Source organism: Oryza sativa, chromosome 9 (genome assembly GCF_034140825.1).
Source record: "Oryza sativa Japonica Group chromosome 9, ASM3414082v1".
Taxonomy (NCBI): Eukaryota; Viridiplantae; Streptophyta; class Magnoliopsida; order Poales; family Poaceae; genus Oryza; species Oryza sativa.
In genome coordinates this window covers 14,722,369-14,794,457 of record NC_089043.1, presented here as the reverse complement: position 1 = coordinate 14,794,457, position 72,089 = coordinate 14,722,369, and the positions used below count along the sequence as shown (strand labels likewise).

The 72,089-nt window shown below is 43.2% G+C and overlaps 1 protein-coding gene, 2 long non-coding RNA genes and 1 pseudogene across 3 annotated transcripts; 1 reads left to right on the top strand and 3 right to left on the bottom strand.

Annotated features, from left to right (window-relative positions):
• Positions 1-7,879: 7,879 nt before the first annotated feature.
• LOC9270880 (uncharacterized) lies at positions 7,880-12,208 on the bottom strand. Its single transcript, XR_001540052.3, has 4 exons — positions 11,702-12,208; positions 11,132-11,611; positions 9,745-9,814; positions 7,880-9,433 (listed from the first exon to the last, which is right to left on the bottom strand). It is a non-coding gene; the product is annotated as an uncharacterized lncRNA (long non-coding RNA).
• A 31,847-nt stretch (positions 12,209-44,055) lies between these two features.
• On the bottom strand, positions 44,056-50,029 carry LOC107278842 (uncharacterized). Its single transcript, XM_066303963.1, has 6 exons — positions 49,932-50,029; positions 47,083-48,202; positions 44,854-45,780; positions 44,551-44,644; positions 44,336-44,436; positions 44,056-44,124 (listed from the first exon to the last, which is right to left on the bottom strand). The coding sequence occupies exons 1-6, from the start codon at positions 50,027-50,029 to the stop codon at positions 44,056-44,058; spliced, it is 2,409 nt and encodes an 802-aa protein (XP_066160060.1).
• A 4,773-nt stretch (positions 50,030-54,802) lies between these two features.
• On the top strand, positions 54,803-61,808 carry LOC4346782 (glycerophosphodiester phosphodiesterase GDPDL4-like; annotated as a pseudogene).
• Positions 61,809-63,886: 2,078 nt separating this feature from the next.
• Positions 63,887-64,681, bottom strand: LOC107278906 (uncharacterized). The gene is made up of 2 exons (XR_001539827.3): positions 64,268-64,681; positions 63,887-64,163 (listed from the first exon to the last, which is right to left on the bottom strand). It is a non-coding gene; the product is annotated as an uncharacterized lncRNA (long non-coding RNA).
• Positions 64,682-72,089: the final 7,408 nt, after the last annotated feature.

Below are 72,089 nucleotides of genomic sequence, written 5' to 3'. Positions count from 1 at the left end.
TTTTTAAAAAAGTAGTAATGGTGATTTTGCCCTACCATAATAAAGTTTTTCTAACGTTTATAAGGGAAACATAAACTTGTATACGTGCACACTCACCCCTATACCGACTATATCCTTATGAGTACTTCCTTGAGACCAATAGACCAACATATCTCACGACGAAATCACTACACACCCCTAGCCATTGACGGACACACCACCCACCACTATAAATAATGTGGTTGTAACTTTGATTCACAATTTTAGCCATGTAATCCACAATTAAAGTTATCCATAAAATATGAATTTATCTGGCTTATAATCATTTGGAGGTATTTTTTAAAATTAAACCGGTGGAAGAGCTGTTAATTGTTAACTAATTAAAAAATTCGTAATTTTCCAATCGTCACCCTCTGATTCGTCCATCATAGTGCATTCTGTCATAGCGCACATCGCATCGCTAATCCATAATTTTGCCACCTTCGTCCGTAGCGGTACGCCTTCGCTCAAGCGAGAGAGGAAACAGAAAGTGAAATCAACTCAGCGGATAAAAAGAGATAAAAAGTGATCGATAGTATTGCCAGGAGATCAATTGTGATATTAAAACTGAACGAATCGATTTAACAGAGTGGAGAAATAAGAACATAATCTATTTCTAGAGCTCGTCCTCCCAATCGAGCCATGGAAGACATGCTCCATCTATTGTGAGAGGGGACGGCATGGAGTAGATGGATGACATGCTCCTCCTCTCATCTCTGATCCACCATGAAAGAGCGTGAATTCTCTCCTGGTCCCCAGCGTTCAAAGTTTTTCAGTGAAAATTCAATCTAGGGGAAAACACAAACAATCTTGAACCGTGGAAGAAACAACTGGAACTCTGAAAAAGGAAATTCGAATAAAAAAACAGTAAAAGAGAAATACTCTAAGTTGAATCAAAATCCAGTAGCTCACCACTCATCCCTAGCACGGCGCAGAAAGGCCCTGCTGCTGCTGCTGCTGCTGCCCCTCTCACTCGCTCTGCCGAAATGTATCACTTGCTAGGAGTCATGCTGATGCGGGAAAGAGCGGAAGCAGTGAGGCTCAGGAATCAGGAGGTCACTGCATCCCGTCACCGCCTTTCCTCATCTGCTCAGCACCCGATTTAGGACGGAGGCGAGGACAATGCATATCTGGAAGCTTGAGGGTTTCGTCCTTGCCGGCGCCATCATCTTCCTCTACTCATCGTCGTCGGCGTTGTCTTCCTCGCCGGATGCTGACTCCATTCACAAGCTTTGAAATGCCAGATTCACCGGCGACTAACAGACCCCAACCACCGCATCCCGCTGTATCCCGTTGCCCTCTTCTTCCTTCAGCCTTCCTGACCATTGCCGGCACCGCCTCCCCTCTCTGTTGCCGCCACTGCCTTCTCCTCTAGGCCACCGGATTCAGCGGCCACGGGCATATGGCTGCCGGATCTGGCCATCGCAGTGGCTAGGAGCGGCTGGAAACAGCGGCATGATGCAGGGAGAGAGATAGGGACGAGTGGCGAGGGCGAGATAGGGTCAGTTTAGACATTTCAGACCGAAATTTCGGTCATTTCGGTTCCCTCCGATACGATATTATTCCGGCCGAAGTTTTTCAATTTTTTAATTTTTTCATAAATTTGGGTAATATTTATTTAAATTCAACTAAATTTTGCTCAAAATTTCGGAAATTTCGGACCGAAATTTCTGAAATTTCGGGATTTCGGTGACCCCCGATATAAAAGCACAAACCGATAAAGCAAACCCTAGATAGGGATGAGTGGCGATGTGGGTGAGGTCTTTTGTTTTTTTTTTTCCTTTTCTCCTTTGTTTTTCTACCGAGAGATTGGCACAAACTTAATATAGGGTACTCCCTCCGCTTTAGGTCACAAGACATTTTAACTTTGGTCAAAGTGAAACTATTTCAAATTTGACTAAGTTTATATACCAATATAGTAATATTTATAATACCAAATTAATTTCATTAAATCAATAATTGAATATATTTTATAATAAATTTGTCTTGGGTTAAAAATATAATTTTTTTTCTACAAACTTAGTTAATCTTCAAAACGTCTTATAACCTGAAACGGAGGGAGCAGCAGTTACGTTTTGACACTGATATTTGTTACCGTATTTTTTAATTAGTATACCATCGGTCATATTGTGCGAATTCTTTTTTTACCACTTTGCTAGTAAAATATCTCCATTATTTTTATGTTGAGAATGCTACCGTGACTTTGAACACCAATATTATTCTTTGCATGTGATAAATTGTTTACTACTATCCAAATAAAATCTCTATCTCTACTATTATAAAAATTAAAGATGTTTCCTTCAAAATTTTAGTACACCATCCGTGTTTGAGTTGGTTTTATAATATTTATCTGAATGTCTAATATATCATTATACCTAATACCTATAATAAAAAATAAGCAAGGATTTAGTGTATTTGATTTCGTATGTCATCCGTACGTGTCTAATCCGTTGCCGCGCGCCTCCAGCCGTTGCTACACCGCTCAGGCCAAACCCTAACGCCACCGCCACATCGATCTACCTCCCCGTGAGTTTTTCCTCTAATTAATTGCAAAAATCGATTCTCCATTCCTCCCTCATCCTTCCCCATGATTTCCTCTTTTAATTTGGCTTTAATTCACTAGATTTAATATCAATTTAACAGTAGTGAATGATGCCCTTCCGGTAGTGAACTTCCCCAGCTGTTTTTATTCCGGGTTTTGTGGATTCGCTCCAATTTTAGGAAAAATTGAGAGAAGAGATCAAGTGGATCAAAAGTTCTCAATCAATTTTGGAAGATCAAGAAAGATTCAACTTGATTTGATAGGGATTGGCAATGTATAGGCACGGAACTATCTTCCGTAAGTTAAGAGGCAGGCAGAGTGAATGGAGGTATGTCTTCCGGAAGTTAAGAGAGGTAGACAGAGTGAAGGGATGTAGGAGGCAACGCTTTTTCAATTATAATGTATAGCGATACTGATGTTTGATGTTTTATTTTAAGTATATTTCAATAAACAGACGTAAAATCTTGAACAAATTACAAGAAAAAATATCACAAGAAAAACCTCGCAAAAACACCACAAACAACAGCTGAGTGGATGCAATACTACCACAACCAAACCTTACGAAACCAGCTCGCTAACAACTAAAACCATTCATTCAAAGGTATTGCATTCACTGTTTAGGCGCTGAAAAAAATATTAGTGGATGCAATACTACCACAACCAACCTTACGAAACCAGCTCGCTAACAACTAAAACCATTCATTCAAAGGTTTTGCATTTACTGTTTAGGCGCTGAGAAAATATTATTTCTATAGATCATCTCCACTAATTTAAAACTACTATATCCGTTCTAAAATATAAGTTATTTTCACCGTATGTGATATGTCCTAAAATACCAAAAGTATCACATCCAAATAAAATAACTTTATATTTTAGGAGGGAGCTGCAGTAACGTGTTGTATCATCGGTCACATTCATGCATCCTTCAGCCAAGAGGGTTCCAATGTGATCCAACCAAGCCAACTCCGATCCTGAGCATGCGCGCGTGCTCCTCGTGAGTCGTGAGAGAATTTCAGGTGCAACCAAACAGTACGCTACTACCGTGCTACCAAATTACCTCCACGGTCTCTCGGCTGTTGTGTAGCGCCACCTCTCACCACTACTCGCTATGTCATGGGTTTGATGCTCGGTCGCAAGCATGAGTTTTGAATTTGGCTTAGGACACCCCTAGCGAAATGACCTCACTACTACAAAAACCCTCATAGGGACCGGGCTTGGGACCGCGCTTATAGGTGCTGGTTCATTTAAAACCGACAACTATAGGCCTTTCCCACATTCGCACGCCAAAAAAAAATAAAGAACCGGCACCTTTAAGGAAGCATAAGTGCCAGTTCATTAGCTAAAACCGGCACCTTTTCTAAAAGAACTGGAACCTATAATATATTATATGTACCAGTTAATTAAAAACCAACACCCATAATATATTAGAGGTGCCGGTTCTTTTAAAAAACCAGCACATATACCATACCGAGCCGAGCTTACGAGCCGATCGTGCGCCGGCTTATCCATATAATAGCGCGTCGCCTCGATCTCTCCTGTCCCTTCTCGATTTCTCTATCTCTCTCTCTCGCCTCTTTGTCTCTCTCTCGCCTCTCTCACTTCTCTCAGTCTCAGATCCGGCCGGGCGACGGTGGCGGTGGCGGTGGCCGCGCCCTCCGGAGGGGAGGCGGCACACCACGGTGGAGCGGCGGCGGCCGCGCCCTCCCCTCCGCCAGATCCGGCAGGAGGGGAGGCGGCGCACCTCGGTGACGGTAGCGGCGGCGGCCGTCGACAGCAGGGGTGGAGAAGGACGCCGGTGGTGTAGGCGAGGTGGCGGCGGGCGGCTTGAGTTCTTGAGTGTATGGGTTTTTCTATTTTTGAGTTCTTGAGTTTTTGTTGAGTTCTTCCTCTCTTTTCTCCTCCTCGATCCATGTCCCAAATATAATGTGAACTTGTTGTTGATTGATCTATTGAGTTCTTTTCGGCTGGCTGTCGGTTTGTTATTGATTTGGCCGGCCAGCAGGGGTGTTCTAGGGGATGATGTGATCCGGGAGGCGGTGATGAAGGGAGGAGTAGGGCTGGGCTCGAGGGAGACGACGGGTGTATGGTTGGTGAGTTCGGCTCGATTCGAGTCGGCTCTCTTTTCTTTTTTTGCTCGAGCAAAGCAAAAGGCGTCGGTTCTATATTCATCATAGGTGCCGGCTGTTAGTATTGGTGCCGACCGATAGGTGCCAGTTAGGAAACCAGCATGTATAGCCGGTTCCAAATCGGCACCTATGATGATTTCTGTACTAGTGCCTAGATTATTCCGAGCACTTCGCACATCAGAGAAACATATAAAAATGTGTGGTGGAGAATGCGCTAACGTGCAACGGCTTTTGCGCTAGTTGCTCAAAAAAATCGTACAAAATTTAAGCAATCAGGGTTTTTTTTAGGGGTGTGTGTGGAGAAAAAAAAGGCCAAGAAGGCCATTTTTCAGAGCTATACGGCATGTTTGGGTAGGTTTAGGTAGTTTCATAACTAGACCGATTTGAAACGTGAAATATCGTGTTTTTTGAGCATAAGTATGTCTTTGCCTCTACCTGCACGCGCATGTGATGTACACATGCGTATGCGCATGTGTTCTATTGGCGCACATATGCGTTAAAGATACATTCAAAAAGTCACAAGAAAATGTGAAAATCATTTTAGATGTGCAACACCATAAAAAAATAAACTCAAAATTCGATGTGAATGCGAAGAAAAAAAGACAAAATCGTGCTCAAAAAAGTATTCAAACAATTAACATTACTATTCACATCAGATTTGTTTTTTTTTCTCAACTTCTACATCGAATTTTGAGGGGGGGTTTTTCGTGCGAAAGTACATATCCTATTGCGTATCGTGGTTTTTTGTCATATTTTTTTATGACTTCTTAATGTATTTTTTTTTAGTTTGGTAGCATGTATAGCACAACACTCTTGGATTGCACCTGAGATTCTCTCCTTCACGTAGAGCAGCTGGCCTTAATTTGTCTGGCCTCCGCGCGTAACACATGAGCCCGAAACGTATATCAATCGGGTGTCGACTTTATAAAAAAAATGTTTCAGCACATTAAAAAAATGTCTCAGCAGTAAAGATGATGAAACATAACCGAAGCACACTTAATCACTCTGCTGCGATATATGAAACATTGATTTTGAACCATTGAAACATCGACAAACCCGTGCACATTAAAGATAAAAATATGAAACACTATCAAAATATCCACTATAACATTTGATCCAAACACAAAGAACCATCACGAGTACAGTAGCTAAAACACACACAAAAAAAAAATATTATACCCTATCTTCGTTGCTTCTTCCTTCTCTCCGGTGAACACAGGGTTATCGAGGGCCACCGACTCGGTGTTCTCCTCCGGTCTTCGCGGGGGCCATCAGCGTCGCGGGAGAAGAGGACGTAGCTGTCGAGGATATCATCATGGCGCCAGAGATCCGGGGACAACGGGAGGAAGGGGCAGGTGAAGTCGACGATGTCATGTTCGGCAGCGGAGCAAGGGTAGGGCAGCTACACGGGGATGAAGCTGCCATCTATGTTGAGGAAGCCGAGCAGCGGTGGTGGGTGGTTGACGGCATGGATCTGGCGGAGAAAGGAGAGCTCGGTGATGATGCGGCGAAAGCTAGCGCGGGTGGTGGCAGTGCAAGCGAGTTCAACGGGGGAAAGGAGGCGATGCGGAATGGGTAGCTGAGAAGGTGCATGATATTTAGTTAGGCATCCAACACCCGAGCCTAATCGCTTTCGACTTTGAGCCATGTATCAGTTCTTGATAGGAAGAAGAAATTTTAGCCATTTACCTAAACAATATGCAATCGGAGAAGATACTGCAAAATAGCGTGTACATGCATCCTATATATCCCCATTAAGTGTAGTTAATGCTAATTCTCTCCTCTCATAAAACCACGTCACCTCAATTGTTTTTAGTATTTGGATGATTCATCAAGTATGTAAATTGCATCTCTTGACATGACCTCAACTGTTTTTAGCCGTTGGATGATTCATTCAGGGTATAAATTGCATCCCTTCCCCCAAAAGGCACACCATACAACTAGTCATTTATAACCTTTGGATAATTGATAAAAGTATAAAAATAGATAAACATATAAAAAAAATCGTATAGTAGGTAAGAAAGAAAATTTTAGAACTCATATATAGTATATTATCACACAATTCTCCCGTAGCAACACGCTGGGTATCCATCTAGTTTAATAGAAAGCACACCTCAAAGGCATATGCCCCAATTCCTCTCATGTTTTTCCTATTCCCTTGCCCTTCTTCCGTCCCCTCTGTCCCCCTTCTTACTGTTTTATTACATTCTGTACACCTGAAATCATTATTCCAACATAGTAGATGATTTGTTCAGACTTTTTAGCATTACCTCAAAAAAGTATGCACATAATATACCGTGGTATATAGTCCAACTGACCTTTTTCTACCTACATAGCTACATAGGTGTTAGCGTGCGCGGCGTGGCACCGCGCTCACATTTCTAGTTACAATTCAAGATGTGGTTCCAGCTTCATGTTAAGATGAGGGAACAGAGGTGAACTTATTAAATAAAATCTCCAACGTCGGGAAATTATGTGGACACACGAGCGCACGACAACGAATTGGTCGCTGGAACAAACATTATGCGCTGCAATCCTCGTTTTCCAAACGCATCTGGGATCATTTTCTACGTGGATTTCCCCTAGGAAATTTCCACCTCCAATTTTACCAAAATAACCCTCAGAGAAATTGGAGCCCACGGGGGTATTCTCCCCAAATTTACCCTCACAGAAATTTGGGCATATTAGTAAATTAACAAGAGACGGCCCGACCCGACCGAGGAGCTAACCACAGCTCGGCTCTGGCCCATATACCGGCCCATTAAACAGTAACCCCTCGTTTCCATCTGATCACGTTCTCCCACCAGCCGCCGCCGCCGCCGCCGACGACCGCCTCCAACACCTCAAAGCCGCCGCCGACGATGGCTCGTTCGAAGCGGGCCTGGAGAGCCCCGAAGGTGCCGAGGAGGGAGATGGCAGAGAAGTCCTTCTTCTGCCCCTACTGCGTGAAACAGATCAAGGCTGACCTGATCAGGGGAAGCGAACACTCCAAGAGGTGCAAAGCGATACGAGACAAGCAGGTCGCGGAGAGGGCGAGGGAGGAGGCGGCGCTCCGCCAAGCCGCCGAAGAGCTGCGCACCGCCGGCAAGACCAGCACCGGCAGCGGCGGATCGACCCCGGCCGGCCCATCCAGCCCCAACATCAAAAAGTGAGCAGAGGTAATAATAAGCTACTACTGCTGGAGATGATTATATGATATTAGCAATATTTTTCTGCATCTCAGTCTTGAGCATGTGCGAATTGTTTAATTTTGTCTGCCATTGTTAACAACCCTCTTCCTCCAAACTAATTGTTCTCAAGAACAATAGAATTCAATACAAACTCAGAGAATAGAAGAGAAATTGAGTGAGAAGAAGTAGAGGAAGCTTCTAGAAATGGCAGTGAAGAGGAACACGAGAGAGTAAGAAAGAGATAGAGATCGACGAGGTTCAACCGAACCAAGCCGCCGCCGTGGCCGAAGCCGCTGATGCCTGATCTGTTCGTTGCTTGAAGTTCTCCTGCTGCTGCCTTTTGTATCCCTCTCCTTTGTTTGTTTGGCCCTTGGCATGGATTAGCAATTGAGTCAGCCCATGTGCAGCCCAATGGGTTCCTGACAATCTCCTCTCCTTGAAACTGACTTGTCCATAAGTTGATGACAAGTAAACTTCAGAAATGGCAAACCTCCACTTTGATTTCTCTAGTATTCTTGCATCGTTCCAAAAGCTTCATTAATGTCCAATTTGTTTTCAGCGTGCCAACAGAAAACTTGCATCTCAAAAGAACAGCTCAAGCAAATCCTGGCACTTCGCATGTGAAAGAGAGAACTGTCTTGCAATGAGAATTTGACTGCCTGAAATGTGATTTGTCCAAGAGAAGAGATAGCTAGAAACTTGAGTAAACATAAACCACCAGGATCCCATGGCATTTGTAGATCAGGTGCACTAAGACACAATTCATCCATTTGATTTACACAGCCTCTGAACATATTTTGAATGAACAGGCCACATCTTTCATCTTGCTGGATCAGATTCTTCCAAGTTTTCATCCAAGATATCCATAGGCGCCGCAAGCTTGTTTGACACTGATCAGAAAGACCATACAACAGAACTGTAATTTCCACACAGACCCATAATTCCAATACTGTAGTGGCAATGGTATAGAGTTGGTAAATGAGGTACTTGCTGCAATGGTGACAACCCTGCCACTGCCCTTACTTTTGATAAAACTAGTACTTTGATAAACCCAAACTGTAGCGAACTCCTCTTTGTGGAATATCAATTGTTCATACAAGAATTCTTGGCCCATAGTATTCAACCAGTACACATCTACTTCACCATCTTCAAGTGTTATTTTGTATGATAATTTGCAGCTCTCTGTTATAGTCCAATCCGCACTAATTAAATAGGTAGCACTAGAAGTAGCTTCTGATTGCATCAATTTATAGCCAGTGGGCTTCTGCCATAATTCCATTGAGAGCAAAGTATACAACTCGAACCAATTCTGAGAAGAATCACTATATGTTTTTTATTTAAATTTCCTTTCCCAGCAAACCTCATAGGATGTCATGTTCGATCTCCTTCGCTGCATAAAACTCACCACCCAACAATTCTCCTTTACCACAAAATAACTGTAGATACTTCCAAACTTCTCTAGCAGAAAGCAGCGAACAGCCCGAAGACCACAATATTCTTCTCACATAATTCCAGCTCATCCAACTAGGAACCATAGAGAAATCTTCTCACATAATGTTCTTTGTTATGTTACCCAACTGTATATGATTTTATATGTTATTTGCTTGCAGGTAATTGCTAAGATGATCAGAGGGAGACCATCAGACAGATGAGAAATGATGGAATAAATGATAAACTACATACTGCAGTTGATTACTTTCTTATAATCTCATAATGCAATTTAGGAATTATTTGAACTCTCACCATGTTACCTATAATCAATGTTTCTGTACTCCATGGCATTACTTTGCGTAATTCGACGACTTACTTTGTGTGATTTGGGAACTATTTGTGTAGTTTGCTATATGATTAAATGCTAGCAACATTCAGATGAATTAACAAGCCTTACCATTGCATATCTATTTGTGTTCTTGCCACGTAGCATCACATGAAAAGGAGTTCCGTGATGATTGGACAACCTGGCAAAATTAATTAAAGATATGTCATTAGATCATGTCAATTCATATAAGAAAGACATTGCAGGTTAAAGTAAAAACATATTAGGAGTTTGACAGTTCGGAGACCAGATTTAAACGACCTTCAAGGTAATCTATTGAAGGGAAATCATCAGTGCTAAGGGTGTTTTGGGCAAAAGAATTCTATAGATATTTCATACGGATTGGTCAAGTTTGTTCGACATCCATTTTCTCACACTTGTATAAATTAGTAAACCCAACTTAGGCAAAAAAAAAACTCATGTAAACCCCGATCAAAAAGTTGTTTAATTTCACCATAAAAATCACACATGTAGATGAGACGATTTTACATAATCTTGTAAAAATTCTCCTAAAAACTATACTAAATTTCAAACATAACAAAAGTTTTACATAATCTTGTAAAAATTCTTTTAAAAACTGTACTAAATTTCAAACATAACAAAAGTTTGAAATTTGTTATTTTTGTAACTCATAAAAGTTGAGTTTAGACAAGATCTTTATACATGGTTATATAACCTCATCTCATTTGCATGTGTAATTTTTTAATATAAATTTAGACGACTTGTTGGTCGGGGTTTATATGAGTTTTCATTTAAGTTCGATTTCCAACGCATATTTACCCTTCCTACACTTGCAGGTTGGTGTCTCGCAACTTAATCAAGGTCAATATAATTTGACCGTATGCAATCATTACTACCGTGATCTGTGTGGTTCAGTGGTGACTAATTCGTCCTAAATTTAAGCTATGTACTTACTCCAAAAAGATTCAAATCCTAGGATTTAAATCTTGTTGATAGGAGTAGACAGTTCTAATATGGAAAACTACACACGCAGACAGTAAAATTTTATTGAACCCATTCGACAATATTTCATGAAAAAAAACATGTACTACTTTGTTTTATATTATAAGTCATTTGACTTTTTCTCTAATCAAACTAGCTTATATGAAAATTTAACAACACCTAAAATATCAAATTAGTTTTATTAGTTCTCACATTGAATATATTTTAGTAATATATTTGTTTTGTCTTTGAAATAGTACTATATTTAAGAAAAAAGTCACAACTTATAATATTTAACAACATCTAAAATATCAAATTAGTTTTATTAAATATCACACATTGAATATATTTGTTTTGTCTTTAAAATAGTACTATATTAAAGAAAAAAGTCACCACTTATAATATGAAACAAAAAGAGTACATTATAATTACGAAAACTCTTTGATCTATCTATTTGAGTTGTGTTTATCTTACAAAATGAGGCAGCATAGAGATCCGATCACTTATTAGAACTCACCTCCATTGTTAACAACGACTTGTCTGTGCACGGTGCTGGCAAATAATATGGACATGAAAGGAAAATATTCTCCAACTTGTAAGATGAACATGCTTTCAAAATCCTTGTGCGCGAGCAAAATCCGCATGATAAATACAGAACAATAGAATGACCATCTCCATTTTAGTTCACTCTGTAATAACACTTGTATATTGCCAGTGATATGCCAACAAAATATAATGACAACTTCCAATAAAGTCCGAACAGCATGATGCTTCTCAAGCCACAGAAATACGGATCTCTGGACCTACAAATCACGCCATATAATGATTATAATCACTTTGTAATTCTCTCGCCTAATGACCATCCCGACTGAGATTCAGGTCCCGAAACTTCAATCATCGCACGTCCTCATTCTCTTCAAGTCCAAATCCTCTCGAAAAAATAGTCCCCTTCAAATCAAATACTCTCGACAAAAAAAAAAGAGTTGACCTCATGAGGCTGCAGAGAACATTTGCAGAGTGATGATTAGACTAAAAGAAAATAAATCTTGACGAACAGAGTTGCCCGGAATCAAATTAAAGATCTTACCATCACCAATCGCAGGCGGATGTCATATGCGACAAGACCATACCGGCGGAAAAGCCGGCGCCTTTGGCCGCTCCAACAAGCGCACGGTCGCTATCCATCGGAAGAACAGCATACAGAGCTTTTCCTCTCTATCTTGAGAAAATAAATCGTTTATACATACAAGGAAAAAAAAGAGAAAACAGAGACAAGAATCAAATAACCGTCACCGGATACATCCGGCGAAGAAAAGCCGCCGCCGCCGCCGGCCGGCGAGGAGATCGATTTCCACTTCTCCAGCGCACCGGCCGGCGCCGGACACTCTCCCCCACGGCGAGAGCAGAACACCATCCCCCGACGTCGCGGATCCGGTGTGCCAGCCTTCCAGAGAGCCGAATCGACGGGGGCTGGCCGGCCGGGGAGAGTACCCCGGTGGCGGCGGCGGCGGCGCCGATCTAGGGTTTGCCGGGAGGAAAAAGAAAAAGCTTTTTCTTTCTTCGCAGGGGGAGAGTACGACGCTATGCAAAGGATAGGAAGATTAGATGTGGCGACAGGCTTTTGCGATTTATTGCGAGCCACAAGGGCGTCATGCACCGGTGCACGCGGTGCACAGAATCGATGCGAGTGGGCCGAGTTGGATCCGGTGACGCGGTCCATGAGCCTGGTGTACGCCACAAAACTGCCATCAATCTCACAGGCGAATCCAATGTTTGTAGGCAACCACGTTTGTAGACAAATTAGAAAATTACCGAGAGAAAAAAAAAAGGTAATTTTGGATAGTACTTTCTCTCTTTTTCTTTTGTGAAATGATGATTAGAGGTTTTAGAAACTTTTCCTATGCTACCTCCTCTCATTCTAAGTGCATCTATGTGTCCAACATTTAATCATATTTGAATGAATTTTTTTTATTATTAGCAAAAATGACCGTGCGTTGCCACAGAAAGAAAAAAAAGAGAAAATTGAATTAAAACATATTAAATTCTAATTAAATAAAATACAAATTTTCTAAAATATTTGGGTATTTTTAAGTAGGTAGGTATATAATTAAACTAATTTACAAATAAAGTAAGCGTCAGAAATAAAATGATATGGTTGGATTTAATTTTTATTAAATTATCCATATTAATTACACTTTTTGAAATTTTCTTGGAATTTACATAACTTAATTACTAATTTTGATAATACAAACATCATTTTAGGATTTATTTAAATACTAGCAAAAATGCCCGTGCGTTGCTACGGGTAAACAATTTCATACTTTTAAAGTATATTTCATGATAAAACAAATTACAATAAAATAATTAATAATTATATGTACTTATACTATATTTCTTGATAAAACAAATCACAAAATAATTGAATCCTAACGTTCACAGGTCTCTCACTTAAGCATCAAATATTTCTAAACAATCAAGAATTTTTGGGGAAAAAAAGTGGCACGAACTGAGACTAGAGCTAGACGATTCATTAATCGAACAATCCTTTCCTTGCATCCTCTTATTTACCTCCAAGCAGCTAGCCAAGTTCAGTTTTGCTACCTCTTATCTCGCCCAGCACCTCCCCTCCCTCCCTCTCCCGTGTAGGCCTCTTGGCCCAAGAGGCCCAGCCCGCCCAAGTTTGTTTTTGTCCCTCCCAAGTTGCCAGGTGGGCCCTCACTACAGTGTCGTCTTAAGCTCGTGACCAGGCTGGACTTCGCCATCGTCACCATCTCCTCAAGAAACATACCAGCGACCTACCCCAGGCAGTGGCGCGTGCGTGACGAAAAACCGAGCGTATCAAATACAATCTGACTATGGACCTCTCAAGGTCCATCTGTTCCGGTGCCAATGGGTTAGGTTGACTGGTGGAGGCGTAACGATTGATAACAGTGGGATGACAACGGTTGACCTTAACAAGGTTGGATACTCGGACGAACCTTTTGTCCTTGTCAATGATGTAACGCAAGTTTTTTACGTGAAGGACATGTCTAGCAAAGGAAAGAAGGGCAAAGGGCCTGACGAGCCGAAGCGCCACGTGGTTCTCCCAGGCAAAAGAAAAATCGTCGGAGTAGAGAACAAGACTGATGAGGATTACGATCAGTTTGATGGGCAACCCCCTTTCACGGTGACGGTTGACCCTAGCATCCTCCTATCAAACGAAGACACCCCTTACTCACGTAGCGATCACAAGGAAGGAACGATAATGAGGAGAAAGTATGTGCGGACAACCGTCACCACCGATCTATTGCCGTAATTGTTGTAACCTATTTTGGATGTATTGAATATGCTAGTTATATATGATTAATTACAATTTTTAACAATTTAATATCATGCATATACTAATTATATACGATTATTAGAATTTTTAAAAGTTTTAAATCATGCATGTGGGATTTACATATGTTAATTACAATTTTTAACAATTTAATATCATGCATATGCTAATTATATACGATTATTAGAATTTTTAAAAGTTTTAAATCATGCATGTGGTATTTACATATGTTAGTTACAATTTTTAACAATTTAATATCATGCATATGCTAATTATATACGGTTATTAGAATTTTTAAAAGTTTTAAATCATGCATGTGGGATTTACATATGTTAGTTAGAATTTTTAACAATTTAATATCATGCATATGCTAATTATATATGATTATTAGAATTTTTTAAAGTTTTAAATCATGCATGTGGGATTAAATATGTTAATTAGAATTTTTAATGCATTATTTTCTATTTTAGAAACACATATGCAACGAAATTCAATATTCAGTGCTATTAACTTTAGTCCCGGTTCTTAACCCTAACCGGGTTTAAAAAAGAATTTGGAAATAGCGGGAAAATATCTTTACTCCCAGTTGGTGAGAAGAACCGGGAAAATATCTTTACTCCCGGTTCTTCTCACCAACCAGGAGTAAAGATCCGGGGGTATATATATTCCTGGTGCGCCCTCGTTGTCACACCCCGAAGTTTTCCTCCCTAGTCAAAATTGCAATTTATAATTGACCCCAAGAAAATGCAGAGGAAATCAGGATAAAACCCTAAGAAAACAATGCAAATAATAATCGGATTTGACATGTGGAATTTTTCTTGAATTCTACATGTCGAAATTCATTAACAGGATTTTTAGTGGAATTTTCAGAGCCCTAGAAATAATTTTAACCAATTAAAAATCACTAAAGTGCAATTGTTAATTCCAGGGAAAATCCTTTTTCTTTTTCTTTTTCCTTTTTCCCCTTTTTTCCCTCCTTTTTGTCCAATGGGCCGTCGGCCCATTTCTCTTTTTCCTCCCCCTCCTCTCTGTTGGGCCGGCGCAGGCCGAGGCCCAGCCCGACAGCCGGCCGCCCGCCCGCCTCCTCTCGGGGTCGCCGACAGGTGGGGCCCACCTGTCGGACCCGTCTCCCTCCTCCCGCCGATCCCGCTCGTGCCGCCGCCGCCGCAACCGACGCCGCGCCCACGTCTCCGCCTTCCCCGGGCCACGTCGACCACGCCCGCGCGTGCGCCGCATTCCCCGCGCCCGTTCCCCTCTCTCTCCCACTCGCGCCCGCGCCCGAGATGGCCGGGATTCGAAAACCGAATCCCGCCTCTCTCTCCTCCCCACTCCCCCACGTCGGCCGTCGAATCCCGCCGCTCCCGGCCACGTCCGGTTCCCCCATCCCCTATTTAAGCATCGCCGGCACCCCCTCTCGCTTTTTCCCCATTGCGCCGACCTCTCCCGAGCCCCCCAACGCCTCCGCGCCGTGCAACCACCCGCCGCCGCCGCTTTTGCTACTCCGGCCGCCGCTAGCCGCCGCTAGGCTCGCCGCCGTCTCACGCCGTCGCCGCCGTTAGCTTCGCGCGGCCGAGGTCCACCTCGTCCACCCCTCCTCCGTCGAGGTTCGTCGCCGGAACCCCCTCCCCACGTGCACGGGTGAGCGTCACCTCTACCGCCGCCTTCGGCCATGGATCCCGATCGCCATGGTCCATCTCTCTCTCTCTAATCCCTCTCTTCTCCTTCCTTAGGGCACGCCGGAGCTCGTCCGCTAGCCGACGCCGTCCTCCCGTGGCTTGCCGTCGCCGTCCGCCATCGCCTTCCTCCGCGCCGGCCACCCTCGGTGAGGCATCCCCTCCCTCCTTTTCCCCTTCCTCTCCTCCTAGAGCCGCTAGCCGCCGCTCTCCGCCGCCGGACGATCGCCGTCGGTCGTTGCTTTGCGCCGCTGCCGCATGCGCGCCGCCGCCGTGTGAGCGCCGCGCCGCCGGCGCCATGGTCGCCGCTGTCTCGCGCCGCGCCCGCGCGCCCCGGCCGCGAGGTCCCGCACCGCCGTCCGATCTACCCTTGGGTAGATCGGGGCCGTCGGTTCGGCCGCCACGTGGCGCCGCCGCCCCTCCTTTCCCCGTGCCGCTGACCGGTGGGCCCGCGCGCCGCCACCCCCTTCCTCTCTCTCCCGGTCGCTGACCGGTGGGCCCCGCCTGTCGGCGCCGAGCCGCGCCCCCTCGCTGACGTCAGCCCTGGTTAATATTGCGCAATAAAATATTTAAGGATTTCTTTTATAGTAATAAACACAGTGAATCTTCTAAAATTCATAACTAATTCATCCGAGCTCCGTTTAAGCCCATTCAAGTCTCAGTAAATCAAGAAAAATGTGTAGAATCCATTAAAAATGGTTTTGTTCTCTGTTTCAGTAGTCTTATAGCCTGTTTGCAATGTTTGCTTTGTATGTCGCTAGATTCCGATCTCTCCGACGCTCCGGTGTACTTCGAGATAGTCGCCGAGGTCCCTCCAGCAGCAGAGCAAGGCAAGTCATGCTTGTCACTTGATCATATTGATCCTATATTGCAAATGTCCTAATGTTTTCTTTCAAATATCGCATTTGTTTTGCAATTATACTATGGGATGGTTACCTATTGTTACAGCTATGCCTTTTGATACCATGCTCCTTTGTTAGCTTGGGTTATAACATGATTAGATTTTGGACTAGGAATTGCTTAGCCATGCTTAGTTCAACTAGCACACATTGGGGATCTCATTTAAAACCTAGACTATAGGTTTATATGATAATGTTGGTTTAATACCACCGCTCTGGTGTTGGGTAAATAAAATGAACCACATGGTGGGCTGTGGGTGCATGGTTTTGCTAGTCGCACCCATGGCAGTTAAGGACCGGTTCGCGGGATGCCCTGGAAGAATTTATCGTACTTACCACAAGCCAGCGTGGGCAACGGCTGGGCTTGTAGTGTAGCTTTCCTCTAGTCGACGCATCCAGGCAAGGGTGGGCGTGATGGAGCGGGGCGGGCCCTGCGACGGCCTCTGTCGCTTCCGGATTCACCTAGGCACGAGAGGGGACTGCCCGTCGCCCGCTGGGGACGGGGGTGAAACCTGAGGTGTGGTGTGCTTGGCTAGAGGGGGTTATGCGAAGGGTCCTGTCACGGCCTCTTTCCGGTATGTCGTGGTGACATGTCGGCGCACGGAAACGTGTCGTGGGGCTGTGTCTTGTGGGTACAGTTGTACACCTCTGATCAGAGTAAAACTATTCGAATAGCCGTGCCCGCGGTTATGGGCGGTCAACCAGATTCACCGTGATTAGTCTCACCCTAGTGTAATCTGTTGAACTTGGATAGTTCAGGTGGATGGCTGGGCCTGTCGCAACGTGGGTTAGCGTTGGACAGCGGATGTTTAATACTGCTTAATTATTACAACTGTTTTCGCATTAAATTCCTGTTTATAAATGCCAGTATTTATGCAAATGAACCACTCTAGCTCTTCTTTGTTAATTCCCTGCATCATACCCCCATTCCGGTATGACTTGCTGAGTACAGTGGGTAGTACTCAGTCTTGCTCTATTTTTCCCAACCCCAGAGGACGGGTATGTGTCAGATGAAGGTTTCCCCGAGGAGTAGGCTTCGTCCGTGCCGTCGAGGATGCCTGTGGAGTGGTGTTCCCGCTGCGGTTTAGTCAAGGCTTAAGCTCCAGTTTCTTTTGTTTTCCGCTGCATTTCTGTAAGACCTTTATAATGTTTGTAAGACGAGGATCTGTATGTCAACATTGTCGTTTGTGTACCCCGGCTGGTCCTGGACGGGGGTTTTAATACACATTCTGCTTGGAATTCTATTCGGGAATTTCTGGGTGTGACAAGTTGGTATCAGAGCCAGGTTGACCGTAGGACAAGCCGAATGGAAAAACCTAAGAGCCCTCTGAATCCTTTTCATTGCATATGTTCTTTGCAATTGGATTTGTTCCGGGAAAATTGGGATCTGTTCTTGTGGTTCAAGGGAAAAATCTTGGTCGCTCGTTTAAGTGAGATTTTTCAAAACGGGTCAGTCTAGGGTTTTAGTAAAGGTATTGGCATTTATTCGTCAGTCAGTTGGGGTTTGAGGGGTGAAATGCATTAGGTCCTAGCTCAGGAATTTGGGTTGCAAGGTGTTTATGCTTCGTTTGCTATTATTAATATGTATCTAATTTCTCATTATTTTGACGTTGTGTGAGTCTGTCTTATTTAATCGCTCTCATGCAAAATGATCTATGCATAAAATTTCGCTCTTATTTGATTCCCTTATTTGAGTCCTTTATTGCTTTATTTAAATTTGGATTTGAGCATGCATTGATCCTACTCCTTTGTCTTCTCTAGATGGCCGGTCACCCACCCAACCACCGCGGAGAAGGCATGATCGACTTTGTTGCAGAGCTGGCACGCATGACACTGGTAGTGGGCTACCCCGACGCGCCGGAGTACACGACGATTCCGCCGCTCAGTGGCGAGCTTCCTCACCGTGTCCGCTTGGAGGTCCATGGTTACGTGGGGACTTGCCTCGCTAACATGGCGGTCGAGGCGTCAGGAGGCACAGCAGATCACGCTTGTCAGGAGGCAGCCTACCTGATGATGGCCAGACTACGGGAGCGCCACAACTACATTTTCCACGACACGGCGTACCGCTACCACCCCAGTCGAGCCCACGGTGATGGCGTCAGCTCCTTCCGTCCAACAGCTGGCGAGAACGACACCACCTTTGGCCACATGTGTGCGGTGATGAGGGGTTTGGACAGGATGCACTCGGATCTGCACAAGGCGACCAAGGCCTTGAATGATGGGAAGCTCATGAGGATCGTCGCTCTGAAGGACGAGATAGCGCGTCTGAAGAAGGAGAACGCTCAGCTGAAGGGTCTCCCAGCGCCAGGAGGAGTCCGGATCCGCACTACGCCCCGTAAGAGGACGACTGCACCTGTGCGCATCCAGCTTGCGCCCAGGAACCCACCTCCACCAGCAGCCCCCGCAGCAGCTCCAGCTCCGCCCGCAGTTCCTGCAGCTCCAGCTCCAGCTCCCGCGTTCACTCTCTCCTTCGCTCCAGCATCAGCCGCCAGAGGTTCAGCCAGTGGTACCGGAGGTTGGCTGTCTGCTACTCCCAGTGGCAGCGGCGAGACTGATCCGTCAGACTCCAGGAGTCGCTCAGAGGGACCGGGTGACGAGCAGGAGGACGCCTTCGACTCCACCGACCGCAGGAGCCGTTCCGAGCATTAGGCTCGTTTTTCCACTAGTTCATCGACTGTCTAGTTTTTGTTTGTTAGTTTGTGTGTTTAGGTTGCTTGTTTGGGGTCAGTCGACGGTCGATATCATGTGCCTATGATATGGCTGTCTTAATAAGGATGTTTGCTTGCTCTTTTAAGTGTTTTTAATTCAGATCAGAACAATTGCAGTTTTAATTCCTATATAATAAAGCTTAGTTCTTGAGCATCTGTTTTTCTTCTTTTCCCCGTCTGTTCTTCCCTCCAGATGGTCTACACCAGGACTGGCAACCGCACGACAGGCGAGGGCAGCAACGGCGAAGAACGCGCTGATGGTGTGCACCCCAACAGTGATTCTGGCAATGGTCCGCCACCACTTCCCGAGAACCCGACCCTGGCCCAAGTTATGGCGCATCAGACTCAGATGATGGCAGCCATGATGCAGCAGATGCAGCAGCAGCACCAGCAGATGCACCAGAGGATGATGCAGTACGCTGAACAGCAGCACCAGCAGTTTGGTCCCCCTCCCCCGCAATCCAAGTTGCCTGAGTTCCTGCGAGTCAGGCCACCCACCTTCTCCAGCACCACCAACCCCATGGAGGCAAACGACTGGCTCCATGCAATAGAGAAGAAGCTGAATCTCCTGCAGTGCAATGATCAGGAGAAGGTCGCTTTCGCCACACACCAGCTTCAGGGTCCTGCGTCCGCTTGGTGGGACAACCACATGGCCACCCGCCCACCGGGTACTGAAGTCACATGGGCAGAGTTCTGCCGTAGCTTCAGGAAGGCACAGGTGCCAGATGGGGTCGTGGCACAAAAGAAGAGGGAATTTCGTGCACTCCATCAGGGCAACAGGACGGTGACAGAGTACCTCCACGAGTTCAATCGCCTCGCGCGATATGCACCGGAGGATGTCCGCACTGACGCCGAGAAACAAGAAAAGTTTATGGCAGGCCTGGATGACGAGCTGACCAACCAACTGATATCCGGGGACTACGCTGACTTTGAAAGGCTGGTTGACAAGGCAATCCGTCAGGAGGATCAGCGCAACAAAATGGACAGGAAAAGAAAGGCGGCGCAGTTCCGGTCCAACCAAGGTAGTCAGCACCGACCGCGCTTCACTCCTGGACAGCAGGGTGGACCTACCACCATGATCGTCCGTCAGCACCGCCCGTTCCACTCTGGCAACTTCCACCAGGGCGCTAGCGGCAGTCAGAACCACCAGGGAGGCCAGCCCAACCGCGGTGCAGCTCCACGCCCACCAATGGCACCAGCACAGTCAGCCCAGCCCGCGCAAGCCAAGAAGGAGACGGGAGCAAAACCAGGGTCCTGCTTCAACTGTGGCGAGCTTGGCCACTTCGCTGACAAATGCCCGAAGCCCAGGCGTGCCGGACCAAGGTTTATCCAGGCTCGTGTCAACCACGCATCTGTGGAGGAGGCACAAGCAGCACCAGAGGTCGTACTGGGTACGTTTCCTGTTAACTCAATCCCTGCAACAGTACTTTTTGATTCTGGTGCAACGCATTCTTTCATCTCCAAGAAATTTGTCGGGATGCATGGGTTAATAAGAGAGGAACTTAGCACACCGATGCGGGTTCATACCCCAGGGAATAGCTCCACTTCGGTTCAATTCAGCCCTTCTATAACAATAGAAATTCAAAGGACACCGTTTCTAGCCAACCTCATCCTTCTCGACTCCAAAGGCCTAGATGTCATTCTTGGGATGGATTGGCTGACCAAGTTTAAGGGAGTCATCGATTGTGCGAATCGCACAGTCACCCTGACCAATGAGAAAGGAGAAACCGTGGTGTACAAATCTCTAGTCTCGCCAAAGAAAGGAGCCTCGTTGAATCAGATTGAGACGGAAATCCCAGTGGACACCGAAGAGAAGAACTTGAGAAAATTGGAGGACATACCCATAGTCTGCGAGTATCCAGAGGTGTTCCCCGAAGACCTCACCACCATGCCACCCAAGAGGGAGATTGAATTCCGGATTGATTTGGCACCAGGAACCGCTCCAATCTATAAGAGACCGTACAGAATGGCGGCCAACGAATTAGCAGAGGTCAAGAAGCAAGTTGACGAACAGCTGCAGAAAGGGTACATTCGACCCAGCACTTCACCTTGGGGCGCTCCGGTCATTTTTGTGGAGAAAAAGGATAAGACAAAGAGGATGTGCGTCGATTATCGCGCACTTAACGAGGTCACAATCAAGAATAAATATCCTTTGCCGCGAATCGACGATTTATTTGATCAACTGAAAGGAGCTAAAGTGTTCTCTAAGATAGACCTGCGATCAGGCTACCACCAGTTGAGAATCCGGGAAGAGGATATTCCGAAGACGGCCTTCACCACTCGGTACGGGCTATATGAGTGCACGGTTATGTCCTTCGGACTTACTAACGCACCCGCATTCTTCATGAATCTGATGAACAAAGTGTTCATGGAATTTTTGGACAAGTTTGTTGTGGTATTCATCGACAACATTCTTATCTATTCAAAGTCCGAAGAGGAACATGAACAACATCTCCGTCTGGTACTCGAGAAGTTGAAGGAGCACCAGCTATACGCCAAGTTCAGCAAGTGTGACTTCTGGTTGACGGAAGTCAAATTTCTGGGTCATGTCATTACAGCTCAGGGTGTAGCAGTTGATCCATCGAACGTGGAGTCAGTTACCAAGTGGACCCCACCGAAGACAGTGTCGCAGATTCGAAGTTTTCTAGGACTGGCTGGTTATTACCGTCGTTTCATCGGAAACTTCTCAAGAATCGCCCGACCCATGACTCAGTTGCTTAAGAAAGACGAGAAGTTTAAATGGACAGCTGAGTGCGACAAGAGCTTTGAGGAGCTCAAAAGGAAATTAGTATCCGCACCGGTTTTGATCCTGCCCGACCAGACGAAAGACTTCCAAGTCTATTGCGATGCATCCCGTCACGGACTTGGATGCGTCCTAATGCAAGAGGGCAGAGTGGTTGCATATGCCTCGCGGCAGTTGCGTCCACACGAAGGAAATTATCCAACTCATGACTTGGAATTGGCAGCAGTGGTCCATGCTTTGAAGATCTGGAGGCACTATCTGATCGGCAACCGCTGCGAAGTATATACGGACCATAAAAGTCTGAAATACATCTTCACCCAACCAGACCTAAACCTTCGACAACGAAGATGGTTGGAACTAATCAAAGACTATGACATGAGTATTCACTACCACCCGGGTAAAGCCAATGTGGTGGCAGACGCTTTAAGCCGGAAAAGTTACTGCACTGCTCTATGCATCGAGGGCATGTGTGAGGAATTGCGACAGGAGCTTGAACATCTCAACATGGGAATTGTTGAACACGGGTTCGTAGCCGCTCTGGAGGCACGGCCTACGCTCGTGGATCAAGTTAGAGCCGCTCAAGTAAATGATCCGGAAATAGCAGAACTGAAAAAGAACATGAGAGTCGGAAAAGCTCGGGATTTCCACGAGGATGAGCATGGCACAATCTGGATGGGAGAAAGATTGTGTGTACCGGACGACAAGGAATTGAAGGATCTGATACTCACCGAAGCTCATCAGACCCAGTACTCCATTCACCCAGGCAGCACCAAAATGTACCAAGACCTTAAAGAAAAATTTTGGTGGGTCAGCATGAGAAGGGAAATAGCTGAATTCGTCGCACTCTGCGATGTTTGCCAACGAGTGAAAGCAGAGCACCAAAGACCAGCAGGTTTACTCCAACCTCTCCAAATCCCGGAATGGAAATGGGAGGAGATTGGAATGGACTTTATAACGGGACTGCCCCGGACATCATCGGGACATGATTCAATCTGGGTAGTCGTGGATCGACTCACCAAGGTGGCTCACTTTATACCAGTACATACCACCTATACGGGAAAGAGATTGGCAGAATTGTACCTCGCAAGGATCATGTGTTTGCATGGGGTACCCAAGAAGATAGTATCCGACCGAGGTAGTCAGTTCACCTCAAAGTTCTGGCAGAAGCTGCAGGAAGAATTGGGGACCCGTTTAAACTTCAGCACGGCCTATCACCCGCAAACTGATGGTCAGACCGAGCGTGTCAATCAAATCTTGGAGGATATGTTGAGAGCTTGCGCTCTTGATTTTGGTGGAGCTTGGGACAAAAGCTTACCATATGCGGAATTCTCGTACAACAACAGCTACCAGGCCAGTCTACAGATGGCACCGTTTGAAGCTCTATACGGCCGGAAGTGCCGCACACCGCTTTTCTGGGATCAGACAGGCGAACGTCAACTGTTCGGAACAGAAGTATTAGCGGAAGCAGAAGAGAAAGTCAGAATCATCAGGGAAAGGTTGAGGATTGCTCAGTCTCGACAGAAGAGCTACGCGGATAACCGCCGAAGGGAGCTCACTTTTGAGGCAGGAGATTACGTGTATCTTCGTGTCACCCCGCTCCGGGGAGTACACCGCTTTCAGACAAAAGGCAAGTTGGCACCACGCTTCGTGGGACCATACAAAATTTTGGAACGAAGAGGAGAAGTTGCCTATCAACTAGAACTTCCGTCCAACATGATCGGCATCCATGACGTGTTCCACGTATCCCAATTAAAGAAGTGTTTAAGGGTACCTGAAGAACAGGCTGATTCGGAACACATTGATATCCAGGAGGACCTAACATATGTGGAGAAGCCGGTTCGTATACTTGACACTAGCGAAAGGAGAACCAGAAATAAGGTCACCAGGTTTTGCCGTGTTCAGTGGAGCCATCATTCAGAAGAGGAAGCAACCTGGGAAAGGGAAGATGAGTTGAAAGCCGCCCATCCGCACCTCTTCACCAGCTCCTCCGAATCTCGGGGCCGAGATTCCGTTTAAGGGGGGTAGGTTTGTCACACCCCGAAGTTTTCCTCCCTAGTCAAAATTGCAATTTATAATTGACCCCAAGAAAATGCAGAGGAAATCAGGATAAAACCCTAAGAAAACAATGCAAATAATAATCGGATTTGACATGTGGAATTTTTCTTGAATTCTACATGTCGAAATTCATTAACAGGATTTTTAGTGGAATTTTCAGAGCCCTAGAAATAATTTTAACCAATTAAAAATCACTAAAGTGCAATTGTTAATTCCAGGGAAAATCCTTTTTCTTTTTCTTTTTCCTTTTTCCCCTTTTTTCCCTCCTTTTTGTCCAATGGGCCGTCGGCCCATTTCTCTTTTTCCTCCCCCTCCTCTCTGTTGGGCCGGCGCAGGCCGAGGCCCAGCCCGACAGCCGGCCGCCCGCCCGCCTCCTCTCGGGGTCGCCGACAGGTGGGGCCCACCTGTCGGACCCGTCTCCCTCCTCCCGCCGATCCCGCTCGTGCCGCCGCCGCCGCAACCGACGCCGCGCCCACGTCTCCGCCTTCCCCGGGCCACGTCGACCACGCCCGCGCGTGCGCCGCATTCCCCGCGCCCGTTCCCCTCTCTCTCCCACTCGCGCCCGCGCCCGAGATGGCCGGGATTCGAAAACCGAATCCCGCCTCTCTCTCCTCCCCACTCCCCCACGTCGGCCGTCGAATCCCGCCGCTCCCGGCCACGTCCGGTTCCCCCATCCCCTATTTAAGCATCGCCGGCACCCCCTCTCGCTTTTTCCCCATTGCGCCGACCTCTCCCGAGCCCCCCAACGCCTCCGCGCCGTGCAACCACCCGCCGCCGCCGCTTTTGCTACTCCGGCCGCCGCTAGCCGCCGCTAGGCTCGCCGCCGTCTCACGCCGTCGCCGCCGTTAGCTTCGCGCGGCCGAGGTCCACCTCGTCCACCCCTCCTCCGTCGAGGTTCGTCGCCGGAACCCCCTCCCCACGTGCACGGGTGAGCGTCACCTCTACCGCCGCCTTCGGCCATGGATCCCGATCGCCATGGTCCATCTCTCTCTCTCTAATCCCTCTCTTCTCCTTCCTTAGGGCACGCCGGAGCTCGTCCGCTAGCCGACGCCGTCCTCCCGTGGCTTGCCGTCGCCGTCCGCCATCGCCTTCCTCCGCGCCGGCCACCCTCGGTGAGGCATCCCCTCCCTCCTTTTCCCCTTCCTCTCCTCCTAGAGCCGCTAGCCGCCGCTCTCCGCCGCCGGACGATCGCCGTCGGTCGTTGCTTTGCGCCGCTGCCGCATGCGCGCCGCCGCCGTGTGAGCGCCGCGCCGCCGGCGCCATGGTCGCCGCTGTCTCGCGCCGCGCCCGCGCGCCCCGGCCGCGAGGTCCCGCGCCGCCGTCCGATCTACCCTTGGGTAGATCGGGGCCGTCGGTTCGGCCGCCACGTGGCGCCGCCGCCCCTCCTTTCCCCGTGCCGCTGACCGGTGGGCCCGCGCGCCGCCACCCCCTTCCTCTCTCTCCCGGTCGCTGACCGGTGGGCCCCGCCTGTCGGCGCCGAGCCGCGCCCCCTCGCTGACGTCAGCCCTGGTTAATATTGCGCAATAAAATATTTAAGGATTTCTTTTATAGTAATAAACACAGTGAATCTTCTAAAATTCATAACTAATTCATCCGAGCTCCGTTTAAGCCCATTCAAGTCTCAGTAAATCAAGAAAAATGTGTAGAATCCATTAAAAATGGTTTTGTTCTCTGTTTCAGTAGTCTTATAGCCTGTTTGCAATGTTTGCTTTGTATGTCGCTAGATTCCGATCTCTCCGACGCTCCGGTGTACTTCGAGATAGTCGCCGAGGTCCCTCCAGCAGCAGAGCAAGGCAAGTCATGCTTGTCACTTGATCATATTGATCCTATATTGCAAATGTCCTAATGTTTTCTTTCAAATATCGCATTTGTTTTGCAATTATACTATGGGATGGTTACCTATTGTTACAGCTATGCCTTTTGATACCATGCTCCTTTGTTAGCTTGGGTTATAACATGATTAGATTTTGGACTAGGAATTGCTTAGCCATGCTTAGTTCAACTAGCACACATTGGGGATCTCATTTAAAACCTAGACTATAGGTTTATATGATAATGTTGGTTTAATACCACCGCTCTGGTGTTGGGTAAATAAAATGAACCACATGGTGGGCTGTGGGTGCATGGTTTTGCTAGTCGCACCCATGGCAGTTAAGGACCGGTTCGCGGGATGCCCTGGAAGAATTTATCGTACTTACCACAAGCCAGCGTGGGCAACGGCTGGGCTTGTAGTGTAGCTTTCCTCTAGTCGACGCATCCAGGCAAGGGTGGGCGTGATGGAGCGGGGCGGGCCCTGCGACGGCCTCTGTCGCTTCCGGATTCACCTAGGCACGAGAGGGGACTGCCCGTCGCCCGCTGGGGACGGGGGTGAAACCTGAGGTGTGGTGTGCTTGGCTAGAGGGGGTTATGCGAAGGGTCCTGTCACGGCCTCTTTCCGGTATGTCGTGGTGACATGTCGGCGCACGGAAACGTGTCGTGGGGCTGTGTCTTGTGGGTACAGTTGTACACCTCTGATCAGAGTAAAACTATTCGAATAGCCGTGCCCGCGGTTATGGGCGGTCAACCAGATTCACCGTGATTAGTCTCACCCTAGTGTAATCTGTTGAACTTGGATAGTTCAGGTGGATGGCTGGGCCTGTCGCAACGTGGGTTAGCGTTGGACAGCGGATGTTTAATACTGCTTAATTATTACAACTGTTTTCGCATTAAATTCCTGTTTATAAATGCCAGTATTTATGCAAATGAACCACTCTAGCTCTTCTTTGTTAATTCCCTGCATCATACCCCCATTCCGGTATGACTTGCTGAGTACAGTGGGTAGTACTCAGTCTTGCTCTATTTTTCCCAACCCCAGAGGACGGGTATGTGTCAGATGAAGGTTTCCCCGAGGAGTAGGCTTCGTCCGTGCCGTCGAGGATGCCTGTGGAGTGGTGTTCCCGCTGCGGTTTAGTCAAGGCTTAAGCTCCAGTTTCTTTTGTTTTCCGCTGCATTTCTGTAAGACCTTTATAATGTTTGTAAGACGAGGATCTGTATGTCAACATTGTCGTTTGTGTACCCCGGCTGGTCCTGGACGGGGGTTTTAATACACATTCTGCTTGGAATTCTATTCGGGAATTTCTGGGCGTGACACTCGTCTTCTCCACCAACACTCAGACGTTTTTCCATCGAGATCGAGCATCGGCTTCTCCTTCGCAGCCACTGCCTAGGGCAACCCCGCGCCGACGCCACCGTTGTCTCTCACCGTCGCCTGGCGGTCCTCGCCGCCTCCGCCACAGACGCCGCCGCCACGTCTCTTGGGTGAGAGCCCCCGCCCTCTCTCTCTCGATAAAGCTCTCTCTCTCTCTTTCGCCGACGAACGACTTCGGCACGGCCGCCACCGCCGACGACGCCGACGCCGACGTACGCCGCCAGGCCTCTACGTTACGCCGCCGCCGCGCCCCCACGCCGCCGGACCGCGTCCCCACCGCCGCGAGACACTGCCGCCGCGAGACGACGCCGCTGCCGCCGCGCCCCCACGCCGCCGGGCCGATTTGTTAAGTTGTTTATTAATTTCATATATTGATATGTCATTATTTTTCGAATGATAGCGTATTCACATGAGGGAAAAACTCCCACACAAGGATTTTGTCACTGCTGTTCAAGAACAGCTGATGGGGTTCATCAACGAAGAAGTCCTTAATCCCGATGGTGAATTCTACTACGACGGATCGACAATTCATAACGTCGGTCCTTCCTCTTCTGACGTAACGCAAGCGTCGAAGTCGTAGCTATAGCTAGCGAGCAAATGAATTGTACTATACATGCATGTGTATATATATATATATATATATATATATATATATATATATATATATATATATATATATATATATATGTACGTACATTTACTTTAGTGTTAATATATATTTTGGTAACATATATGTACATAAAAATGTTAAGTGCTTTAAATTATAAATATGTGTGTAATATATGTATTTATACATATATACATACGCGCATATATATATATATATATATATATATAATCAACCATGCAGCAAACAGGGCCATGCAAATAAAAAAAATGGTACATAGATCTTTAGTCCCGGTTGGTAACAACCGGGACTAAAGATGGATTAGCCGGCCACATGGCTGACCGATCTTTAGTCCCGGTTCGTGTTACCAACCGGGACTAAAGATCGATCTTTAGTCCCGGATTCGTAGTCCTGGTTGGACAACCGGGACTAAATGGGGTTACGAACCGGGACTACAAACGATTTCTCCACCGGTGCATATTCTCGAGAATTTCATTTATCTTATAGCATTTATTGGCCATGTGCTTATATATTGTTTTTTATAGAGTGTGGACTGTTTCATTTTTAAAAAAAGGAGGGTCTGTTGGGCTGAGGCTGTTCCTGACAATGGAAACGCTCGAAAGCGGCTGTATTGGTTTATGGACTCCAACACATTCATCTTGACCTGCACGAGGTCAGGTCAACCTGTTATCAGTCCGTGTTGATCAGATCATCACCACTGGGTTTCCTCAGCTCATCGGCATTTTTCCTAACAGAGGGTTGCGAAGGGTACCTGCGAAAATCGATTGTATTGTAGTGTCCATCCTAAAATATAATATAGTAATATATTATTAAATTAGGCAAAACAATAAAATTTGAATAGGTCTATTAAGATTCGTAGACGTTTAAATTTATAGTACTACTCCCTCCTTCCAAAAATCTGAGAAATATTTTATTCTTTGATTTTTCTAAAAATCGAAGTCTTATTTGTAGTCACTATGTGCTAAATTAAATTGTTGATCGGAAACAAAAAGTCATTCTAATACTTATTGCTTGCATGTTTATTGGTTTTGCCACTTTGTTGCATGAATGAGTTAATTGCTTATTGATATTGATGAAAAAGAAATAGGTGTCAGATTTTTTGAAGGAAGGAGTATTTAAGATGGATAGAGTACTTGCTATGTAGCTCCAAAAACAGCCACAAATGAAATTAAGGTGGCAATTGACCTTTGAGTCAACTTGCCATGCCATTTCATTTTCTACTCCACCATGGCTCTTTGATATTCTATGTTGGGCCACCCGGCCAACACGACGCTCCTCACTTTGAACAAATCAAACTTGTGTGCAATCACTATTAATTATCTAGTCTATCGATCGTACTCCCTCCATTCACACAACAACCCTAAACTCAAAGACCAAGAAACAATTATTATTACCTCTTTGTTTAAATAATCCCAACTAATACTATACATGCACCCAATAAAATTAAGTATCTTGATTTAAAAATTAATAATCTAGGTGAGAGAATTTGCTATTAATTGTCATACATATATGCACGCCTTATATTATGAAACACCTTTAAAAAGTAGTTGCACCCTATATTTTGAAACGGAGGGAGTATCTAATATTCTCAAGCTGGAGGCAATCCTATTAGCTCATTGGAGTGAGCCACACCACCACAGACTCCAATTTTTATTATTTTTTGATCATGGCCCACGTAGGATCTACGCGGCTACCAATATTTCTCTTTTTTTAATTCGGAGTTTCAATTATTTATAAATTGTATCCTACTCTAGACTTTTTTTCAATTATTTCTTTTTTAATTCAGAATTTTAGTTATTTATAAATTATATTTCTATATGGACTCTAAATTCTATTTTTAATTTTCTTATTTTTTTAATTTATGTCTTTCAGCTAGTTCTAAATTCCAATATAGACAGTAAATTTTTCTACCAAGATTCCTACTTTTTAATTTTGAATTTCCGTTATTTTTAATTGTATTTTTATATGGCCTCTAAACTAATCTTACAATATTCCTTTTTTTAATTCCAAATTCATTTATTAATAAATTATATTCATGTATGGACTCTATTCTTACTTTTCCAATATTCCTTTTCTATTCCTAATTTCAGTTGCTTCTAAATTGTATTCCTATATGTACTCAAGACTCTTCTCCTAATCTTGCTTATTTTTTAAATTTTTAATTTTAATTATGACCAAATTGTACTTTTATATGTACTCCAAACTATACTTTTATTTTTCTTATTATTTAATTTTGTCTTTCTGATAGTTCTAAATTCCTATATTGACTCATCTAGACTCTTCTTTCAATTTTCTATTTTCTATTGTAATTACTGCCAAGGCTTTGCCTCGCTATGTGATTTTCATTAAAAGGAAAAGTATTTACTAAAGACAATTACAAGGTGAGCACTCAAATATTACAAAGGTTGTAACCAATCAAAAACTATTTGCTTTAAAGGATCTTTCATTCTGCATATATGCAATAGAACTTCTTTCTTGAACAAGATTCTCCAGGCTTCAAAACATGGTTGCTCATTCCGAAATATCATTTCATTTCTCTCTTTCCAAAAATATGCCAGGCAACAATAAATTTTTTTATATTTTCAGTTCCAAATATCCGTTATTTCTAATTGTATTTCTATATGGATTCTAAACTCATCTTTTAATATTTCTATTTTTTTAATTTTGAATATTAGTTTTTTCTATATTATTTTCTATATGGACTATTGACTTTTCTTCCAATAATTTTTTTTAATTTTTAATTTTATTTATTTATAAATTATATTTCTACTAGAAAAGATGCCCGTGCGTTGCAACGGGTAGAGCCAATTTAATTTATACATATGTATCGGTGGAAAAATAATCACAGCCCATTGTTTCGTCTAGTCATGTGCTTACCCGAATCACTTATTATCAAATAAAAGACTATTTGTGTGTAAATAAGTTCTAAAATTTAAAATTTAGCTTATAGGAATAAGCATAAGCCAAACAATAAGGCCTTCAAACACGAGCTCGATTTGTTGTCCAGCTTTATCTCAAGTTGGGCAGGAATTGATAATGGACGGAATCAGCAACTTTGATCATCCTTATTTCAGTTGGCATGTTCTTTTTGAAAGTAAAATTGATTATTACAGATTATTGTAACGGCATCCCTGGTAGTACGTACGATCATGTGTGGAGACTGACTTGAAATCATGCTAACATATCCTAGAAATCGTGTCTTATAATACGAATAGAATTGGATGATCTGAGCAACTATGTATGTGATATCCACACGGATTCTGTGAGTATCATTCGCTTGGTATCCACATCACACGAACTCTCTCTCGCAGTTCACTCACGAGTCCACTACAAGAGATCTTATGATAGGTGACGTTTCATTTACATCACAAACGCTGAATGTTACGTCATGTTGTGAAATCTGTGACGCTCACGTGACGAAAATTCATTCGTCACCTATCATGTGTCTCTAATGGCGTTCTATGACGAAACCTTATTTTTTTGTCATTAATCTAGTGACGATTCTTCTATCGTCATAAAGTTATGACGTCTATTTTCGTCACTATCAAACCCAAAAATCGTCATGATATTCCATGTGGCCTGTTAAGGCCCATGTAGTGAGCAACCTATTTTTAGGCTAGGCCTTGTGAAAGCCCATGCAGTGAGAAACCTATTAATGGGCTAGGCCTATTGTAAGCTCAATTAGATTTTAATAAATTCAGCCCAATTCATCTATATTGAATTAAATATTGAACAGGCCATACACATTCAAAAGGCCCAATCATTGCAATGAAATTGCATCTGGGCCATGCACACTCGAGAAACCCATATATCAATCAAATTTGAAATTACTCGAGAAAACTATTAATGAAATTACTTTGAATTGAATGTTACGTGTGACGGGAATCAGATACGGACGACGTACCATAGTTTTGAAAAAAAACATCTTCAGATACGGGCGAGGGCGACACAATCTCAATCGAACAAGCGGCAAAGGCAAATCGCGCACGCGAGGGCGTCGCGGGCCTAATCTGGCATGCAGAAAATCACGGGCATGAGGGCATTGCGTGTGGCAAGGGACACGTGAAAAGCGCAGGCCCAATTAATTCACGCATGTCTCGGATAAGAGGGACACTTTGACATAAGATAAAAGGAAAGGATTTGACATAAACATTAAATTAAAACTAATTAAAATTAAAACTAAAACATAAAATGAAAATCGATTCAAACACAAATAACGTATCAAATTTTTAGGGGAAACATTTTTAATTTTTATAATAGTAGATATGGAGATAGAGATATGGATAGATGAAAAAAGGTCACCACGTCATCTGAAGGATGGAATTGAAGGATGACGTGGGACCTGGGACATGGGCCAGGATACAATCGATTTGGGGCCTGCATGCAATAGATCCAACGCGTGGGAAGGAAATCATACGGAAAAAAAAATCGATCTCAATGAACCGCGATATACCCGTACGCGGGGTAGAAAGAAAAGGGAAGAAAAATAACTGCGCGCGTGGATAGAGTCCGACAACGTACGAAATATTTTTTTTGACAAAAACATCTTAAACTTTTATAATAGATAAAGATATGGATTATGGCTTCTACTTTTAATTTATTTATAATTCCGAATTTCAATTAGTTGGAAATTGTATACTTGTATAGACTCTAGTCTCCTCTTTCAATATTTCTTATCTTGAACTCCAAATTTTTATTATTTTTGAATTGTATTTCTATATAGACTCTATGTTTTTTTTTCTCCGTATTCTAAATTATATTCTATACGGACTATAGACTTTTCTTCCAACATTCTTTATTTTTTAATTTCAAATTTATTTATTTATAAATTGTATTTCTATATGGACTTGTCTTCTACTTTTATTTTTCTTATTTTTTAATTCTGAATTCAATTGGTTGTACACTGTATACTTGTATGGACAATATCCTCTTACAATATTCCTTATATTTAATTCCGAATTTTTACTATTTTTAAATTCTATCTCTATATGGATTCTTTTTTTCCTTTTCTCCGATTAATATGAGAATTTCTAGGCCGTGGGAGCGAACGTAGATGCTTCTTTTTCTATTTATTTAATATGTTAATAGATTTCTAGTTTTGAAAATCTAAAATTCTGACGCTGGTGGAAATTCTCTAACTTATCATATCATATCTTACTATAAAGTTAATATCCGCTAACTCCTAAAGCTCATGTCACATCATCACCCACTAGCAATTATTATTTAGAGTATTTTAAATCACATGCAAGTGTACTATATCATCACTCACTAGCAATTATTATCTAGAGTATTTTAAATATCACACAAACATGACATATCATTTACAAATGTTGTATTTTAGAACTCAATATGCAAACAATATCAAATCATTATCTCTACATATCATTTTATATTATTTAAACATATATATCTACCATTTCTATAACGTATAATATGTATTTATCTATATATCCCGCAACAAAGTGAAGGGTATGATCAACTAGTTGGGGGTGAGCCACACGACCATTCGTCTGATGACAGGTATCATCATAGGTCCTCGCGGACTCCAAATTTTTATTATTTTTTATCATTTTAATTTTTAATTTTAAAAATAAACTATCGTAAAACTTATCTAAAATAAGAAACTTTGAGCCATGCCATCCCGCCTGACGTGGCGAAACAACACTACCACGTCAACCATAATGGACATGACAATTTTGTTTTACCACATCAGCTATGATGGTGCAGTTAATTGTTGTGCAGGTTACATCATTATGGTCAAATAATGTTGTCATGGTAGCTAGACCGGTGTGACAATATTGTTTTGTCATGCTATTCTAGCTGGTGTTGTCATGTTTTGAGTTGAAATAGATTCTGAAAGAGATTGTTTTTAAATTATATAGGTTAGAAAAATTCGCAAGCTCCCACGTACCTCCTAGTTGGCCACACAGGCAACCGAAAGCAAATTACGTAGGACGTCGGATCTTCGTCAATCCAAAAAATGACTCCACTCCTGCTGACAAGAACTCGTACTACTACAAAAATCAGTTTCGCTGGCGGCCAAAATGTATTTTCGCTAGTGAGTTGCCGCCACCGGATCTGCCCTCCGCGCACCTCGTTGCCGCCGGACCTGCAGCCTCGCGAGTTGCCGCCGCCGGATCCGCCCTCCGCGCGCCTCGTTCCCGCCGGACTGGCTGCCCCATGAGTCGTCACCGCCAGAACCCCCGCGTCACGAGTTGTTGCTGCTGGACACCACCCCTCGCGAGTCGCATTGCCGCCGGATCTGCTGCCCCGTCTTGGCGAAGCTCCGCCGCCACCCGTGGACGCCGCCGCCAATGGGGAAGGAGGAGAGGGGCGCGCGCCTATAGACTCCGACAGGCGCATGTAGGGAAGGAGGAAGGGGAGGAGGGGGGGGGGAGAAGGAGACTTGGAGAGGGCGGGGGTCAGTGGAGACTTCCAGAGGGTGAGGGTGTGCAGACTTTTAATATTGTTGTAGTTTTTCACTGCAGTGCTCTTTGGTGGCCGCTAGCGAAAATCGATTTTTGTTGACGGTCACTTAAGTGGTCCACCTGTAAAATAGGGCTATTTTTAATGGCGGATCTCTTAAGATAACCACTTGCGAAAATAGATTTTCAATGACGGTCACTAACTAGGAACCTCCTGCTGTATTTTCAATGGTGTTTTCTATTTTAGCCGTCAGCAAATTAAAACGTGTGGCACTAGGAAAATTTTTTTTTCAGTAGCGTCGTCTCCTACATCAACTTACTGATAAATTACGTAGGGAACATGAATTTTCCCTTGGGTGCAAAAATACCACTTCCATCTTGAACCGTTAGATCTAGGATATCCGTGCAAGATCAAGTTCCTCCATCTGTCATCGCACATTTTGCAAAAAGTTGCCAGCCATCAAAGAATGTTATGCATTTTACTCCATGTAGCTTATAGTTGGCCAAAATGCCCGACGGCCTGGCCCATAGCACGAGGTTTGCTCCCAGCCCAAACACGATAAAGCCCGACCGGTGGGCTGTAACCGGGCCTCTGTCTCGGCACAGTGGGCTGGCCTGGCACAGTCCAAAGATCAGAGAGGTAAAATAGATGATGGAGCCAAAATAGACTTATTCCAGCCATAACCAAAAGAGTGCGGAATGTAAAATATACTTATTACAGCCATATAAGAGATGACCCAAAGAGATGAGGGATGCAAAATAGAATTTTTCAAAGGAGGAGCACAGTGGGCTTTCGTACCTTCAAGCCAACGCCGCACGTCTTATTGGGCCGTGCCTAGGCCAATGGTTCAGCAAGTGGGCTAGAACGGCCCGGCCCAGCGCGTAGGACGGGCCGTGCCGGCCGGACTGATGTCGACTTGGCCATCTATAGTGTAGCTTTCTCTTCCTCCATTCTTCTGTTCGAGTAAAAAGAAATCACAGTGCTAAATTAATTTGGGAGTGTATTATTTACTACAGTTGATGAACCGGCCTTAAAAACACTTGGTTGAGTAAAAGAATTACCTATCTATCTATACCTATATTAATTGGGCAATTTCTACGAGCCATAATTAGAAATATCTGGCTATCGATTCCATAGATTAAAGCATCATGACCGTATATTAGGTACCGTGGGCTCTGTACAGCCCAATCATATCTAGGTTAGACCTAACCTTACATAGGTTTGCCCATATTAATGTATTGATCTCATCCCTTACGTGAGGACTTCCTTCACCTCCTATCCGTTCCGCTAGCATGGCCGCGCGGAGATCGCGACGAGCGGACTTATTTCATCCCGTCGGGTCCTTCTGCTCGCAAGGCCGGTCAAAGATCGCGACACGACGGAAGACGTCGAGCAGCGCATGCACGAAGACGAGGTAGACGTGCAGCCAGGCTCACGCACGCAGCGAAGGTAAGCTGTCCAACAATTTTTGGTATTTACCTCATCTGATCTTATTATAAATTTTATGTATTGAGATGTTGATTTACAAAGTTTGCTTGCCCCAAATAAGTCCATCCGTGGTCAGTGACTAATTGCAGTTAAAAAGTTCCATTGTAGACACCGTACATCCTCTAGTAGTATTAGGCACTTGCTTTAATAATTATAGCAGCAGATAATATTGAGAAAATAAAACGCGAGGCACAATGATATACCGTTTAGTCTATTTTCTTAACGTGCTTTTCTTAATATAGATCTGTTTTTAACTTTTTATCCCATGATTAATTCTAACCCTACAGAATATTACTTAATTAGGTAGACAGGATTTAAGGCCACTAACATGATACAAAAGACACCGACACAAAATACAACTTGATGCAAATCATGGGAAAACTATATGACTGACTACAAAACAAATTCAACTTTATATTCATAAACTAAGACTTCTGAAATTATTAAACCATGAAAAAGTTATAATTGAGATGAAACTAATTAATTATCACACAATATTTGTGCAATTATTAGATTATGATAATCTATAATCAAGACAACAATCTACAGTATAAATCTTGGTATAATAATTCTAAAGTTTTGAATTGAATAAAGGGGGAAAATACGAATTTTGATATGTTGTTAAATCACGAAATTATAATAATTAAGCCTGCAAACTAATGGTACGTTGTTAAATCACGAAATTATAATAATTAAGCCTGCAAACTAATGGTATATCGGGTATATTAGTTCTCAAATTCTAAATTAGACTAAGGAAAATTGTTTCATAACTTGATACTATTAAAGCAAGAATTTGTATAACTGAGACTGCATACTAAGGTATTCCAGTATATTAGTTCTAAAATTTTGAGTTAAGTTAATAACGATAACAAATAGAGAGTTCAATGTGAGAATAAATGGTACTTCTGAATTCGGAATTCTAAAGTTTAAGTTAATACATATTTACATTTTGCTATGCTAATTGGGCACTCCACAGGAGTTTCTACATTAAACAAGCAGATTTGGATGCACAATAATAATAGCCCGTGCAACGCAAGGGTTGGTGAGTAAGTAAAAAAACCTACCTTACTGTCCTTACGTGAGTCAAAAAAAAATTGCACACTGTTAAGTTCGGGAGTAAAAAAGGTACTACAGCTGATGAGTTGGACTAAAAATATTTCACGTAGATGAAACGTTGGAGTAAAAGAATTACAAATATTTCAATCTAGAGAGTAAAAACATACATAGAGGACAATAAAGAGGAAAAGGAAAAATGGCCACCAGAGGGCCACCGTCCATGAGCATGGCCATGTAGGCATCGCCGTGTCAGAGATGTTTGCGGCGAGCCATTGACACCAAATTCGATATTGGAGATGAGCGAACCAAGCCACCGGCACCAATGGGAACTGCTGGCGTGGAGGATGGGTGAGGGAAGCTGCCGGTATAAGGGGAAGTGCGAGGTAGGCAATTCCATCGATGGCAATGAGTGGGAACAACTAATCTGTCGATGCAAGGGGACATGACCGAAGGTGACAGGGATGGTCGTTAGGCAACAGAACGTGCGACTCTTGATCCTCTCGCACGTAGGTAGGCAATTCCATCGATGGCAATGAGTGGGAACGACTAATCTGTCGATGCAAGGGGACATGACCGAAGGTGACAGGGATGGTCGTCAGGCAACAGAACGTGCAACTCTTGATCCTCTCGCACGTACGTTAGCGAGAGTAAGAGGGACAGAGGAAATGGAAGCAAGAGGGACTAAAACGAAAATACTTCTAGTGGAGGTGGTGGCTTTTTGCAAAATATGTGGTGGGAATGAAGAGCTCAGGGCTTATTTGGTTGCTACCCTAGCCTAGGGGCTCTCGCTCAGGCAGGTCAATCCACCTGCAGACGCACAAAATCGGATGCCTGAGAGCTGCACTGAGTCAGGCGAGATTTCTATGGCACGAAGCAAACAGGCCCTCAATCTGGGCCATACATGATAAATCGATCCAACAATGGAGAATGGTAGTTGCATTATTGCATCAATTGGTGCTATTGCACATGATACTCATTCTTTTCCCTTCAATCCTCTCTCGATCCGCTCCCCGCTTCCCTCTTTTCTCGGTTAGAACCCGAATCTCCAGTGGGAAACATGCTCCACCTCCGGGAGAGAATTTACTATTTGCCATCCTCCCATATGCACATATATCCAAACATCACTCTCCCTAATTTTCATTCTCATTTGTCATCCGGTCCCACATCTCATTTGCCCAAATAGGGAACGAGGTTGACATGTGGACTCGGATGGCAAATATCTCTATATATCTAAATCCACGCAGATTAGCGTGCGATTAGCGAGGCCACATGGTGCTGCGTGGTTCGTGCATACGCTTTTCCCGCGAAGGGCTAAAATATAAAATATGATCTTGTGAAGGAGTAAAATGTAAAAACGTTAGCCTCTCGTCTTCTCCCGAAGGTTCGAACTCATGCCTCTTCCCCTTCCAATCGTTCTCATCTCGACGCCTCCCTTTTCCGGTAACGGTGCCAGCGAGCCGACGGTAGGGATCCCAGCCTACGGCGGAGCAAGAGAAGAACGGCGACAAACATCCCGTCCACGCTCTCGTCCACCGACGGTGGCACGGTGGAGACTCGTCCGATGTCGCAGACGAAGGCGTGGTGATCGACCGCCTCCGCCGGTAAAATGGACGAAGAGGCACAGCCAAGCTCCTCGTTGATAGTGTCCGTGCAAAGCCCGCAGACATACCTCCCCTCGTACCGCGCCCGAATGCTAGCGATATGGGGCCGTGCAATCCGCCGTGAATCCGCAGCAGTCACAGCTCCCCGCCCCGACGAACTCCCCTCCTGGGTCACCAAAGCCAGCACCGCTGCCGGTGCTCGCTTCGCCCCCCACGTCGGTGGCGGCATACGAGCAAGAGCAAACCAATGTAGACGATGTCTTCTCCAAAACCAACAGCTCGGGTAATTTATTCACAGGTATTTTGATTTTTGAAACTTTTGGAGAAATCACTGATTTTTACATGCCAAAGCTGACCAAATTTGGAATCATTTTATTGACAGGTACATGATGTTTGATTAGCGGCTATGTATTCTCTGTGATATCACGATTAAGTACCAATACAAGTAGAGACACTCTTCCGGTGTACTAGTTAATTACATTTAATTTGGTTCTGATAAGGACGATTGTCTAAACTAATACTAACGCTAGCTAACATTCTCTGGACTCCTTTGGCCTTCTCTAATTAGGCATGCATCTTATAAGAGACTGGATATGGAAGGTGCAGATTGAATATAAGTTAGCACAGAAAAATTATTTAAAATAGGATTCTTCTTATTTGTCACAATCAGCAGTAAATGGAACTACAATGTGTAGGAACATGATTGGAAGGGCCGTCGTGAAATTGTGTTCATCACATTTCAGAGTGCAGGTACATTTGCAGAAATCCTCCATCATTCTTTAGGCTTTAATATTACTTTGTTGTCTGCGAAGAACAATCTTAACATAATGAATCTTTATTTAATATAAAAATGGAATTGTGTCCTCAATCTTTACTTCATTTCTGTATTCTTTAAGCATGATTGCTTTTCCGATGGTATCTTATCTTGAATAGTCTCTGTGTTAGGCATTTATTCTATTTTTTGGAGTATTTGTTACCACCAGAAATCATCGGAACCAGGATGAAAATGTCAGATATCCTCCGAGCAGGACCTCTCAGGGTGGTTATGGTGCATATAATGCATACATTTAAGCTATTATCATATCTATCTATCTATACCTATACTAATCGGGCACTTTTTTGGAGCTCTCACGTTAACCAGAAACATCTAACCATTGATTAGATGGATTGTAAAATCATGGCCGTACATTGAAATCTGTGTTATCATGGGCTTTTTTAAGCGAATCCAACGTGTATAGAGAGTCCCTCTATTATACGTATTGTTAACTACCTACATTGATATGGATATCCAATCTGTTAATATATCTGGACGTATCCTATCTCCAGTTATGTCAATAGATCGGGCTGTGTTAACCACGTACGTACGTAGCCTAGCTGATGCCGATCGGAATTAATGGCGGATTAGGCAGCACGATATGCAACCGAGGCATCGTCGTGAGGAGCGACCATTCGATGGAATCGTCCGGCAAGACGGTCAGCCCCATCATATTCATGATTTCCAGGTTCGACCGCTCCTGGCCGGGGCTTCATCCATGGTACTAACAAGTTCTTCACTTTTCAATTTATTTTAATTCCGAATAAAAATTAACAACTGAGTAGATGAGGAACAAGGCAACATGTATGTGGGATGATGGAACTGTCAACAGCAGTGCAATCATACAGGGTAAGAAAAATACAGCTTATTCCCTTTGGTTCTGATCTGTTAATGTCACTGTATACATATATTTTCTGGAACATATTTTTAATTTTGTTTGAAATTATTACGATCTTTGGCGTATCGATAGAGTTATTTTATCACGGTCGACTGACAGTAAAAATTTATTAGTTCACCAAAGATTAAGTTGTTTCATAATAATTTTGAAGCAGGCAACTTACATATCGATTTATAGTTTTTCTGAACATAAACAAGCATTTTGTTCTCTCTATACGCCAGGTTGTGTAATGTGCAATTGAACTACTTTAAAAACCATTTTCGCAGGTATCCCTTTACTACGTTCTTTTTGCCGTACTTCTGTATTCTTTTTCGTTGGAAAATAGCTTTCTTCGTTTTGGTAAAAAAAAGTTTTCGTCAGATTCTATGGAATAATTCAATAAAATGTGAATACTACTATTTGAAGATTTGCTTCAATTCAATTAGTCATGAATATTTACTCAGGCACCCATCTGTATTCCTTCTAAATAGATTTTCAAGCCAATAATATATAGGAAAAGATATATCTATATATTATTGATTAAAATAATGTATCAAGACACATCACAGCTTCCTAATTGTTAAAATTACATTAATAAATAAATGAAATACTAAAATTCAGACCCCTAATAGGAGGACGATCTCATATTTTCAATTCTAATTTACAGAATTATTAAATAAAAAATTACGACTCCAAGGAGAGTTCAATTTCGTATGTATTAACTGTGAGTCCACATTATCTATGATTTTTCTATTTTGAGAACTATTAAATTAGAAAATAAAAAAACTAGAAAAAGGATATAGAAAAGCATAAATAATGCATTTGGTACTCCAGTACTTTGCATAAAAGCGAGTGTCGTTGTGGAGTAAGATTTTGTATATATTATTATTATCAAAATTCACAATTACTTTAAATAGGAAATTAAATTACTTGGTTTTTATTAATCTATTTGTCAATTAAAAATATATAATTCTATGTATAAATCCATTTATACATTATATATATATGGTAGTTCTGTGTGAAAATCAAGATTCTTTTAAAGTCGATCTCCACTCAAATCCGCTAATATGAAATCAACTAATTGCCTTTATGAGATATTTTTGAAAATAAATAACCAATATTCTAGCATATGATTAAAATTTTTAAAATATTAATATAGCCCGTGCAACATTCTTACAAACATTCTCAAACGCAGGTGGGGTACACTGTGATTTAATCTTAATTTTCTTTAACCTTCAACTTATTGAGTCAAGTGGTAGAGGTTTAGAGTTCTTTTATTGCACATAGTAGTTCTCTAATATTTAAGCGAATAAAATCTATAATTGGGCTTAAACTAAACAAATAGAGCACTCTGGGGAGCTCCCACATTTATTATAAATCTGGACAGTAGTTAGTTGGATCGAATTATCATGGCCATAGGTACCATTAAAAATTAAATAACAATACCATAATTAATAATAGGCTATTGTAATTAATAACAGACTACTGAAAATACTTTGGATTCTTCAGTTTATACTATCCACATTGTAATTGACATCTGATTTATCTTTTAGTTAAACCGATATAATTAAAAAATAACTAATGATTTTTCTATAATTAGAATCTAAACATTATAATATTAATAATAATAGCCGTGGAACGCACGGGTTGGCGACTAGTACTAGTAATGTTGAATAGTCTCACATTGGTTGTCGAAGGGCAAAGGACTTAAAGATATAAGTGGGGGAGCCCCTCACCTCAATGGCTAGCTTTTGGGGTGGGAAAGGCCATTTACGATCCTACAATTGGTATCTGAGCCTAGCTAGGTTAACATCTCTGGCCTGATGGACCGTGGGTGCCTGCGGGGCCCGTATACCTGATGGACCGTGGGCCGGTGGGGCCTGGATACGGTGAAGGGGCGGTGAAGGGGCTGAGGGACACCAATGTATGAAGGGGGAGATTGTTGAATAGTCCCACATTATAGCTAGCTTTTAGGGTGGGAAAGGCCCTTTACGATCCTACCAGTAATATGCCCGTGCTAAATGCTACGGTACATTTAAGCTTTGAGTGCACTAACTCTATCTTACCTATCCACGGTCAGCTTATGGAAGTAAGGCTGCGTTCGTTTGTGTGATATAGGGTGAGAAAGCACCTCGTTTTCCACGCGCACGCTTCCCAAACTACTAAACGGTGCGTTTTTTGCAAAAATTTTCTTTAGGAAAGTTGCTTTAAAAAATCATATTAATCCATTTTTAAAATTTAAAATAGTTAATACTCAATTAATCATGCGCTAATGGCTCACCTCGTTTTGCGTATCTTCCCAATCTCCTCAATCTCCTTCTCCTCAAACACACCCTAAGTCTTCTGCTATGAAGTACCATATGAGTTAACAATATAATTTTACAAATGTAAATGATGGTTCTGTTTGGTGAATGGTGTCTTGCTTTTTGCCTAAATCCACCTGGAATCAAAGCGGGAATCAAAGCGAGAATCAACACGAGAGGACTGACAACAGAGGAACATAGTATGAACGATAAATAGTTCCCTCTTTACCATCAACTGTATAAAAAAAGGGCTAATAAAGGGCAACGGCACGGGAATACGAATGATGTGGAGTTGTAGAGACACAAGACCCGAGGTAGAAAAGAAGTTTGGATTTTATATTTAATATAAATCGCAATATATATGTGTTTGTTCAACAGGTCCAATTGGGTTGACCCTCTACTATTTCGCATGGCAAAGCCATGCGTACTTCTAGTGAGAATGAAAATTAGGAAGAGTGACATTTGGGAATGTGTATTTTAGGAGGATGATAAACAGTAAATTCTCTCGTACCTGTAACTATATCTGACGACTTGCAATCTTCCACTTTCTAGATGGAGTACCCACCAGCAACTTTTGGAAAACTATTTTAAATCCTCGAGAGGACATTCTCTCGCTGTTTACATGTCGTCTAGATGATTATGAAAGAATTCAATAAGATAGATTAATATGTGATAAATTACTTTGCAAACATGCAAGACCAAATTAAATTTCTACAAGTTGTAAAAAAAATAATTTTGACTGTGAATATACGCTAACTAGACATAGATTATACTCCCTCCTTCCCTAAATGTTTGACGCCGTTGACCTTTTTAAACATGTTTGACCGTTCGTCTTATTCAAAAACTTTTGTGAAATGTGTAAAACTACATGTATGCATAAAAGTATATTTAACAATAAATCAAATGATAGGAAAATAATTAATAATTACTTAAATTTTTTAAATAAGACGAACGGTCAAACATTTTTTAAAAAGTCAACGGCGTCAAACATTTTAGGATGGAGGGAGTATTTTTTATTACAACTTGTAGAGGTTGAATTTTAACTTGTATGTTTGCTAAATGATGTATCACATATTAATCTATCTTATTGATTTTTTTAATTTCTTCATAATTATTTGGATGACATGCAAATAACGAGGAGATGTTCTCTTGAGAGTTTACAAACCCCTCCCGCAACTTCTTGTAGAGAATTATGAGACGCCACACTGACCCAATGTGGAGGGCGATTTATATTTATATATCCAATACAGTAGATATTACAACAAACCCTTAAATAAGAGACATATACGGATACAACAAATATCTAGGCTATACAAATCTAATCTAACTCTAATACCCGCCCGCAGTCAAAGCGGGAGAAGTAGTATCACGGACGCAAAGACTGGACCGAAATTCAGTGACTAACTGAACTGGCAAACCTTTGGTCATGATATCAGCAAACTGATGAGAAGACGGAACGTGTAAAACACGAACCTGTCCTAAAGCAACCTTCTCTCGAACAAAATGAATATCAATCTCAATATGCTTCGTTTGACGATGATGCATCGGATTAGCGGTCATATAGACAGCGCTAACATTGTCACAATAAACAACAGTAGACGAAGCAAGAGATATATGTAGTTCGAGAAGTAGTTGACGAAGCCAACAACACTCAGCAACAACATGTGCTACTGCACGATATTCAGCTTCAGCACTTGAGCGAGAGACTGTAGTTTGTAGCTTGGAAGACCAAGAAACTAGGTTGTCACCAAGAAAAACACAATATCCCGAAGTGGAACAACGAGAATCAGGACAACCAGCCCACTCAGCATCAGAATAAGCAGTCAGTGAGTCAAGATGCGAAATTCCAATGTGAAGACCAATATGTAGTGTGCCCTTGATGTAACGTAAAATCCGTTTGACAAGAGCAAGATGAGGCTCACGAGGATCATGCATAAACAAACACACCTGTTGTACTGCATAAGCGATCTCAGGCCGTGTGAGAGTAAGATACTGAAGAGCACCAGCAAGACTCCTGTACTCCGTAGGATCTGAAATAGGAGCTCCATCTGTCGCAGATAACTTACAGCGAGAATCAACAGGAGTCGTAGTTGGATGACATTCAGACATACCAGCTCGTCGCAATAAATCAACCGCATACTGTCGCTGAGAAAGGAATAAACCATCTGGAGATTGAGTGACAGAAATGCCCGGAAAGAAATGCAAGTCACCAAGATCAGTCATGGCAAACTCCGAATGTAGACGAGCAGTAATGTGCTGAAGAAGTGCAGATGATGAAGCAGTAAGAAGGATGTCATCAACGTATAGCAACAATATGCAATATTTTCTCCATCTTTATAAATAAAGAGAGAAGTGTCTGAAACAGAAGAGACGAAACCCAACTGACGAATATATGTAGCAAAACGCTGGTACCAGGCTCGAGGAGCTTGCTTTAATCCATAGAGCGATTTCTGTAACAAACATACTGCATTGGGCGTAGAAGGATCAACGAAGCCAGATGGTTGCTGACAATACATAGTCTCCTCAAGATTGCCATGTAGAAAAGCGTTCTTAACATCAAGTTGATGAATAGGCCACGACCGAGAAGCTGCAATACTGAGAACAACACGAATAGTAGCTGGCTTAACAACCAGGCTAAACGTCTCATCATAATCAATGCCATGTTGTTGAGAATAACCCCGAACAACCCATCGTGCCTTATGTCGAGCAAGAGTCCCATCGGAATGATATTTATGCTTGAAAATCCATTTGCCTGTAACGATATTAGCACCAGGAGGACGAGGGACCAAACGCCATGTATTGTTATCAACAAGAGCCTTGTACTCGTCGACCATTGCTGCTCGCCAGTTTGGATCAGCCAAAGCACTGCGGTAATTAGAAGGGACCGGCGAAACAGCAGTATGCACAGCTGTATAATTAAACCGCTGAACAGGACGAAGTGTACCACTTTGAGAACGAGTTACCATAGAGTGTCGCTGCTGATCTTGTGCTTGTTGAGCTCGGAAAGCCCTAGTAGTACGGATTGGCCCATGAACAGCAACAGGTGGAGCTCGACGCACATAAGTATGCCGATACGGAGAAACAATCTGCTGAGCAGAAAGAACATCACGCAAAACAGTTGGTTGTGCAGCATGCGATGATGATTGTTCGGTTGGGGAAGATGTGTCAGCACTCCTGCCCGTAGTACCAGCATCGGCACCAGAGGAAACGTGCTCCACCGAGACAACCGGATCCAAAGCACATGATGATGGCATCGGTCTTCTGTGACGGACCAGCTGATATAAATCAGGGTCGGCCAAATCATCAGTGGCCGGCGACTTAAGAATGGGAGCCGGGAGAGGGCATGGATGCTCAACATCCAAAGAGGATGGAGCGACCGCGGTGGGTGATCCCTGTAGAAGAAAATCAAAAGAAGAGGCAGCCGGGGCAGTAGCCGCAAACGGGAAGGTTTGTTCATCAAAAACCACATGACGAGATATGAAGACACGACGAGTAGAGATGTCCAAACACCGATAGCCTTTGTGAGATGTCAAAACATAGGCAGCTGACCGAGGAGAGAGTTTATGAGGAGTCGTGGCACTAAGATTAGGATAGCAAAGACAACTGAAAACCCGAAGATGAGAATAGTCAGGAACTTTGTGATGCAAAATTTGAAAAGGAATGGAGTTGTGGACTGAAGTGGATGGTCGTCAGTTTAGTAAATATGTGGCAGTGGCTAGTGCTTCGGCCCAGTAAGACGGAGGCATTGATGCTTGGATGAGAAGAGTGCGAATAGAATTGTTGATGGTGCGAAGCATGCGTTCGGCTTTACCATTTTGTGGGGAAGTGTATGGACAAGATAGGCGAAGGATGGTACCGAGGATGGCTAAAAAGGAGGTTGTGTTCTGGTTAAAAAATTCGGTGCCATTATCCGCCTGAAAACATTTAATGGGAAGGCCAAACTGGGTTTTAGCAAAGGCAACAAACTCAACAATATGCTGATGGACATCAGATTTGTGGCGAAGAGGAAAAGTCCAACAAAAATGACTAAAATCATCAAGCACAACTAAGTAATACTTAAAGCCAGAAGTACTCAAGACAGGAGAGGTCCACACATCACAGTGAACAAGCTCAAAAGGAGAAGAAGTACTAGACTGAGACCGAGAGAACGGTAAACGAGTGTGTTTCCCTAACTGACAGGCATGACACAACTTATGATCTATCTTGTTACAAGGAAGAATAGCTAATTTGTGAAGAGTCTGAATAGCAGCTGAGCTAGGATGACCAAGTCGACGATGCCACAATGTAGAGGATTCGGCAAGGAAGCTGTGAGCAGCAATGCTAGGGACGGCAGTAGGTGAAGTGTAGAGATCACCGCGACTATTGCAGCGAAGAATCACGCGCCGGGTCCGAAGGTCCTTAACAGAAAAACCAAACTCATCAAACTCAATAGAACATTTATTGTCTCGAGTGAATTGTCAAACTGAAAGTAAATTTCGAACCAAAGAAGGGGCGACAAGAATGTTTTTGAGAGCAAACTTAGTGGTTCCTATAGGTAGAAAAGAAGTGCCACGACATAGAACGGGAATAGTATGACCATTACCAACAGTAATGAAAGTATGAGAATTAGGGAGGCGAGTGACGAGAATACCGTCGGTGGAGGACATATGTGATGTAGCACCAGTGTCAAGCACCCAGGGATTCGGACTGTTTACAGACAGCTGATTAAGGGCAGCAACCAGACCTTGTTGATCCCAAGTGGGCTGCACTGACTGCACAGGAGGCCAGCCTAGAGTTGGTGGAGAAACATATGGGCCGGTGAAAGCAGTGTGAGCCTGAGGATAGGGCCCAAGCAAGCCAGCGCCGGTTCCAGTAGGCCGCCATGGAGCCTGTTGTTGCACGGGCCATGGATTGAAGCAGACCCACGGGCCGCCAGGCCGAGGCCTAGCTTGGTGCGGAGGATAGCCACCTCCAGAATTTCCATAGCCACCGCCGCCTCCAGAGTTCCCATAGCCACCACCACCGTAGTTCTGTCGACCTCCATTGCCGCCACCACCGTTGTTCCGGCCGCTGTTGCGGCGTTGGTTGCGCCGTCCACCATTGTTGGAGCCACCACCGCCACCGCTACCACCGCGAGGTTGCGACGAGGAGGCAGCACATGTGCCGGAGGTGCTGTTGTTGGCAGGAGAGGCAGCCGCTACCATGGCTGTCTCATTCTGAACTTTGGTGTCGTTGGCGATGCGTAGTTCCTTGAGCAACAGAGTGTTGCGCGCCGATGCAAAGGATGGCAGGACAGGGGCGCCGGCGATGTTGTCGGCAGTGCTGGAGAAATGCGGATTGAGGCCGCTGAGGAGGTTGAGGACAAGCTGCGATTCAGTGACAGGATGGCCGACGTCGCGGAGAGCATCGGCGGCAGTCTTCACCTTCTGGCAGTAGTCAGCAATGGACAAATTACCCTGTGTGTGTGAGTGGAATTCATGACTCAGATAGATGGCGCGGGGTTCCTTGTTTGCTTGAAAGAGTTCGTCGATGGCGACCCAGAGATCGCGAGCTGTTTGGTCAGGTTCCATGGCGACATCGAGGATTGCATCGGAAACAGAGCCGAAGAGCCAACCCCGAACGCAGCAATCGGCTTGAGCCCAAGCCGACTCGTCGGGTCGAGGAGGAGCAGTACCATCGATGTGAGGAAGAAGACCAAATTTGCCACACATTGCGGTGAAGAAAGCCTTCCACTTGTTGAAATTGGGGTGCTTGAACTCCAGGGTGATTGGAATATGAGTCTTTACGTTGACGGTGGCATAAGGATTGACAAAGATTGCACTGGCAGACTCCCCACTGCTAGCGGCAGAGGTTGAAAAGGAACCGGAAGACGTAGATGCCATTGTTCCCGAGGTTGTGGAGGAGGAAGAAGACTCGGTAGACATGGCTTAGAGAAGAGGGAGTCACGACGCGACGCGTAGAGCAGGATGCGGCGCGGCAAGGAGCGGGCAGGGGTGCGGCGCGAGCAGAGCGCGGCGCGGCGTGGCGTGGAGAGGGCAAGGCGCGGCGCGAGCAGAGTGGGCAGGGCACGGTGCGGTGGACTGGGCGCGGCGTGGGAGCGGCAAAAACGCGTTGATAGGGCACGGCGCGGCGTGGGGTGGGGACAACGAAAAAACACGACGCTGGGTGGGACGCGTCGAGGGCGACGAAAATCTCGTCGAGGGAAAAACAAATCGCGGCAGGAGCAGAAGTCGCGAGATCACGGGCAACGCGTGGAGAGAAGCCGGCGAATTAGGAAAGGAGAGGGAAACCGGTATCTGATACCATGTAGAGAATTATGAGACGCCACACCAACCCAATGTGGAGGGCGATTTATATTTATATATCCAATACAGTAGATATTACAACAAACTCTTAAATAAGAGACATATACGGATACAACAAATATCTAGGCTATACAAGTCTAATCTAACTCTAATACTTCTTCTTTGCCTTGATCAAAGTAGGAGGATTACTTTCAGGAACAAACTTCCAGTTTCTCTTTCGAATGGGTTTTCTGGTAGAACTGGTGGCAGGACAGGTAGAGGCATTGGCTGTATGATTTCTTCCTCAAACATATTGCAAGGTAGGGTACTATTCCACTTGAGCTAACATTCTTTTTGCAGGAGGAACAGAGGAGTCAAGTTCTTTCCTTTTTCGGCAGAATAGACTCCCTTTGTTTCTTTTTTATGATTTTGGTTAGTGTAAATATGAACTAAACAATGTTATAAATTTTAGGAGGAAGGTAGCATCAGAATGCTTTGGTAAGAAAATGGTTGGGATCATGGGCCCTGAAGCCCCATTCATCGACCAGCTGTTCATATATATTGGCAAAGAAAGCCGAAGCCTGGCTTGTTCTTGAGCAATTCCTCCTGTTCCTGCTGCTTCTGAAGGGCACCATCAACTGCAGAGCTATCCAGTGTTATACGTATGAGTTACATTGTAGTTACATGGTTGTAACAAGACTCTATAAAAATCTACTGTCATTTTATTAATGAAATGGGAGAGGCCCCCCTCTTTTTCTAGAAAAACATTACAGTTACATGTGAGTTACAATATAATTACAGTATAATTGTACATTTCTACTATATTATATTTGATATTTTTAGAAGAAATTTTTTAAACAAATGTATAGGTAGTCCCAGTTATAGATGGAATGACTCGTAAGGTTAAAATTAAAGAAGATCACAATGCGAGTAAATGGACATCTCTCACACGTAAGTACGTAAGACGTTTATCACAGCAGTTCAAACCTAGACATCCAGTGAAAACAGAGTTGTACATGCCATGAGGCGTGCATTAAGATTCTTCATTCTTCTGCAGCTAGTAGATTAGTTGAATCACTGGAAGTAAGGTACGCTGTTGCATGTGGCGTGGAGAATTCGACGGACAGATCACCGTAAGCAGCACGTACGTAATTCCACCAAGGAACGCTCTGCACCAGTCCTCGCCGGAGCTAGCACCGGCAGCTCCCCGTCGACCGCACGCAGAGCTTCCACAGCTTGCGAGACGTGAGGGCCGACGTGTCGCGTCGTGGCACGCTCACCAGAGGCCGATCACCAGCACGCGCTGCATCTGCCGCTCGTCGAACACGCCATTGCGCCTCTCATCCGCCGCGTCCAGCACGTTGCCACGGTCATACATGCCACGGACAAAGCTCAGCAGCGCGGGGGCTCGCCTCGACGACAAAGTTGGCCGTCGGCCACGTACGGGCGATCTCCAGTAGCACCACGCCGAAGCTGTACACGTCCGACTCGACGCAGGGCCTGTGGCTGTTGACGAACTCCGGATCGATGTAATCCCACGGTCGTTCGGCGTTCAGCTCCGTGGTCGACGAGACGAGCTAGCCCGAAGTCACCGAGCTTGGCGTTGCGTGACGCGTCGAGCATTATATTCGCCGGTTTGATGTACCCGTGCACGACGCACCGGTTGCAGTCTTGGAGGTATTGCAATCTAATGCGGAGCCCAGCCCAAGCGCGATGTTGTACCTATGATGTGTGATACATAAGAAAATTCGGCACATTTTATTATTCAGTTTTTCTTTTCCACCTAAATACGTACAATAAAATTGTTTTATTTGTCAACTCCTCACCTCAAAATGTACACAAGTAATTTACACCTGGATATATGCTCAAGAGAAAAATTTTCGACATTTGAGTAGTACCGAGAGGTAGAAAAACTTTCGTGTAATTTGGTAACCTCCTGATACTCGAGATTCTGAGAGGTATCAAAATTTGTAGTAGTATGCTACACTTAGGCCAGAAGTCTTTTCACCACTCCAGAGGAGAGGTTTTTGCATGCCAACTAAAATAATAACAAAAAAATTAGAAAAAAAATAACAAGATAATTTAATATAAAATATATCACTATCTAAAATATGCATGTTCAAATTTGATTTCTATATGTTGTAACAAAAATAAAAAATATATACTAGTTTCAGTTTAATTTGCTATTTGTTACAACACCAATGTGAGAGCCTCCAGCGTAGAGGATGGGCAAGGCGAGCTGCCAATGCCAAGGAAGTGCGAGGCAACACACGTCTTCAAGGATGCACGAGGAGGGCAAATCCGACAGTGGCGACAAGTAGGAATGGCTGATCTGGTGTGGCAACAAGTGGAGCCAGAGGATAGGGTTGAAAGAGATAAGGATGGCCATCGGACGGCGAGACGTGTGACTCTCAATCCTCTCACACATATGTCTCGAGAATAAGGAGACAAAAGAAGAGGAAGCTACAGGGACTAAAGAAAATACTTTTAATAGAGACGACTGGCTTTTTTGCAAAATGTGCAGTGGGAATGAGGAGTTTGATCTAGGCCATACGTCCTAGCTAGATCCAATAAGGAGGAATGGAAGTTGCATTATTACACCGAATGGTGCTATTGCACCTGATATTTCATTCTCTTTCCACTCTCCACAACCCCAACCCCACCCCCCCCCCAAGCAAGAGCCTAAATCTTCAGCAGGAAACATGCTTGTCCGCCTCCTGGGATCACCTCTTCCAGTGAAGCACCAAACATATCAGCTCCAATTTGCTAAAGGAGAGAGACAGGACAATCAACAGGCACAACCTCAGCATTTTCCATGTAATCAAAATCAAGACAAGATTGCGTCAGCATTTCATTTGGCTATGGAAAAGTTCCAAAATTAAAGTTTTTGGTTGGTTGCTTTTAATGGGCAGATTGAACACTAAATATATGATAGACCATAAGCATTGTGCCCCTCCAAATTGTGACCTGAACTGCGTGCTTTGTTCATCTACCTCAATTGAATCTCTGCTTCACCTCGTTTTCCTATGCCCTTTTGCTCAAAATTGTTGGAATAATGTGGGCATATCTTGGAATACCTCTCTCAGTTTGGAGTTAATGCTGATGGATGCTAAAAGAAGATATCATGGTCTTTGTTTCATGGAAAAGTTTCTGTTAGGGTCTTGGAATATTTGGAAGTAAAGAAATGGTTTTATTTTTGATAATAAGCTTCCTTCTTTGTCTTCCTGGAGGCAGCTCCATAAGGATGATATACTCCTTTTATTGTTTAGATTAAATGAGAGAGACAAATTAGTAGTCATTAGTTGGATTTCCTCTTTGTAATTTTCTTTGTATTCCTGCCTTCTTACTAATAAAGTTTTATTAACAGTGGGGGCCTCTCCTGCTATGTTCCTTGGATTGCTTTGCTTCGTATCGGCTACATTGGTGTTGTTTAAGGCTGCATCGCTTCAATCTCTTGGATTGCTTTGATTCGGTTGATATGTTTGCCTACCTACATATCATATATCTTAGTTAATCTAGTTTGGTAGCTCGATTTACTTGTATCGGTTAGGATCTGCTTTAGGGTTTTTGCCGGTATCGGCTAAATTGTTTTGCCAGATTAGATTAGCTAAGGTATCCACAACTCTTAAAAATCAGTCAAGGGCTTGATTGTCTAGATATTATGTTTCTTTTCAAACTTTGCGCTACATCAGCACTAGTCGTGTTTAGAACCATAATCTCTAGCCTGCATTTTGATTGCCCATAAGGGTTTCATCGTGGTTTCAACCGATGAGTTATCTGGACGTTGTATCGGCTCACAAGGATTAGATACAAGTTGGATTTAGCCGATGGCAACAAAGGTTTCATTGTTTATTTAATCATTTGGATTTAATGACATCGAACCTTCAATCGATGTATGCTTTAACCATTGGATCACTTATTTTAGCCGATTAATTTCTACTGGATTATATTATTGTTATATTACATTATGATCAACCGATTGTCTTTATATTATTATCTACATTGGACATATAGCCGATTGCATAAAACCCTATCGACATCGGCTGGAATCGCTCTATCGGCTTGTCAGCCGATCGACTCTTTGCTGATCAACATATTTATCTATCTTGTCAGTTGTAGAATCAAACTGACTGGCACGCCCACATCTCATCAAGTTTTGGACCTACACTGGAGCTAAGTAGATCTCTTAGGCCATTGTGCTCGTCGACTTGGTTCGCGCTAACACAGATCTAGCACCATCGGCCGAGCGCAGATTTTTCATCAACAGGCATCTAGCGGCGGCCAGCTGTACTAGCTCGGCAGCAGTGGGAGGTCGACGTGAGCGGGAGAGGCACCTGGTGGTGGCCAGTTGCAGTGACGGTGAGTGGGAGGGCAACCATTGTAGGAGCGGCGATGGCCACATGAGAGACCCGACAAAGGTGGGTCTGCGCTCACCGGTGGTGGGGCGCCAGTGCGGTGGAGCTGTGGATAGTAGAAGTTGCTTGGTATGTGGAGCTCTAGGATGGCGACGACAAGTGGGTGAGGGTGTTGAAGTCGAAAGCCTAGGTCAGGGTTCCTCGAGTTGGCAACGAAGACATCTTCGAGCGCCATGATTCCCCCCTCATCAGGTTGGAGCGAGGGACAAGTGGATTTTCTTCTCTCTTGCCCTTTCCCTCTTCCCAACCTCTGTACGTGAGGATGACTGAAAGCTCGTTAACAATCAACTGTGTGGAGTCAGTTTTTGGCGGGGCGTTTTGCGACACCCTTGTAGGCCTGCGATCGACTTGGTGGTAGTGTCTTTTCCTAGGTTGTGTGAGAAGCTGCAAACTTCCAGTGTGGCGTGTTTATTTTGTTTTTCCTGGTTACAATCTTCTAGGGTTGTAATCTTGTAATTTTTTTTCATGCTATATCAATACAAACCATCGCATTGTTTGGTGTGTTTTGTTTAAAAAAAGCAGAAGATGGGGCAAACTAGGTGGCCAGTTGAGCCGACATGGTACCGGAGGGGTTCTCTTCAGTTTCTACAGTGGATCTCGATTTGTACCACAACCGCGTGCATCGAAGGACGAAGGGTGACACTGTCTCGCCGGAGTTGAACAAGCTCCAGACCAACCACCAGTGATCTTTTATCGTGGTACCCAAAACACAAATATTCGATTAGATTTATAACCGAATCTTTAGTTCCGATTGATGTTATACCAACCGGTATTAAAAATACATCTTTAGTCCTGGTTGTTAACACCAACCGAGACTAATGCTGGAGGATCTTTAGTCCCGGTTGTTATTAATACTGGTTGGTAACACCAACCGGGACTAAAGATATTTTTAGTACCGATTGGTGTTACCAAGTGGTATGAAAGATGTCTGCAGGATTAGTTTAAAAATAAAGTATCTCTATCCAAGTTAGATATGTGTACTAGGTGGGATAGTAATACGCGTGAGGGCTGAGGTGAGAGATCTTGAGTTTGAATCCCGCATCCTACAAATTTTTTTTTTACTTTATATGCATCTTTAGTACCGGTTAAATGGCTGGTACTAAAATCGAGATTTTAGTCCTGATTTGCTACAACCAGTTGCTATAACCGGTTCCGAACCGGTGGTAAAAATCAGTTCTTCACTAGTGAGCGGCTCGCCAGTCGCCACTCTGTAGTCTGTACTTGAAGAACAACAGCTTTAATGGCACCGGCCTCCCCCGTACTCGCCGGAGCGAGCATAGCATTGCTCGATGGTCCCTAATTAACGCAGCAGAGAATACAGAGGTAGCTTAGCTAGGTAAAGGCTCAACCGAAGCAAGAACTGATGAGATAAGATTCGGATTCCTCCTACCAAAACTGATCATTCTCTTGCTAGCTGGCCTTCAAGCCTCGATCCACCCCTCTTACTCGGCCGATCCGTTAAAAAAAACAGATAAATTTGTAGCACCCCTACTACTAATTAATGGCTAGCTATTAATTGCAGAGAAAAACACACTCTACTGCTCACCCTTCAATCCTCATATCCCACTCATATTCATATATACTCCACCGACAACCCCTGTTGTTTTATTAATTTCAAGTTGATTGAGTAATTGTTAATTAGCATGATAGATGCTTGTGTTTACTGATAATACATTACTAGAACGCAATTAGGGAGTTTTTTTGGCCACTGTGTCTGACAGACAGCTATAAAAACGCAGACCACAGTACTGCTCCGTTCTGTTCGTTCATGCGCCTCTTTACAGCCAAACAAAGTGCGTGCGTGCGTGCTGTTCTTTCTCCGATCGAGCCTTGGCCCTTGGAGGAGATGTTGTCGAGGATTACCGGCTCCCTCCCCATGGTGCGGTCCTACTGCTTCTGCCTCCTGCTACTCTCAACCATCGTCGCCGTCACCGTCGCCGTTGCCGCGGAGGAGCTCCCCCCGGCGCCAACCACCTTCAAAACCTTGAACGGCAAGCTCGATCTAGCTCCTCTTAATCGTTATGTGTATATATATATAGAGAGAGAGATAGAGGAGAGAGAGGAAAGGAGTATTTCCCGGCTCTGTTCATGTCAGGACTGACCTGAATTCTGAATTTCTGATTTCTGAACCAGCTCTAGTTTAGTTTGGGTTAGTTCTTGCAGCGAGTCGTTCGATCGGTTTTATTGGAAATCTTGACGGGAATTACATACAGTCAATTTTTTCGTCCCATGCATCAGTACTTGCAGTAGCATATGCATGGCCGCCCGAAATTAAAATTTAATTTGTTGGTTGTGTGCAGGTAATGCTCCTCTTGTTATTGCTAAAGGTGGATTTTCGGGAGTTTTTCCTGATTCCAGTGAATATGCCTTCGCTTTTGCCTCCTCGCTCCACATAAGCTTGTGGTGTGACGTGCAACTGACGAAAGATGGCGTTGGTATTTGCCTCCGAGATTTACTTATGCAGAACTGCACCGATATCACTGAAATTTATCCAGAGGGGATGAAGGCATATCTAATCAATGGTGCACAGAAAACCGGATGGTTACCTGTGGACTATAACATGGCTTCGCTGAGAAACGTTACTTGTGAGTTGCAACAAATCAGTTTAATCAACCCTTTGTTTTTCTTTTTTCTTTTTTTGAAAGGAAGGCTTGCAATAACTTTGCCTTATACCATATATATAGTTTCAACTCCTTTTTATTAGAAACTCGATCATGCTGCTTGCTCGCTGCATTGCCATTAAATGCATGAATGGATACTACCGCCATGCATGTCAATGTGATCGTGAAATAATATCCTCTTGCATCTGACCAATATATATATATATATATATATATATATATATATATATATATATATATATATATATATATATATATATATATATATATATATATATATATATATATATATATATATATATATATATATATATATATATATATATATATATATATATATATATATATATATATATATATGTATTCCCTTTCCTTTAAAAAAAGGGAAAAAATGATGGATACGTACTGCATTCCTATCTTGTCTCTGCAGTTGCCGGCCGGCTAGAGCGACCAAAAATGGATGTTATCCTAGTGCCTTTTGTTTTCTTGGTTCTTTGACACTTTTTAGTTGTATTGAGCATCTGGAATTATTGTCTTGTACTCACTGTCCACCATTGGACAGTAACACAATCAATTTATTCCCGTACCCCGAGGTTCGACTCCAACTTCGACATCCTTTCTGTCACCGGCTTCATATCCTTGATCAAACCATCTTCTACTTGGTTGAATGTCGAGGTTGAGTTCACTGTTCTTTCAAACTAAACCTGGAAATTAACTATAGCTATTTTTTGTCCTTCAGAAGATAACTCTCTTTTCATTTCTTTCTGCAGCATGACATTTTCTACAGAGAGCATGGTTTGAACATGACAAATTACATTCTTTCAATACAGAAGCTTGGCTCTGTGAAGTACATCTCATCACCTGAACTAGGTTTCCTGCAAAGTTTATCGGGAGGCATTAATCGTGAAGTGAATCTAGTGTTCTGCTTTCTTGATAAAGCCCTGTCTGATCCTTCAACAAATAAAACATATAACTATATGTTGAGTAACTTGACATTTATTAAGACAATTGCTTCAGGTATAATGGTTCCCAAAAACTATATATGGCCAGTAACAAGTGATAATTATATTCAGCTTCACACACAGATTGTCCAAGAAGCTCACAATGCAGGTTTAGAAATATATGCGTCTGATTTTTCAAACGATGGAATTTTTCCCTACAACTACAGTTATGATCCTTTGGGGGAATATCTGTCATTTGTCAGCGACGGTGGCTTTAGTGTTGATGGTGTATTAACAGATTTCCCACTTACTGCATCAGAGGCTATTGGTATGTCGTTGTACTTTGTAGATTTAAATTTAGTTTCCGTACTAGTGTAATTTTATTTGACAGCTGAATGCTGTCAATTGTACTGGAGACAAACTCAAAATAAATAATATGCTTCCAAGCTGTACCAAAACTAGATTAAATTTTCTGATATCAAGCAATCAATAATAATAAACGATTTTTTTAGATGCTTGCAAATGGTGTTTTTTTTTTGCGGGGATGCAATTGGTGTATATATTAAACGTGCTTTAAAATGAATTCATGTTATTTACTTTTTGGTTGGGGCCTTGAAGCATATATTGCTGGCAGAAATAAATTAACTCTTGTAATTAATGTTAAGCGGGTGTCAAATTGATCTTATAGACATCTATCGAAGGGTAATATAATACTCCACAATCGTAATGTGAACTCTCCATTATACATTATTCAATAACGGATCCACTGTTGGGGCTTGCTGGTACTTAAGCCCTAGCTCCATCCCTTTAATTTCCTCTAACTAGTGACTAATGACTCAAATTAATTAGAAATTAATGTAAATATAGCAGTACGGCAAAGACAGTTAGCTGAAGCGCTCATTTCCCAAATTACGTTGCAAGTGTGAAATATGCTCTGCTGAGTGACCATACCAACTAGCTAGTTCATAGGTTTCTATGGATATATTAGTACAGCTGCAAATTAAAATGAAGAAAGGTACGGTCTGTCTTTTCTTCTTATGTGTTTTGGGTTTCATCTAAAATACTAAGTTGATATATGTGTTAGTTTGTGTCAATCACAACTATTTTTTGTACATAAGCCCCTCCTCAATTTACATCGTAGATTCACCACTGACATTGCTCCTATATATATAATGTATATCATCAACGTTTGTATTGTGCATAAAAAAATGATAACATCTATAAGTTAATTTATTTCCCAATTGGTAGATAGGATAATTGCTTTTTTTCCCTCAATTATGCTAGCCTGTGAACCATGAGGTTGGTTATCTCTTTTGGAACTTCCATTATATTTTTCTGTATGTACATGCACAAAGTCATAAGTTTATGAGCTTCTTATTTCGTGCTAATTAATTGGTTGCAGATAACACACTTATCCTAGCTAGCATGTGAACTACTATGAGAAAAAATTGCGGCTTAATGATTTGCTTTTGCTCTCATCATTCACTGTGTGTTACTTGTTATTTATTATTATTGGGTACGAAAATAAGAATTTGACTTTGTATTAATCATTTGAATCCGCATTTTTCACAGATTGTTTCAGTAATTTGAACACAAGTAGGAAAACGGATCACGGTATGCTACATTTCGGTGCAAATTAACCTACCTCCCGGTGCTGCTGCAGTCACATTAAATGGATTGCTATATATAATTAATTTTTTTCTTCTTAACAGGGAATCCATTAATTATCTCACATAATGGTGGTAGTGGAGATTATCCGGGTTGTACGGATCTGGCCTATGAGAATGCAGTTAGGGATGGTGCCGATGTTATTGACTGTTCCATTCAAATGACCAAAGATGGAATTCCTATATGCATGAGTTCCATTGACCTGCTTGCTACTACAGATGTCCAGCAATCAAAGTTCTGTTCACTTCTTTCTGTCATTCCAGAAATTCAGTCAAAAAAGGGAATATTCACATTTAACCTCACTTGGGATGACATCAACATTTTGAGACGTACGTGACTTTCGTTTTCTTTTTTTTTATTAGAATCAATAATATTGTCTTACATTGAGATGGATGTGTTTTTAACACTGTTCGTTCGTTCTCTTTAGTGTGGCGAGAAACATTGTTTCCTTGATAAAAGGGCCTGCTGTAGACTGACTTGGTCATTTCATACACGCGAGCGATACTATACAGGAGAAAATTAATTCATCGTGTGTTCTTATTTTACCTGCAGCCAAAATATCTTCCCCGCTGAGTGATTATGTTATGTTACGGAATCCAAGGTACACAAATCATGGCAAGTTTTTGAAGTTATCTGAATTTCTGACATATGCGAAGGACAAGGAGTTGTCTGGCATCATGATCACCATCGAGGTACGTCTTTTTCTCTCTCTATATAGGAGAGTGTGTGTATATACTATATATATATAGGAATATATAATCGATCAACCTTGATTTGTGAACCTGCAGAATGCCGCATTTATGGCAGCATCATTAGGATTTGATGTTGTTGATCTTGTAACTACTGCCTTGAGTCATGCTGGATATAACAACACTACCACCACCACCGGTGGAGAAGTGCTTTTTAGTCCCGGTTCGTAACCCCCCTATAGTCCCGGTTTTCAAACCGGGACTACCAATCCGGGACTAAAGATCGCTATCTTTAGTCCCGGGTGAAAAAACCGGGACTAAAGATCGATCTTTAGTCCCGGTTGATGACACCAACCGGGACTAAAGATTTAGTCCCGGTTGGTGTCATCAACCGGGACTAAAGAGAGGGTAGCGGCAGTCCATCAGCTAGTCCTTTTTTCTTTTTTATTTTCTCCCGAATCGAGTGGTATGCATATCATCAAATCAAACCCCAAATCCACATCACAACTCCACAGCACGATTCACAGATTCACCACAAATTCATTCACAATATCCATTCACATATTCATTCACAACATCACAAATATATTCACAATATTGATTTAAAGGTTCATTGACAACATCGAGTCGCATACTCATTCACAACATCACAGATTCATTCACAATATCGATTCATAGATTCATTCACAGATCAAAACATCCAAACCACAAATTAAAAAAAATCAAAAAAAAAAATCGACTCACCGGCCGGCCTCCCATCCCGCCGCCGGCCGGCCACCCATCTCGCCGCTTCCCCTCCGGCCGGATCTGGGGGAGGGGAGGGCGAGGCCGCCGGCGACCGGCCTCCATCCCGCCGGCCTGCGCCGGGCCGCCGCCGGCCGTCCTCCATCCCGCCGCTTCCCCTCTGGCCGGATCTGGAGGAGGGGAGGGCGAGGCTGCCGGCGACCGGCCTCCATCCCGCCGGCCCACGCCGGGCCGCCGCCGCCCGTCCTCCATCCCGCTGGCCCGCGCCTGGCCGCAATCCCGCCGCCGCCGGCCGGCCGCCGCCAGCCCCAGCCCGCGCCTGGCCGCCGCCAGCCCGCGCCCGGCCGCCTCCATCCCGCCCCCGCCGGCCGGCCGCCGCCAGCCCGCGCCCATCCCCCATCCCGCCGCCGCCGTCGGGGAGGAGGAGAGGGGGTGAGAGAAGAGGAAGGGGAGAGGATGAAGATAAGGAAGGAGAAGAAAAAGAGATAAGGATGGGCTACGCATGCGCTTGTGCGTGGGCTGGTGCGTACGCTTTATTCCCGATTGATATTATCAACCGGGAGTAAAGATCATCTTTAGTCCCGGTTGGTGTTACCAACCGGGACTAAAGATGATCTTTATTCCCGATTGATATTATCAACCGGGAGTAAAGATCATCTTTAGTCCCGGTTGGTGTTACCAACTGGGACTAAAGATCCCAGGGATCTTTACTCCCGGTTGATAATATCAACCGGGACTAAAGATCCTATCTTTAGTCCCGGTTGGTGTTACCAACCGGGAGTAAAGATATCGGGGGGCCTGACAAGGCCTGACAGATTTAGAACCGGGACTAAAGATCATTTTTAGTCCCGGTTGGTAACACCAACCGAGACTAAAGATCAAATATGCCCGCTGTAGCCACCAACCGGGACTAAAGATCATCTTTAGTCCCGGTTTTTAGTGGAACCGAGACTATTGTGGATTTCGGGCGACCGACCAAAGATGGTTTCTCCACCAGTGCACGAACAAGGAGGTTATGATCCAGTCTAGACACAGTGCTGTTCTGGTCAAACTGAAGCATCAGAAAACACAGTACAAACTTGTTTACACGCTCCCGTTAAACATTGAGGATGCTTCTGATTCATCGGTGGCAGAGATCAATAAATTCGCTGAAGCTGTTATGTTGATAGGAAATCCGTGTTTGTTGAGAGCAGTGGTTTCATTGTAAGGAAAACCAATCTCGTGAAAGAACTGCAGTCTGCGGGGCGGTTAGCTGTGTATGCCCAGGTATTCCGGAATGAGTTTGTATCATCACCCTGGGATTTCTTCTCAGATGAAACAACGGTGGAAATCAATAACTACGTTCTTCTCTGGTTCATATTGATGGCATCATAACTGATTTCCCCAAGACAGTCAGAAGATACAAAAGTAAGTAAGCAGTACCATTATACTATATATATATTTAATTTATTTGTTATGTATATGGTTCGTCATATAATATATATATATATATATATATATATATATGTGTGTGTGTGTGTGTGTGTGTGTATGCATGTATGTATATATATCCAGACCTAATTTCAAGTTGAAATAAATTAGCTAAAAGGAAAGAAAAAAAAATTAACAACTATAATTAAACCTGGATATGGTTGCATCAATAATTAATTTTTACTGGCAGTGAACTCTTGTACGGGTCTGGGAGATGGCAAGCCTCGGTCCATGAAGGCTGTCGAAATCGGCGGTCTCGTGCAAACACTCCAAGACAAAGCCAGGCGGCCGGCTCGGGCACCAGCACTTGTGCTCAAACCATCGGACGTCGTTGAGCCGCCTCTCCCGGCTGCGGCTGCGGCTGCGGCTGCGGCTGCCGTGCCCAAGACTACTGGCTACTCATCACCACGTTCTGATGCTCCTCCTCCTGCTGCTGCTGTAACTGCAATTAGCAGCACAGGCATTTTGCTGGGAATGGTTTGGGTATCTCTGCTCATCTGATCGATGGAGCTTACGTACGCGTCATATATATACTAGTCGCTAACCCGTGCGTTGCAAGGGCTCATATTATTGATACAATAAATAATAAAATTTTAATCGCACTCTAAATATGTTGGTTACTTATGAAATTATAGTTGCTTGATCGTTACTAATTTAATGTTATGAAATGAAATTATTAAAATACTAAATGAGAGTTTGCGATTTGTCTGACTTAGTATTTATTCATTTTGAATTATAAAAATTTATACAAACTAAAAACTAAACAATCCATGGTATTTCCGATTTCATGTTTTATTTAACACAAATTCATGATATAGATATGGATGACCGTTACATTCGTTAGGTTATATACATACATAAGTTGTTTAATAATGTTGAAGAAAATTTATCCGTTGAATCTGTAAAATAAAAATATAGAAAAGATTATTGCTATATTTGGATCGCCCTAAATTGGAGGAGAGCAGCAGCAGGATGGGCGAAAATGCGAGCGTCCTACAGGTGTGAAAGGAAGAGTAGAAGATATGCTGGGTATATACTGCATCTTCATGAATATTGGCGTGGTCTAGGCCATTCAAAGTGCTTGAAATTTGTGTACATTTTGGAGTGACTGAAAAATAGACAGACCCATATAAAAACTATTATAACCTAGTCAAAATCAAATAAACACATTCAGTATAGCTAACTTGATCTCCTTGTTTTGAGTTGGCTTTGTATGGATCGATCTATCTATGTGATCGATGTTAGCATTGGCCAATAATCTTTTTTAAATAGAGTATGAAGTTATAAAAGAAATGCACGGATTAACCTTTTGGATTAAGCCTTCATCATGTTGATCCTATACATGTACCATGTTTCTGTGTCTTAGTCCATCCATATGATTCAGCCAGGCAATTAGCTTGGCTGATGGATACGAACTGAAACAAATAGACACACACATATATATAACATGATGGTTAATCGATAATCAATGGTCTTAACTGAAAGTATGGTGTTAACAAATTAAGGGTATTTATCTATGCATCTCTGGCACGGATAATCAGCCTTGCGCTGAGCCTCTCATGATCAATCTGTGATTGCTTTTCTATGTGCTGAATCAACGGGTATATGGAGAAATTACAGACGATGGAGCGTACATGCATCTACCTGCAGCGGCAGCCTGCATGGACATGGCCGTGTTGTCGGCGTACGTCGTCGCTGGCGTATGAAGCAGCGGCGCCCCCAAGGCTCGCACCGACATGCCATAACTTCGGCAGGCGCGGACATGGCAGCGGCGGAAGCCGCGGCGACTCGACGACATCGGCGTCGAGCAGCGACTTGATGTGCTGCATTGTGAACGCCGTTCTGAACCCCATTGCTGATCGCTGCTTTCCATAGACGTGAACGTACGGCGTGCTTGAAGAATTAATCGTCTTGTCACGTACGCAGGCTCTGATTCGCCTTTTCCATGCCTCCCTATCGATGCCCAAGGTGTTGCCATATGATTCGCTGATTTTCTTCTCTTCTTGTGCTGTCAATTAAATAGGTCTAATTATGTTCTTAACGCTCGATAGCAACATAAACAATCTTGCATCTCGCATATCCTCTCTTATGATCTATTCCTTCATGAGGTGGTGTTAGATTGATTTACATATGGCCCACAAAATTAAACACGGATGGATTTTACGATCTACGGTGACGATAATATCATTTATTTAATCAATGGCCAGATCTTTCTTATTAACGTGGGAGCTCGTAGGAAGTGCCCAATTAATATATATATATATATATATATATATATATATATATATATATATATATATATATATATATATATAAAGGGGCAATTGTGTTCCTGCCCTTGCTTTACAGTCCAATTGTGATTTTACCCCTATATTTTAGGGTTTGTGATTTTGCCCTTGCTTTTTTAACTGAAGCAGCCGCCTACCCCTGGTCTGGTAACGGTGTTAAATGTGTGATGAATAGACAAATATACCTCTACTATTGAGATCAATAATTTTAGCATAAACACTGGATATATATGTTTGAAGTTAAATTTGTGCGTATTTCATATGGGACCTAAATGTTGACAAATTTTGTAAAAGTTGACTGAACAAAAAATGTAGGACAATTTTGACAGAATTTTAGCAATAAATTGAGACAAAATTTTGATAGAAATTCAACAATAATTTGAACACAATTTGTACAAGTTGACAGCACAATATCATGGATAAAATTTCAGCAATAATTTCGACACAATTTCAATAGATATTTCCAACATATCACATATAACATGTGCAAGCATCACAAATTATCAGAAAGTAGCACAATACTCAACATTACACATTAATATCCAACAAAAGCCCTGGAACAAGAAGTCAAAGTTCTGGATCTGAACTTTGATCAATTGATATAACTGCAATTTACCATACCCACCAGCCAGGGAACTTAATTCTGAATCTGAATTCTCCTGATGAATTTTGAAACCTGTCATATTTTCCATCCAACAAAAACTGTACATGAACCATGTGGCTCCACACAGCTAGAGAACGAAAGGATTGCAATACTAGGGAAGCTTAGAGATGTGTTACCTGGGAGAGATCATGACTAACAAAGGCTTAATGACAACATACACACCATTCTCCAAGAAACCATACATACAGTAGTGGATTCCTTTTCTGAACAATGAACTGCTGCAGTTTGCAATAGCATGCATGAGATGAGATGATGGAGAATCCTCCTGCGCGCTGGCCGCGGGTCCGCCGCGCCTCCCTGCCCGTGCACACCGCTGCCGCGCCTCCCTGCCCGCGCGCAACACCGCTGCCCCTCTCCGCCGCGCGCTGGCCCGCGGCAGTTGGCCCACAAGGCCGCTGCGTCACCCTGCCGCGCGCTGGCACGCGGGGCCGCCGCGCGCTGGCCTTCGCGCGCCGCCCCTGCTTGCGCCGCCGCTTCTCGCTAGGGTTCTGGATATTTTTGATTTGGGGAAATCGTTTCAGTAGGTTGGCCCTTTCAGTGAACCAAGGGTAAGAGGGTCATTCGCAAATTATAATATCATTTTCTTTCTTCGTTAAATTTGGAAATTCCGGGCCCACCTAACTACCGTCAAAACCAGGGCAGACGGCTGCTTCGCTTAAAAAAAGCAGGAGCATAATCACAAACCCTAAAAAACAGAGGTAAAATCACAATTGAATTGTAAAGCAACGGTAGGAACACAATTGTCCTATATATATATATATATATAGGAAAATTATATACTACTACCGGGAGTAGTTACTCCCGTCTCATCCACCATGCGGTTTGTTACACGATCTGTGCAGCTTGGTGCTAATTTGGAGTCCTTGTTAACGGGTTAATGACTAATCAGATTTGTAATCCAATCCATTAAGGAAGCCAGCTGCTCTTTTCACGGGATACAAATTGTTTTGAATGCATGTCAATTCAATCAGCTAGTAAAAATGAGCAGATGAGGTTTTTATGTAGATATATTGTGCCTTAGCTTTATTGCAACTTTGTTCTGTCCTATAACGGGGATATAGGTTCATGATTTTTTTTTAAAAAATGAGCAACTGTGATTTGAAGGTCTGTTTTCTCGATGCATTCAAACCCAAGTTTCTGTCATACGATGATGTATATACTATATGGTACACATACACGCTGGACGAACAGAAATTATTTTGCCAATATTCTTGCCAGGCTTCATATTAGGTGATGATATTTAGTTATAGGGGTAGAAGATATTCTTCACCTTTTTAGATGACCGGATCGAATGGAAACGAAGAGCACAAGCCACCGCTATTTTCGTTTGTTCTGTTCCAAACTTCCGATTTTCTGCTCCCTTCCTAACCGATATTCTGCTCCTTTTCCGGTTACCTACTGTCCACCTTTTCTATTTTCTGCTCATTTTTTAAAACGTTTTGAGGAGCAGAACATATCAATGATGAGATTCAATTATACGAGCAGAAGTTGAGCTATGGATCTAGAGACCAGAAAATTGTTTTCTGCACACATTCCAGACTAGAGCTTCTGTCCTACGGTGATGCATATATATGGTACTCATACACTGACGAGCAGAAACTGCTTTATATATTACACGATGGGATTTAGTTACAGGAACAGGAGTAGAAGGTTCTTCTTTGAAATTAATCTTCTACTCCATTTCCATCCGATGTTCTGCTCCTTTCACAGCTCACAGACTCTATTCTGCTATCCTATCCGTTGATTTTGGAATGGAAGATTAATTAGCTTTCTGTTACACGAACTTGCATACTTCTTCTATGCGGATGTGATTAAATTCTGAGCAGAAGATTTTCTTCCATTAATTTTCAATAGGCAGAATATGTACTTCTGTCAGCTTTCAATAGGCAGAATATGTACTGCTCTTAAAAACTGGGTATAGAGAAAAATTAGGTGGTTGTTCTGCCAACAATTTTTTAACGGCGATGATGTTCTGCCAATTTCTTTAGCTGACGTTCTGCCAGTTTTTCAAATTGACCGGCTAACATATATTTTCTGCCGGCCAGTTTTTTCCTATGAATTTCTTCCAATTGATGTTCTGCTATTTTCTTTTGAGGTATATTACAAATTTTTTGATCATTTCACTACTGGCTACATGTCATATATATTTCTGGCTATATGCCATCCAAATGAATGTCATATTTCTGGAGAGAGTGATTCATCTCTTCACTCCGGGAAGCAGTATCCATGCAATGCACAAAACCATTCCTGACCAAAGAACGCAACAAATAGTCAGAACCAAACAAACAAACAAGAGAAAAAAATTTCAATAGAACATAAACAAAAATTAATCTCCGATGTGTACCAATCTGCGGCAGGCTTCTGCTGCATAACACCATTAGCTGAAACGGTTCCATCTTCTGCCTCTGCCAGATTGTGCTGCTTGCTAGAACTCACCGGCGATGACACGCCTACGGCCACGACCGGCTTCTGCCGCTCGACATCACGCGTCGACGTCTTCTGGTTCCACAGAAGGCGACGGAACAGAACTCACCGACGATGTTCTGCCCTTTCCACCGGAGTGTTTCTGCTCCATCAAATATCTGCAGAAATGATCTGCTTGCCCACCGTAAACTTATATGGAGTCTCCGTAGCAACCTCCACACTAACTACTCTCCTGGTCGCACGGCCTTGCATGCGTGCGGATCGACAAGCCGTGCATGTAGAACATTCAAATGCCTCAGCATGCAGAACATACAGTGCAGTGATCCGATTTTTCAAAAAAAAAGAAAATCCATTTTCTGCATCGGTGGATTAGTGGATATTTTCTCTCTGTTAGTGTGTTGACACCTGAAACCTTCATGTGAGGTGGACAGGTGTCCGATGGTTACAATAGGAGTAGCTACTCCTGGGAGTAGTATACAGGCTTTTATATATATATATATATATATATACACACACACACATACATACATACGTATATACGTGTATATATATACGTATACGTATATATATATACAGTACTTTATGCTACAGTATTGTGCTACAGTACTACGTGCAGTACAGCATGCAATCTGGACCATCCGATTTGCATCTAATGACATGCACTACTGCTGCTTAAGTTATAGTGACTGCAGCTGATCGGAATCCAAAGTACTCATATTTTGATTCCACCTAGCATACCGATGGCTTCTCTACTCTAGTTAACCTGCGTTTGACAGCGCCCGTTGGGAGCGTGCAGTTGGGGTTGGTAACGAGTTACTACTGTTCATTTACTGTATCACGGACTGTAGATGCGGACGGACGCACGACGTGCACGGCGCCGTTTGGTCAGCCGACACTTTCCGTCACGCGTCGTAAGAAGGAGCCGTCACTTCAGCCGAGACGACGTTGCTGACTTGTTGTACGTTGCCTGCTCGGACTTAGATTTGGGAAAAAAAAATAATGTGCCAGTAGGTTAGGGTGAAATTTTGTTACACGTTTTGAAGGAAAAAACTTCTAATGAGTGCTAGACCCAGTGGGCCTATTGGCTAGACGAGTGCTAGACCCTTAAATGTTGTGTCAGTATCTCTAGCTCTTGTCTGCCTACTCTCTATTAAGATATTAATGGGCCTATCTCGCAAGATCGAATGTAAATATGAGCCATGCTTTCTTTTTCTAGTCAATCGGGCAAGCACAATCGAGCTAGATCAAACCAAAACAATTTGATGTCTAGCAAATATATGGCCGGGTTTAGATTCAAACTTTTTTCTTCAAACTTCTAACTTTTTCGTCACATCGAATTTTCGTACATACAAACATTCAACTTTTCTATCACATCGTTTCAATTTCAACCAAACTTCTAATTTTCAGGGCAACTAAACACGTACAGCCTATGTACGCATGGTCCCTCCTTTATTTATGTGAACATATTGTAAGAAAACAAATTGAACATGCCTTACATGTTTTTTGCTCATAGGATGCTATGGCTATGTATAATATTACTCCTCTGGAGCCACATTTATTGACTGTCTAGTGGATAGTTCCAAGTACGCTCTCTCAGATCTTCCTCTTCTAAAGTAAGTATGAATTTTAGCTGTAATTGTATTTTCTATATTATTAATTCGAGATTGTTTTAAGGGTCCCTACATTAATTCCAAGTAAATATATATAAGCTATATTTATCTAAAAATTTATTATTCTCGCATACATCAATCAAGAAAAAGAAAAATCTATCGTGACCATTTAATCTCTACAAATGATGTATCGCACGTATAGGATCAGCACAAAACCCAACACGATATGAAGTATCTTTCAGATCATGGTCACCGAGGGCTAATTATGTGTAACTATGCATTTACAATATACGATTGATATTTCAATATTCCACCGGCTTATATTGGTACACGTACGTATACAACTGTAATATATGTACACATGGTCCCCTTCTTTGGTTCTATATGAAATGCTGCCTTGCATGCAATTTATAGAATATAGCATGCTTTGGTTATGCATATTTATTCTTGTGCAAACATATGCTGCTGATTGTATATACATACGTCCAGTGGACAATGGTGCAAACATATATATATGTAGTAGATCTAGATGGAGCCTTAGCACTAATCTTGTTTATACTCTTTGGAGGCTCTTTTAAAGTTCCCACATTAATTCTAGGTCAATAAATTAGATGGAAATTCCAATATTAATATAAAATATCTAGAAATTCTAGCATTAATAAAAAGAAAGAAAGACCATATGCCTGACTATCCGATCTATATATTTAAATAGTGTATCTTATTGATATAATTTTTCTATACTCTTTGGAGGCCCTTTTAAAGTCCCCACATTGATTCTAGGTCAATAATTTAATTAGCTCGAAATTCCAATATTAATATAAAACATCTAGAAAATTTCACGTTAATTAAAAAAGAACAGATCATGACCTTATTCGATATATATATAAATGATGTATCTTATTGATCGAATCATGTCTATCAAAAAGTACAATAATTTAATCATGTATATATGTACAAAGTACAATACAACTGAGATTTTAATTACGACAAGCACATTGATGGCTTCTCCACTATAGTTATAGTAGTGCGCTAGATGAGTGTTAGACCTTTTGTTGTGTCAGTATGTCTCTTATCTTGCCTTTTCCCTATAGGTGTATTAATGGGTCTGTCTCATATGGTCGAACGTAAATATGGTCGTCGCTTTCTTTCTCTGGTCAATCTGGTTAAGCACAACCGAGCTCTATCAAACCAAATAAAAAAATGATGACTAGCCAATATATGTACACATATGGCCCCTTCTTTATGTGCATATATGGTAAGCAAACACATTGAACATGCCTTGCATGATTACAGCTCATAGGATGCTACTATGTATATACTCCCTCCGTTTCGTTTTATTTGACACCGTTGACTTTTTAGCACATGTTTGACTGTTCGTCTTATTCAAAAACTTTTGTGAAATATGTAAAACTATATGTATGTATAAAAATATATTTAATAATGAATCAAATGATAGGAAAATAATTAATAATTATTTAAATTTTTTGAATAAGACGAGCGGTTAAATATATGCTAAAAAGTCAACGATGTCAAATAAGAAACAGAGGGAGTATATAATTACTTCTCTGGAGCCACATTATCGACTGGCCTGTGGATAATAGTAGCGTGTGCTGTCTCTCTCATAAAGTAGGTATGAATTTTAGCTGTACTTATATGTTTTATATTAATTCGAGGTTGTTTGAAGTGTCCCTACACTAATTCTAGGTCAACATATATATAAGCTATAACATTTCCCACATTTTTCTAAGAATAACTAGAAATTAGATCAATCGACAAACAGAATAATCGTGACCATCTGATTTCTATATATGAAGTATCGCACAGATTGAATCAACAAAAAACCCTACATGATGTTATGTACCTTTGAAACCTTGGTCACGAAGGACTAAAAGTAACTATATATATGCATTAAAAATTAAAGTATGATGTGAATTAGACTTCAATATTAATTCCAATAGCATATTGATGGCTTATATAGGTACAAGTATGCTACAGAGTGGCAATATATATGTACACATGGTCTTTTTTTTTTTGACTGGAAATACTGCCAGGACTTTGCCTCGCAGTGTGATTTTATAAAAAGAAATTTTTTTAAAAAATTACAAGAGGCCGAGAAGGGAAACAAAAGATTACACTGTTTGTAACCAATCAAAAACTATATGCTTTAGGGGATCCTTCATTCTGCACAAATGCAGAAGAACATCATCTTTAAATAAAGCCCTCCAAGAACTTAATGAGGGAAGTTCATTTCGAAAGATTTTCCCATTCCTTTGCTTCCAAATGTGCCAAGCAGCAATGAAGGAAATTTCTAAAAAACACTTCTGGCTGAACTGAATGCGGGCCGAAACCACCATCTAAAAAAAGTTGAGACTAGAGTTCCACACAATTCCCAAATGCTGCCAGCACTGCTGACTGAAAGGGCAGAAGAGAAAAAGATGCTCTCTTGTCTCTCTGATATTATTTAGGCATAACTCACAAGTGAGGTCATCGTTCTCCTTTGCACAATGCCGTCTATCAAGCATATCCTTTGTGTTGAGTCTGTCCCTAAATAATAGCCAAGCAAAAACTTTTATCTTCATTACGCATCTTGTTTTCACTGGTGGAGAAAGGGGCTTTACTCCCGGTTGAGAGCCCACCTATAGTCCCGGTTATACAACCGGGACTACGAATCCGGGACTAAAGATGGGTATCTTTAGTCCCGGGTGAAATAACCGGGACTAAAAATCCATCTTTAGCCCCGGTTGGTAATACCAACCGGGACTAAAGATGGTGGGAGCAGTCCGGTTGATTTTTTTTTTGCTCAAATCGATCTACTTCCAAAATATCACTAATCATATCCCCAAATCATCCACAAATCAAAGTAGCATCACAGATCTGGAAGAAATGCATCACAGATTAGAAGGAAATGCATCACAGATTACAAATACATCACATCACAAAATCTCAAACAAAAAATACATCACAAATCCTAAAAGAAATACATCACAACTCAAATACATCACAGATCAGATCCAATATCACATACATCACAGATCAAATCCAATGAATCACAAATTCAAAAAAAATCACAAATTAAAAAAAAATCCGGCAGCAGATGAGAGGGCGCCGCCGGCCTCCTGGTCTCCGTCCTCTCGGCCTCCGCGCCAGCTTGGCCTCCGCCGCGCCCGCCCGGCTGCCGCCGCGCCAGCCCGGCCTCCGCCCCGCCCGCCCGGCTGCTGCCGCGCCAGCCCGGCCTCCGCCCCGCGCCAGCTCGGCCTCCGCCGCGCACGCCCTCCTGCCCGCCGCGACAGCCCGACAGCCGCGCCGCCCGCTCGGCCTCCGCCGCGCACGCCCTCCTGCCCGCCACGCCCGCCCTCCTGCCCGCCCGCCCGCCCGGCCGCCGCGCCCACCCGCCCGGGCGCCGCCGCTCCCGCTCAGCCGCAGCTATAGAAGAATACAGAGAGGGGAAGGGGAGGAACGGGAGGAATACAGAGAGGGGAAGGGGAGGGGAAGGGGAGGAACGAACAGAGGGGAAGGGGAGAGGAAGGGATGGAGGAGTTAATGAGAGGGGAGGAGATCGAGAGGTCTGTGCGCGGATATTATCGAGATGGCAGCGGCTCGGGTTACTCTTTACTCCCGGTTGGTATAAACAACCGGGACTAAAGATCTATTTTTAGTCCCGGTTGTTTATACCAACCGGTAGTAAAAATAATTGGGATCTGTTTTAAACCTGACAACTTCTTGAACCGGGACTAAAAATGATCTTTAGTCCCGGTTAGTGTTACCAACCGGGACTAAAGATCAAAAAGTGCCCTTCAACTTTTAAACCGGGACAAAAGATGCTTTTTAGTCCCGGTTTTTATTAGAACCGGGACTATTGTGGAATTTGGCCGACCAACCAAAGATAGTTTCTCCACCAGTGTTT

Excerpts from the sequence above, each read along its gene's own strand:
- LOC107278842 (XM_066303963.1), bottom strand. The coding sequence starts at position 50,029 with ATGTATGACCGTGGCAACGTGCTGGACGCGGCGGATGAGAGGCGCAAT. Across the intron at positions 44,645-44,853 it reads ATCCTTCTACGCCCAATGCA|CACATTACTGCTCGTCTACA; the intron begins GTATGTTTGTTA and ends GCACTTCTTCAG. Across the intron at positions 44,437-44,550 it reads TGTCACTCAATCTCCAGATG|ATGGAGCTCCTATTTCAGAT; the intron begins GTTTATTCCTTT and ends TATCTGCGACAG.